This window comes from Rhinolophus sinicus, chromosome 16 (genome assembly GCF_057876585.1).
Source record: "Rhinolophus sinicus isolate RSI-liver-muscle chromosome 16, RSI-T2T, whole genome shotgun sequence".
NCBI lineage: Eukaryota > Metazoa > Chordata > Mammalia > Chiroptera > Rhinolophidae > Rhinolophus > Rhinolophus sinicus.
In genome coordinates this window covers 171,628,472-171,700,560 of record NC_142516.1, presented here as the reverse complement: position 1 = coordinate 171,700,560, position 72,089 = coordinate 171,628,472, and the positions used below count along the sequence as shown (strand labels likewise).

General features: G+C 32.9%; 2 pseudogenes; one reads left to right on the top strand and one right to left on the bottom strand.

The window, feature by feature from the left end:
- Window positions 1-14,537: 14,537 nt before the first annotated feature.
- On the bottom strand, window positions 14,538-42,488 carry LOC109458353 (flotillin-1-like; annotated as a pseudogene).
- Window positions 42,489-60,206: 17,718 nt separating this feature from the next.
- LOC109458354 (elongation factor 1-alpha 1 pseudogene) lies at window positions 60,207-61,944 on the top strand (annotated as a pseudogene).
- Window positions 61,945-72,089: the final 10,145 nt, after the last annotated feature.

Genomic DNA, 72,089 nt, shown 5'->3' with positions numbered 1-72,089 from the left:
TATATATATATATATATATATATATATATATATATATGTATATATATCACCAAAATACAGCTGCTACTTTTCCTTTTTGTTCCTCTCCCTGCTAGTGCTCCACTGTTAACTATTACTATAATGTTCATGGAGGTAAAACACTGGCTTAGAGGTGAATTTCATCAACTTTAGAAGCCAAAGGAATTGCTATGAAAAAGGATCGTCATATAAAATATAAAATTTGCAATACTACATTGTTTTATTTTTAAATGGAAACTGGTCCCTATAGTCACATAGAGGTTATAAATATTGTAGATTTGATATATCATTTTCCTAACCATATTCCATCCACTAAGGGAAAACTTAATTACAGCAGAATTCGTACTGAGGCATTTTGAATAAAAATTTGACACTGTAAAAAACATTTTTACCTTTTTTTCCAGAAACATAAAACTCCTTATGACACTTGTGAGTAACATCTATTTCTTTTTTGGAATTCAGTAATCATTAATAGTTGAGTTAAACAGGAAATCAGCTGGGCAAAATCAGTTCTTCACTGCTAAAAGCATCAATTAAAAATCAGGGAAGTGATGGACTTAGCTATTAAATGCTGACAAACACATAGTTTAAAAGCTGGATGTTAAAAGTGAATTTCTAAAATCCATGAAATTGAGAACATTAGGGACAACGAAAATTGAAATGAATTACAAGGGAGAAGTAGTTTAAAGATGAAATTGAACACCTGTGAATCTGGGATGAGTTGGTAAACATATTACAGGATACTAAGCTCATCATCTTTAATAGCAGTAAGCATTTAAGGAATGAAATGTGTTTTCCCGGGATCAGAAATTCTGCCTTGTGTCTATACATTTTTATATATCAAAGACTGAGTTATGGATAACAGGGCAGTCACATTTACTCTTGTTTACATAGGAAATTAAAATGCGACACACACAGAAAGAAAATTTATGAGCAGATTGTCAATCAGGCAGGATTTATTCCTTCTTTCATCATACTATATAATAGTTGATCTCCACTGACTTTTACTTAAACATTGGAGAAAGTGTAAATATCTTATTTTCTTACTAAAATAAATTATCGAATGCAAAAACATTTTTTTAAATCACAATATATTTATTTTTGGTTTATTTTGCTAAATGCAAGTAATCAAGAAGACAGTTATCAACATAGCCATGAGCTTACCTTTGTATACAACATTAACAATGCAACTTCTAACTTACAACCATGTTTTCCAGAAAATAAGATCTAGCTGGACAATCAGTTCTAATGCGTTTTTTGGAGCAAAAATTAATATAAGCAAATATTAATATAATTAATATAAAAATTAATATAAGGTATTATATTATATTGTATTGCCCTGTACTGCATTGTATTGTATTATATTATACATTAAGACCCACTCTTATATTATAGTAAAATAAGACCCACCATTAAAGTGGATTTCCTGGCTAGGTCTTATTTTCGGGAAACAAGGAGGAATTAAACTGTACTAAAGAAAATAAAATACATATCTGCTGAGCAAAATAAAATATATAAAGTTTCACTAAGAAGGATTTAAATAGCAGAAAGATAAGTATTCATTTTTGATAACCCTTTTTCTGATTGCTGATAAAGGGATTCTATGGTTACGCTGTTTTTAATTATTAATCACGTGATTAGTTTTGACTGAAACCTTTATATATTCAACCACTAGATCTTAGACAGTCAAACTGTTTTTTTATATGCTTTCAAAAAATATGTAGCATTAACTACTATTTCTAAGAAACTTAGAAAACCAAATACATTCATTTTGTTAGGGAAAAAAACAATGCTTTCTTTTCACAAAATAAGACAGATTTTTAAGTAACAAATTGGGAGTTTATTTTTCTGTAGAACTTTATCTTTCCGTAAACTTTCTATTTGTACAAAAATAGCAAAGAATGTAACTGTTCATTATTTAACAGAGGAAAAAATAATTATGCCATCACATTTAAAATAAGAATATAAAAACAGAATGCCTTCCATAAAAAGCAAACCATGCATTTTAGAGAGTTAAATATGCAAATTTAAAAGCAAATGCTTATACAGTGTGTGAGATACTGACCCATAGCTGAGCACACATTTTGGCGTATTTAGGCTGAAAAAAACAAGATATGTAAGAGATAGATTTATATGATGCCACAATGTCTTTTCATGACTTAAATACAAACTGATTTTCAAATATTATTTAAGAAAGAGTTGAAAACCCTTCTATGTAAAATCCTGTCTAGAGCATTCATCTATACATGCTGAAGTACTAATGTTAAGTTAAATAAACTGATTAATCTTGCAATACATAGGAAAACATATTAGCATTCCTATTTCTATGGAATTATGCTCATTATATATGTGTATATATATATAATTTCCATATGTATGTATGTGTATATATATAATTTCCATATATATATATGTTTATGTGATCATGTATGCATGTATAGCATACATGTATATAAACACATATTTACATATATGTATACATGCATAGGTATGTGTCTATGAGTATACATCTTGGAGAAATTATTTTACATTACGTATAATCAGTGATGAGCTGGTAAATAATAGTAAATAACAAACAGTTCTTGGGGAGGAAACCAAAACACTTTGTAACATTTGGCAATTTCAAAGCCAATCATCATGGTAGATGTCAAACTAACATTATGATGTCAACTGGCTTACATGATTTGAGAACTTTTGACAATCAGTTTTTGCAAAGCAGTAAGAGCTGGTTCCAGTATACCACCCTATGTAGTGAACAATAAGAATGGAGGAATTAAGTGTTGTTATTAACTTTATTTAAAACATTTACAATAATTAATATTGGTACGTAAAAATAACATTACCGAGCAAAACATAATTTTATTTAGCCTAAAAATAAGAATAGCACTGACAACAACATAGAGGTCTTGCACAATGATTTAACTCCATGTTGTTGTTTTTTCAGTTTTAATCCATGCGTTTATAAAATTGTAAATTGTTCATATTTAATTTTTCATGTACTTTGTTTTCATTTCACTTTCTCCTTTATAATAAGAATTATTATTTTTACCTTTTACCATTTAAAAATAAAACAACTTTGAAGAAGAACAATATGGTTACTCAGTTCTGTTGAAATACAAAATGAAACAAAACAAAAAAGACCCCAAACCTCACTTTAGCAATGTTTCTTTTAGTGGCCTCATGAAAACATTTCCTGAAAGATAGAAATTAGTTTTACATAATATAAATATTCATATTTTCCTACTTTTCAAAACACCATATTAATTGTTAAAATTTTAATTAAATTCATGTTTTCATAATTTTTTCTTACACTTGATCCAGTCTACTGTTTCTCTAATATAAAATTTAGCATAAATATCCTATCTCCTTTATTATGAAATTTCCTGTTCATTTTTTATTTCCTATACCCAAGAATTACCATGATTTCTGGACCCTATGTTAATAAATAAAAGTAAAATTTATACCTTTAAATTTTCCTGTGATATTTCACATTAACTAATATTCAACATCATACATATAGATAGCAAAAGATAAAAGACAAATAAAATGTCAATGATGCTTTTTAAAATTTCTGCAATGTATTTCCCAAATGAATAATTCAAGCTTTTATTTCAAAAAACTACAAAAACAAGAGCAAGTTATACCTAAAGCAACAGAAAGTAGCAAATAATAAGAATAAAAGAGAAAAGAAAGTACGTACTAAACAAGAAAAGAGGCAAAAATCAATGAAACAAATAGCTGATTCCTCAAGAACAAAACTGAAAAACATCTAACAAGACTGAAATAAATAAATATAAATAAATAAATAACACAATCCATTAATATTAGGGATAACAGAGGGGATATCACTAATAGATCACAATGTTGTCTGTAGAAAAAAAATCCAAAGTATTTTGATGAAATAAGACAAATTCTTAAGTAACTAATTGGGAGTTTACTTTTACCATTAAAGAAATAATGTAAAAATATTTACCCTAATAAGTTCAATAACTTAGAAAAAAATAGACCAATTCACTGAAAATTGCAATCTACCAAAAGACATAGGCCAGACGAATAGTTCTATAACCATTAAAGTAATATAATTATAAGTAAAATTATCCCCAAAGTAAAATTATAAAAGTTTTAGAAGAAAGCATAGAATTCTTCAAGAGCTAGGATTTAATGAAGGGTTATTATATATGACACCAAAAACATGATCCATAAAATAAAATAAAAAGTACTATTTATATTTTTCTAATGATCCATGTGAGTTTCTTAAATGCCTTTAATAATAAACCTACATTGGTTTCTTAATCTAATTAGAATTTATCAAGCTGAACACTTTTGCTTTAAATTTGAAAAAAAAACATACATTGTATTTAATTAGTTTACTTAAAGAAATATCTTGCAACGTTATTGTCTACAAACATATACACAGACACAAACACAAAATGAAAAGAAATGCTCACATTTTAAATAAGCGGCACAGATCACAAATACTTGCCCCAATAAATGTTGCTTTACATTTGTATTTTGCCCTTTCTAAATGCCATTCCATTTTCTTTTAAAATATTTTAATGTTCCAGACACATGCATCAACTTTTGGTTTCTATGAGGGGGACCAATACATTTTCCTTCTTCTTTCCTTGAGTTTTGTAAGGAATTAAAGAACCTGTTGGACCAACATCTTCTTCCAAATCATGCTTTCCTGTTCCCCACAGGTGTTCCCAAGACCCAGTCCAATAGACTACTGCAAGCAGATCTCAGAGGCTCACTGTGTTTATCAGAGAACCAGACTATGGTCATACAGTCGTTCATTCAGTATACAGAAGTCTATCTGTCTCTCTCTCCAGCATGTGTGTGTATTTTTTTCCCCATGTGTATACAAAGGTCTTACAATTAAGTTTGTGAACTTGTTGCAATATTGTTACTAACCCTTTTTGATATCAGAGGGATTAGTCATTATGAATTTGTAAAAACTGGACAAACAGTTAACCAAGTTTACTATCTGGACGTGCTGAAAAGGCTGCATGAAAGAGTTAGAGGACCTGAACTTTTGCCAACATTTCATGGCTCTTACGTCACGACAGTGCGCCAGCTCACACAGCACTGTCTGTGAGGGAGTTTTTAGCCAGTAAACAAATAATTGTATTGGAACACCCTCCCTGCTCACCTGATCTGGCCCCCAATGACTTCTTTCTGTCATTACCTGAAGGTAAAAGAAATATTGAATGGAAGACATTTTAATAACATTCAGGAGATCAATGGTAATATGATGACAGCTTTGGTGGCCATTCCAGAGAAAGAGTTCCAAAGTTGCTTTGAAGGGTGGACCAGGCACTGGTGTCGGTGCTTAACTTCCCAAGGGGATTACTTTGAATGAAAGTATTCTGCTAATGATATTCGGCAATGAGGTGTGTAGCACTTTTTCTAGCATGAGTTCGGGAACTTAATTGTCTGACCTCGTACATAGGCACACATGTATACATCTATACTTGTATCTGTATATGAGATGTCCCTACTGAATGCCACTGGCATTCCTTTGATTGCCACTATTCTTATGTAAAGCATTCAGCAGGGACATTTCACAATGAATACACAATTGTTATTAAATATTTCGCCAAATCTTTGAACTCTTTAAGAAATCAAATCTGTGATTCTCACTGCTACCAAAACAGGAATAAGGGACTCAAATAATACAATGTGTGATACACATTTACTGGTGTTGATTATAAACAATGCCATCTAATTAAGTAAACTTAATCAAATATCCCAGTTTATGTTACATTTATTTACAACACTTCTGAAATGCAATACTCCAAATCGTGCCCTAATAAGAAATTACACCAAATTATATTTAATTTTTCTCCCATGATTGTATATCTGGTAATAATTGGATCTGTTATTTTAAACTCAGTCTTCATAATACTGCTCTATAGAGGTAAACAATCATAGAAATTGCCAGAAACTCTAATGGATCCAGAATATACTCTCAGAATTTGTGCTGTTAATGTTGTTTAAAATTATAAATTAGTATTTATTTTATTCTAGTGTCTCTCATAAAACATTGAAAGCAGAATAAATATTGTCAGTGCAAGAAAACTAAAACATAGTTTTAATTGGTACTTGCTGGCAAACTGTTACGTATGTGGGAAAATGGTCAATAGTAAAATAACAACTATTTAATACTACTGAGAGCTAAATATAACTCTATCAGTATGCAAAACATTTGGTTTAAAATAAAATTTGGACAATATGTCTCACTTTGGACTGATTATTGCTTATCAGAAAGATTCCACCAGCTAACTCCGAGGATGTTTTGTGTTGCAATAATCTGACAACATTTTCTGAAAGGCTTAATTCCTAAAGTATAAATTTCAGTAAACTAATGTCATTTATGAAATGTAACATTGTATCTTATAAGATGTATGTTCTTGTAAGATATCAAAATCTGCAACCTTTGACTTCACAAAGAACTTCCAAAAATCTTGCAAGATGATATTCTTGAAAGATATCCATGATTATGTCTACAAAATACAAATATTCAAAACTGTAGATGGTCCTTAAGACACTTAGGTAGAAGTCGTATTTATAATAAAGGGGAGATAGATAGAAAATAGATCATAGACAGATAGATAATAGATAGATTTTAATTTCATACAGTGCAGTTTTTCTCTGATCTTATATTTTGCTTTTATAGATTTACATATTGTAGTGTTCTTTTTTTTTTCATGACTTTATTTAACTTTTCTAAACTTTAGTCAAGTTTCTTGCTTACAAAGAACATAGTTTTGTCATTGTTGTTGTTGGTTTTGTTTTTATTTTTTTGTTTTTGCTTTTTTATCAACAAGAAAACCATGATTTAGGAAATGTATTAGAAACCACACATATTACAGCTTATAGTCCTCATTAGACTGCATAGCTTTTACTGTGTTTCCCCAAAAAGAAGACCAAGCCGGAGCATCAGCTCTAATGTGTCTTTTGGAGCAAAAATTAATTTAAGACCCAGTCGTATTTTAACATAAGACTGGGTTAATATAATATAATATAATGTAATATAATATAATATAATATCAGGTATAATATAATATAATACTGATATAGTATAATATGATATAATATAATTAGTACAGTATAATATAATATACAATATAATACTATAATATATTATTTAGTATAGTATATATAATATAATATAGTAATGGGTCTTATTTTACTATAAGGCAGGGTATAATATAATATAATATAACATAATATGGTATAATACCAGGTCATATATTAATTTTTGCTTCAAAAGACGCATTACAGCTGATTGTCTGGCTAAGTCTTATTTTTGGGGAAACATGATACTATGTTAGACATCAAAATGCAACACTATAAAATCTCTTAGATTGCAACAATTATATTGATAAAATAACTTATTTCACAAAGTAGAGAATGCTGGAATGTATACTTCCTAATCATGTTTCAGATTATTTATTCAATCATAGATTCATTGATCCAATCTCTACCACACTTAACTTCAGCTGTTCTTTATCCAGCTCTCCAACTATTCTGTTGCAGAAACTTTGGAAATAACATTTCTTCATATTTATCCTTCAGATCAAAATTTAAATGTCATTTCACCAAGGGTAATTGCCCTAGGACCTAGACTATGTCAGAACTTCCACTTAGGTACTTTGCTCGTACCCTGCACTTTCCTTGTTAGCACTTGCCCCTGGTTTAATAATGTATTTTATTTGTGTAATCACACAATACATACCACAGCTGTTAGAGTATAAGCCCCATGAACCTGTGGATGTATTTATTCACATTTTTATTCTTAGTATCTAACAGAGACCTTGTTCACTGAAGTTGTTTAAGGAACGCTTACTTACAAAGGCAGGAAGGAGGGAGGGAGGGAGGGAGGGAGGGAGGTAGGGAAGGAGGGAGGGAAGGAGGGAGGGAGGAAGGCAAGGAAGGAGGGAAGGAAGGAAGGAAGGAAGGAAGGAAGGAAGGAAGGAAGGAAGGAAGGAAGGAAAGAAGGGAAGGAGGGAGGGGAAGAGAGAGAGACAGAGAGACAGAGAGAGAGAAAAGAAAGAAGGAAGGAAGGTAAATGTCAATTTTTTTGTGCCAAAGGAGATGAAGGAGTAATTGCACTCTGTGAGCTTTCACTAAAACTAAACTCCTAAATAGGAGGAGAAAAAAATGTCTTTCTCCAATATTCTTTATTTTACAAATTCTTATATAGGATTAGCTAAAGATTTTCCAGACTTACTGTTATGAGTTGAACTGTGTTCTTCCCAATGTTCTCATGTTGAAGTCCTAACCCCCAGGGCAGCAAAATATAACCAATCTGATTAGGTTAAAATGAGGTCTTCAGGTGGCCTCTAATTCAATATGACTGATGTTCTCATAAGAAGAGGAAATGTGGACACATGGAGAGATGATAGGCATGTGTTTGCACAAAGATAAAGCCCATGTGAGGACACAGTGAGGAGCCAGCTGCAATACAAAGAGGAAGGACTCAGGAGAAACTAAACATGCCATTACCTTGACCTTGGACTTCTGGCCTCCAGAACTGTGAGAAATACATTTGTGTTGTTTAAGCCACTCGGACTATGGTACTTTGTAAAGGCAACCCTAGGAAACTAATACATTTACCTAATATACTTTAGTGCTCAAAATAATAGATGTCCTAACTATAATTGATATATGGGCCTCAGACAAGAAACGAATGCTTGAATTCATATTTCAATGGGATTTCAGAAACCAGTTACTGAATAACATCTATTTGTGTTCTTAAAATATTTTTTCCTATTTTCTTTTGTGTTTTAGAGTGTGCTGAGGAAGAAGAAAAAATGACCTTGGGGAAAAATATTTAATGCTGAATAAAATAAATTATAAGTATGTGTTTGTACCTAAAGCACTATGTCATAAATATTAATAAATCCTATCATTCTCAGTGGGCAACACTGGATAAATGCCAAAATCCTCTAACATGCATACACAAAGAAAAAATGAAATAGATAATTAACAGTGTATGTCTTCCACCCCTAATTTTAAAATTGCTCAGAATATTTTTTTTATTTTATTAAAATTTTACTGTAGTGAGGCATAAAAGCTTGGACTCTGTATGTTTTGAATTATATATATGTATTTACAAATGAAAAACGAGAAGATAATTTTCACATCTCTGATTTTCTTGCAAAACCTGTAACCAAAGGGTCAGACCACTAGTATGATCTTAACTAGTGGCTAAAATAATGGAGAAATAATATGATTTTAAGTCATGATTCATTTCCAAATACCTCTTTCCACAAAATGAATTTTCAATTAATAATATCAATTCTTTAATTGTCTTTTGTAGGTCCTGTGATGACTTTTAAGATAACCTTAAGTACCTCTGTCATGTAAAGTTGTCAAAGGAATACAGCAAAGAAAATCAAATAAATAAATAAAAAGCAGTTCAGAGGACTTATTAGACTTTTCTGGGACACAGAAATGTTCAAGAAATCAGATATGCCAGAGGGATACATCACACTTTAAAATAAATTCTATTTAAGGAAGCCAACCTATACAGCATTTTTTTCCTTTTTTTCTATTATTAATATCTCACAAAATCCTAGCATCTCGGTGTACTCTCGGACAAGATTTATTAGCACAGGATTTTAGTTAGTAGTCTAAACCTCAAAATTATATTTCATAGTATACTGGAGGCTATTCATTAGCATACTGTGAAGCATGTCATAAATAATTTAAACTATAGTTGTCAAAATAAATGGGGAAAAATCCATTTATGCTGCACTCCCCTTAATTTTTTTATTGTTCATGTATTTGCTGCTTACTAATCTACAAAATCTTGTAAATCACAGTCCTTGTCATTTTCGTGAATTAATCTGCCTCACTTCAACTTAACTGATTATGATGGAAGAATACCAGCAAGTATCTTAGACTGTCATTTATATATTGTTCTTAAAAATGCATGAAAATACTCTTTAAAATGATGTTCAAAAAACTCCAGAAAATACTCAAGAAAAAAATATTCCAGCAGTTTAGTAAAAGTGATTTCTTATCATTCTGAAAATTCTAAAAAAACAACATCAGAACAAGAAATGGAAAAGAGAACGTCAAATTGATTCAAAAAACATTAACGGGGGGAAAAAAAGTAATGCTGTCTATTTTTACTAGAGGATTATCAAGCAGCAGAGATAATCCAGACTCCCAAAATACAAATTGCATGTTTTTTCTTTTTTCTTTTTTAAAGATTTTAGTTTTGTGCTTAAAATAACAGTGTAAGTGAATTCCAGAACATTCTATTGGTCTGTAACTTACTCAATATGGGGCCTCAAGTTAATTAATTTAACTTGACCTTTAAAGAAAAGTTATTTCTATCTTTTGTTTCTTGACATGATCTTTTGTCACATGGGATTCTTTTATGTGAAATCCAAGCTTGGCATCCATTTTAGGATCAATCTCAGTACTTTTGGTCAATTTGAATCTTATCAGTATATATATCACTTACTGATTGAGGGACTTTTGGTTTTAAGGGGACTATAAAATTTGTCCCTAGAAGTAGTAAATGATAAATTTGCATGACTGCCTGCGGGCCAGGACTCTATGCTTGAACACATTTTATTTTATTTTATTCTTATAAAAGATATCATAATCTCATGAATAAGACTTTATGCTCTATAGGTCTCTGTGTGAATTTAACACCCCAATTCAGCATAATAGTGGTACCTTTCCTTTTTTTTCTTTATACAGACTCATAAATTACAATTTTCAGTTCCTGAGAATTATCTCAGTACTAGGTATGGTTTGAACTACTGCCAAAAGACAATATTCTACTTTGCAAATAACCTACAGAAACATGCTCTCAAATGTCATAGAAAGCTCATTCAGATTGGCTAAAGATGCAGTTTGGCGAATAAATATAACACAGAAAATGTAATAATATGTAGTAAATATAATAGAATTTAGTACAAGCTTGTTTGAATATACGTATTTAAGCTGCTCATGCATTGTGCTGGAAAAATAAGTGTAATGAGAGGTACATAAAATCTTTGAAATATTAACCGGGCATGTTCTGGTTGTGTATGTATGGAGCTTGGATGTCACCACTCTATCCTAACAAAAAGTAAAAAGCTAAACAAACTGAAAATCAGCAACTCGTCTTGGATCTATAGAGAGGTGAGGACACACGCAAACCAATGACCCCAAGATTATGAAGAGAGACAAATGCAGGGTGTCACTGCTTAGTGCAGCAGAGACTCAGAAGTAGAGCAATCATGGGAACCAGATCCAGGTTAGGACAACCTGAGCTGTGCTTGATGAGTTTCTGAGGGCTCAATAGCTTTTTAGCTCTGAGAGTTAAAAAGTCCAAGAAGCCAGTCACAGGGGAACCCACACACCTCCACCAGATTCTCACAGTAAATATAAGAGAAGAATTCCCTCAGGCTTCAGGTCGTGGAAAGAGCAAATAAATCATTTTAATATATACCAGAGTACTCTGTTCTTTCCAAGGCCTTCCTTCAGGATAAACTAGTTAACAAAAGTCTAACCCGTGGAAGGGAATATGCAATACTAGCCCACTCTAGCCATCCTGCCCCACCTAAGTGGGAGGAAAACAAAAAACAAAAACTGAGAAACACCTGTGACATTTACAGAGGCTCACTAAAATACTGAAACCTAAGAATAGGACTCTAGAACACTTTCCCCCCCACACCTCACCACCACCTCACTAAAGATGGATTTACCACAGTACCTTACACCTGGTGCATCGCATCCCCTAATCAATAAAAAATTACAATGTATATCAAAAGACAAAAACATAATATGAAGAGACAGAGCTGGACATGGTGGGGATGTTGGAATTATCAGACCAAGAACTTAAAACCACTGTGACTAATATGCTAAGGGTTCTAATGGATAGATCAGACAGCATGTAGGAACAGATTGGCAATGTAAGGAGAGAGATGGAAATCCTAAAAGAGCCAAAAAGAAATGCTACAGATAAACAACAACAACAGCACTGAAGCAGAAATGAATAATGCCTTTGGTGGGCCTATCAGTAGGCTGGACACAGTTGAGGATAGAGTTTCTGATATTGAGGATATGTCAATAAAAACTTCCAAAATTAAAAAGCAAGGGCAACGAAAACTGAACAAAACATAATAGAATATCCAAATGCTGTGGAACAATTGTGAAAGACATACATGTGATGGGAATACCAGAAGAAGAAGAAAAAGAAAAGCTGAAGAAGTATTTAAAACAATAATGACTGAAAATGTCCCATGAATTAAATGTCAGACACCAAACTACAGGTTCAAGAAGCTCAGAGAACACCAAACAGGATAAATGCAAAAACAAACAAACAAACAAAACAAAGAACCAAAAATCCCTGCACCTAGGCATATCATTTTCAAAGGACAGAACAATCAACCATAAAGAAAAAGTTCTAGAAGAAGCCAGTTAAAAATGAATAGCTATAGAGGAAGAAAGAGTTACATCTGACATGTTCTCAGAAAACGTGCAAACAAGAAGAGAGGGGAGTAAAACATTTACAGTGTCAAAAAAACCACCAACCTACAATTCTGTATCATAAGAAATTATCCTTCAAACATGAAAGAGAAATAAAGACTCGCTCAAACAAACAGAAATTGAGGGAATTTGTTCCCAGTAGTTCTGATTTGCAAGAAATATTAAAGAATTTCTTTAGGGAGAAAAAAAATAATATGTGAGAAATTCAGATCTACATAAAGAAGCACAGATAAAAGGGAAAAAAATGATATTCTAGTTCCCACCTTAAAAACTAGAAATAATTGGCAGTTATATACAGGAAAGATAGAGTAAACTGTACATGTAGTAGGACAATTAAAGCAATAATGGGTTGTAATATATGTTAACAAAGTTTTAATATGTTTTTGCTTTATATATGTATATATATACATATGTAAGTAAATTATACATGATCATATATATATACAAATATCATATGTATGATATATATGTGCATATGTAATATAGAAGTTTTTAAGGATATGCCCCAAAATAATTTTACCATACGGTTAAAATAGTATTGTATGTAAAGCCAAAATTATATAATGTGAAAAATATATGAAAGGTAAGGATGCAACACGAAATCTGCAGTCTGCAACCTGGAAGAGGACCCTCACCAGCACTCAATCATTCTGGCCCCCTGATCTCAGTCTTCCAGGCTTCAGAACTATTAAAAATAAATTTCTTTTTCTTATAAGCCACCCAGTCTATAACATTCTGTTATAGCAGCCTGAACTAAGATAGCAAGTGACACATTAATTTTAAAAGGCATTACAGCATCACTGGACATGATGAATTAGAAGTAGAAAGTGTTTACAAGACTGTTTATTGGAATCTGATGAGCCATTTTTTATATGGTTATGTGGGGAAAATATGAGTATTTCCAAAGGTTCTAAACTGGTATCTGAGAATAAGTTCTGCTAACTCTCCAACTTTTCCTGAGTGAGGTATGCCAAATTACAATACTCTCTCCATTTCTAATTCCTTTCATACACAGAATTCAGTTTATGTAAAAAATAAAAATAAAAAAGTTAAGAGGTGTATTTTTAAAAAATATTATTTCAGATGTGCCCATAAGGTATTAAGCTGAAAAGAACATGAATCCCATTCTAACAAGAAGAAAAAGCTGGATCAATTACAAAATCATAACCTTTCTTGAATCCATCAGAGAGTTGCGGTTGATACACAAAAAAACCATAACTTGATATCTAAGAGAATATGGGTCTATTTCAAGGAGAGATGAGATGTGAGCACTGACCTACAGTGGTAGAGCAAAGGAGGAAGAGATATGGATACCATGCAAGTAGGTAATAAGTTATAAGAATTTATCTAAATTCTATAACAAATGGCTAATAGCTGAGTATATGCTAAATGTGTGTACAGAAACCCTGGGAGCTGCTCATGCAAGTGGAGTTTGTACTCACACACAGGTCCTCTCCACAGATACCCACCATGCAGTCATGGGTATGTTTGGAGTCAGGGAGATAGATGAAAAACCTTTTTGGTGACTTGTTCATAGAAAATACATAGAGCCCTAATGGAGCCCTCACTTCCTATGAAACAAATACCTTAAGCTGATGGAGGAGAGATACGTAACAAACCTATCCATTCCTGGAGCAGGTGAAAATCCACTGTAGCCATGGAATATGGAAATAATAATAATAATAATAGTAATAATAATAATAATAATAATAATAATAATAATGCCTCTACTATATAGGAAAGTGCAGGGCAAAGTCCTAGGCCCAAGAATCTATTTTACTATCTTAAGAAAGCTTCTACAGCTAAGAGAAGAGCAAGATACTCTATCTCCAGAAAATCCCAACAAAGATGCTGAGATGTTTGTTTGAAAATAAGATGATAGGAAAGATCACTGAAAAATACACACTTTGGATAACTCAGCACACCGAGCCCGCTTAAGCATAATACTGGAGAATGAAAAACACAAAACGATCCCTGACCCTTAAAACATACTGAATGAAATCAGTAAGAGTTGAACACTAAGTATTGTCAGGAGAGTAGGGACAGAACCGCTCTGTGGCACGGTTGGTCACAGAGTAAAGTTCAAAACCTGAGAATGCATCAAGAACATTAAGAAAAACTCTCTGGTCCCCCAGCTCCTCCCTGAAGCACAAGATAACACATAAACATTTGAAACCTGTTGTACACTGAAGATAACAAAAACAATGAGAACATCCAAACCCGTCTCAGCACCTGATGAGAAAGAATCAAACTCCCACACTCATCAAACAGAGAGCTAGGCAGGCTCACTTTTGGGGGTTAATATAATTTACCTTTGTCTCTGCTCTGCTAACATTCTAACACTCAATCAAAAGTATGTGTAACATTAAATCAAAAGTACACGATAAATTTTTCGAAAGAGCAATATAGAACAATTCACTATCAAGATTAAACCAAGATTCACCAATGAACCATATGTTGAAAGAGTGAGACAGAAAATTTAAAGTAACTAGAAATTTATAGTTAAAGATCTATAAAAAAGATGAATAACATACATACATGAATGGGGAATTTTAGGGGAGAAAAACATATGAACTTGAAGTTAGGTCATTAAAAATTACTAAAACTGAGTAGATGTTTATCAAATTTATCGATCTTTTCAAAAATAGGTTTGGTTTCTTGTTATCAATTTCATTTATTTCTCTTGATTTTTGATTCTCAGTCTCCTGAACAGTTTACAATTTATAAAAGCCTCAGAGAAAAAAAACAAAAAAACAAACAAACAAAAAAAACTAATGTTTACTTTCTTTGGTTTCCCCCTTTCTCCAGAATATTGTTACCGTAAATCCTGTCTGATCTCCTGATGTTCAACTTTTTGTCTCCCCAGCGCCTCCAGACTGCTGAAAGCCACTGATCTCTGCTTGGTCTTTATACCATGAGTTATTTTATAGCAAATGGCACTAAATTAAAAACTACAGAATAAGAGGCCTACTTTCTCCCAAAATGTTTCACTTCTTTCAAAGGTCTTGCTCCCTTTTGTCTCCAAATAGGTATTTTCATTAATAAGTATAGTATTTTTTATTTATTGTAGTGACATGAACATGATGTAATACCTATCATTTCGACCATTCATGAATGTGCAATGCAGTGGCATAAAATGCATGTTGTATAACTACCACCACTAGCTATACCTAAAACTTGTTATCATCCCCAACAAAATCTGTACCCACTAAACAATAACTCCACCTTTCCCATCTCCCCAGTCACTGTCAACCTCTATTCTACTGTCTTGAGAAATTTGCATGTTCTTAGCTACATCATATGAGTGGAATTATACAATATTTGTCTGTCTGTGTCTGGCTTATTTCAGTAAGGATAATGTTAAGGTCAATCCATGTTGTAGCATGTATCAAAATTGTATTCATTTTTATGGAGACATAATTTTTCATTGTATGGATTGTCAAAAAAATAGTGCTGGGCATTAAAGTGCTGCAAATAGATTTTATTCAGTAACTACTGGCAGTTGGGGAAAGAGCTGAGCTCTATTACAATATGCACAGAGGTGATTGGGTATGTAAAGGTAGAAGGAGGGAGGGCAGGGACAGGGGACTTAGCAGAGTCAGAGAAGTGAAAAAATACAAAGGGTTGGTCAGTGTAAGTGTGATGAGGCCCACTGTGTTTGTGAGCTGACAGTTACTGAAGTTAGTATTCTGTCATCCCACAGAGACTGGGGGAGAGAGGCCTTATTCTTCCTGATGATTCAATTTCAAAGGAATGGCTCTCAGGTCCTTGAGACAGACACTTCTGAGTTGTGAGAAATACATATTGATAATTGTAAGCCCTTTTTTAATAAATCCAATAAATGGGAGGGGGGACATATTGTCAAGTGTTGGTTAGAGCAAGGGGTCAATTGTACTGATGGCCTTCAGCTTTTTTCAGGTAGTAATTTCAAAGACAGGCTGGAGTCAGTGAGGGGTGATCCTAGAGATATGGCCCGCTGCTGCTCGAATCAATGCTAGAGTCTGGTCAAGTTTCTTACTTCAGTGATTTAGAAGTTATGTGCCAAGAGTTCTGCAATTCTCATACATACAGCGTTTTGTGTATTCATCTGTTGTTGGACAATTAGATTGTTTTTTCCTTTTGGCAACCGTGATTAATACCGTTACGAACATGGGTGTACAAATATCTGTTCATCCTTTCAGTCCTCCTGGATGTGTACCTAGGAGCCAAGTTGCTCCATGTTTAACCTTTTAAGAAACCACCGAACTGTGTTACAAAGTGGCTGCACCACTTACTATTCAGTAAGCAATACATATGGGTTCCAAATTCTCCATGTCTTTGGCAACACTTGTTATTTTTCATGTTTTCTCTTCAGTATAACCACCCTAGTGGGTGTTAAGTGCTATCTCCTAGTTTTGATTTGCTTTTCCCTTATAACTAATAATGTTGAATATCTTCTCATATGCTTATCAACCATTTGTACGTCTTCTTTGGAGAAATGTCTATTAGAGCCCTTTGCCTTTTTTAAAACTAAATGTTTCACAGTCTTTAACCAGAGATTACAAATTGCCTGAGACATATTTATCTCCTGGTTTTGTTTTTTTCTTTTCTTCATTTTCCCACTTTCCCTTCCTTTACAGCATAGTTTAGCTCTATGTTATGTCATTTTTGTTTATACAGTGAGCGATGGTACATGCTAAACAGCCAGCTCTCTGCAAGAAAAATACTCGTGCATGAATACATATATAAGTCTATTACTTATATAAATGAAGTGTTGCACACATACACAAATATCAATACACAATACAATTCTCTTTAAATTCTTTCGAGCCAATCAGTTCTCAAGAAGGCTTTTACAATGTTTTGCCAAACCTTTGAATCTATGGATGGAACTGACTGATGAGAATAGCTTTGACATAAAATTCTGTCGATATTTTTGTTTAAATTAATGATTAAGACAAAACAATGATGACATATTGAAAATTCAAAAGTTTGCCAATGATGTGGTTTACTTATTTGCTGAAAAACATAATACTTTTTAATGCTGGAAGAACATTGTTTCAAATTTTGTAATAGCTACAGACATGGCATATGCAACATTTTCAATTACTTACATTTACAAAACCAATAAAACAATAAAGTGATTCAATAAGTTGAATCCTGATTTGTATATTTTGTTTATTTTTGTGGTATAAATACTCTCTCCATGAGCCTTTTTAGAGCTGACAATTTAACATGACTTGAGTTAGGAAAAAAATGTGTAGTAGCAGATACTTAGTATGTTTACTACAGAGCTAGAATAAATACAACCTCCAAACAGGGGACAGTAGTAGACTATATTAGAAAAATTAGAAAGTAATCAGTTTCAAGTGCTTATTATATTTGTTTTTATCATAATATCATCAGTATAAATAGATTTAATTATGGATGAGCTTAACAACTGGATCTCTCCAGCTGGTATGATTGGGCTTCTTCACAAGAATTATTTATATGCTAATACCTAACGTCATACCCTAGTCTTTTTTAGCAAATAGGTGATTGTGTGACATAGAATTGACTATATATCTAGTTTCACAAATTTCTTTTTGTTTGCATTCTTGTTTGTTTGTTTTTCAAACACAGGATTTCCCTAAGATGATTTTAGCATGTGAGGTTCTCTCTTGCTTCCACTGTTCTTGGTCAGTAAAAAAGTACCTTGTGAATTTCAGTAATTCTTCTGGAACCATTTATTTTGAAGAAAAAATATTGACTGATTTAACTGATTGTTATAGATTTACGATATTAGATTAATATCTACATGTTAAGAAAATATAATTTCTTAGAAAAGAAATATATGTGTACTAGTACCCAAAACAAGGCTTTGCAGTGTTACTCAGTGAAAATTCTTGAAAGAATGAGTTACTACACTTAATCCTAGATATTTATTCTGGATTTCCAGTGTGAAAAAGGAAACACTTAATTTAGATTGCCAATAAGACCTTTAGGTTTGAAATAAAGAACGAAAATCACACACACACACACACACACACACACACACACACACACACAAACAAGCATCTGGTAAATTTAAGAAAAAAATATTTCTTTATATACTATATGCTATTCTCAATCAAATTTCACCCTAATTCACTACTTTTCACTGTTAAAAAATATCTTTTGACACTTTCCACATCACCTTTGTCATTATGCTTTTTTTTTATTCCCAGGAAATTTGGGCATATAAAAAAAAAAACATAGATTTATTTTTCTTATAAGAGTCACCATAATAACAAAGATGGTGCACCATATATTATTATAATGTGTCATCTCAATGCTGCAGGGAGTCCTTGAGCACATGCTGCCCATATGCCCAATGATTTTACCCTGTGCAAATTCTCCTAAACGACTGAGTGACTAAATACATTCTCTCAAGACACATCTCATCATAATGCAGATCAGCTATGGTTCATTTATTGTTATATAATTGCAAAGGATGTTTATCCTCTCTTGCCCTTTTATGCTGCACAAGCTGTTGTAATGTTCTGGGTCACAGATCAGATGAAACTGTGACAAAGCTCTTGTGTGAGTATTCTGTAATTCGGTACTTTGCAAAGACCCAAGCAGAAAAACAGGTATCTCCTATTTTGTAAATCTTAATGCTGAAATATAAGTACAATACAGTAAAATTATAAAGAGTCATTTAAGCTTGTCAAAATGTCAAAAATGGTTTCTCCTCTTCTTCCTATAGACTTAAAATTTCCATGAATTAAAGACCTGAAAGTACTTTAGAAACTTCCAACATATTACTCTTGTTTAAAAAGTGCACATGTTGACGATTTAGAGATTAGAGAATATGAACAGATTGTATAAAGTTACATAGATTATAAACATTACATTACAGCATTATAGCTGAATGACAAGTCCTCAAAAAAAATCTTGAGATACTTCGCATAACACACACACACACACACACACACACACACACACACCACACAAAGAAAAAAAAGAAAAAACTTCTAAGATATATTTCTGTCTGCTTAACATTTTAGAGACAAAGTCTTTGTAAATCATGATTGCTATAACTGCCAGCTGTTTTTCATATTTATTGGTTCAGTTGTGTTTAATCTAAAGATAATACAGTTTTGTTTTTTGTTTTGTTTTTTTGTGGGATTGCTATCAGTTATAAAGATATAGTAAGTACCTTGGAGGCGAGCAAGCCTCAGTTCACATGCAGCCCCTTCACTTACCATATTCGGTATCTTCTCATAAAATGCAAAGAGATGCGGCCTGAGCCTCAGAGTCCAGGATAGTCTTGGGTTATATTTATCAGTAGACCGTTCCAACGTTAAAGCATAGATTCAACTCAGAAGAGTGCAAATAATATATAATTTTATTTTTCTCTAATCAATGTTAAATTTATGCTGTATAAAATCTTTTTAGCTTCTTAAAATTGGAGGCAAATTTTATCTTTGAGTTTATATTTTTAAAATTGAAAGTCCATCTTTTATCATTACATTACATTTTTCCTTCTCGTTCACTGTGCATGAATGGAAAGATATTATCTCCAGGTACTTGAAGTGAGTTGGTGTATGACTTCCATTTTACTGTTTCTCTTACTCCAGCCCTTTGAAGTGATATATTTTAATTCAGAAATGCCTCTTCTTTCCTTTTTAAGGTCTTACTATTCCCCTAAGAAGCTTGAAAAAGAAAAACAAGGGGTGAAAAACAGGGCAAACATTGATTTAATAAACTTTCCATGGCTGTAGATATTCTTGGTTTGTTATTCCTGATAATCTGGCTTACCTTGGCCATCTGTTCATTGTGGGTATCAGACATCGATACATGCTGGCTCTTGGGTAGGGTACATGTACTTGGTATTAAGGAACCTGTAGGGCTTTCAAGTAGCACAATTATCTAATGATGGACATTTGTCATCAAAAGACCTTTTCTTCTACTTCAGATTGTGGCACCCCCGCAGTATTTCCTAGAATTTCTTGTTGCTATTATCCCCTCTCACAGTGAGTCTCACTCTTGAATTAGCAGCAGGACTCAACCCCAGGCACTTTACAATGGGGGAGATAAGTCTTTGGCATGCCAGGTGGTAAGATTGCAGGATACTTTACTTTTCACTGTTAAAAAATATATATTTAGATACTTCCCATATCACCTTTTTATGTTGTTTTATTTCCAGGAAATTTGTGTATATAAATTACACTACCATACTCCAGCACAGTAACTCCCCAATTTTCTTTCCCCTTATTCAGTTAGATTTGAGCCAAGTCATGAGAGGCATTAAATCCACTGCTTAATCAAAATTTGATAGGTGAATGAGATATCAGTCTCCCTTTTTCATATATTGTGAGTATCTTGAAAGCCTTTTGTCAGCTGTCATTACCAGGATGTGAGGAAATTCTTCACCGCAAACATTCTGATGAATGTCTTTTTCTTTTATCTCCTTTTTTTGTAGCAAATAAATTTCACTAACTTTATAAATTGATACATGTACTTTATATATTCATACTTATTTGTCATTTAGGTTGCTAGTGTATTATTTACTTTTTATTTTATGATATTATATACTAAGCAGAAATAGTAAATGTGTATCATTAAAATTGTTAATGTTTTCTTTTGTGTTTTAATATAGGAGTTATTTTAATGTATTCCCACTCCGTATCAGATTAAGAAATATTTAGTTATGTTTCCTTTTATCAATTCAACAGTAAGTAATTATGGTTCATATTTTTGAAGCATGAATATCAATAACATTTGTATTCATTATCATACATTATTGACATTAGAAATTATGATTCTACATTTGTAAACTGTTGAATCTTTTGATTCAATTATAATTATTATCACAATATCCTCATTTAAGCCATCATTTTCTCATTCAGTTAGATAAAAATTTTAATAACTAAGATCATTTTAGCAGACAACAGTTTAGTGGTTACCAGAGGGTAAGGGGGTAAGGAAGTGGTAGATGAGGGTAAAGGGGATCCAATATATGGTAATGGAAAGAGGACTGACTCTGGGTGGTGAACATACAATGTGATATATAAATGATGTATTACAGAATTGTACACCCGATACCTGTGTAACTTTACTAACCGTTGTCACCCCAATACACTTTTACTAAAAAAAAAAAAAAAAAGAGGTTCTAAAAGAGGGACAAGAAGGAAACCACTGATCAAAAAAAAAAAGACGTTGGTGCTACTCTGGCCCCAAGGACAGGGATAATGTATCTGAATCATTTGTGATATTATTTTTGTGCTATTATTAAAATTTCCTTTATGATTTTCTTTTTTTCAAGTATGTTTTCTTAAAAGATATTGTGAGTGCAATCATTACCATCATATGCATTACCATGCATCTAATTATACATGCGTTTTCTTGGGTCATACTTTGTTGTTTCTCATGCTACTTATTATCTCTTTTCTTGGGATCTTTTGATTTGTTTAAATTTATTTTATAGAGAGCATTTCCTTGTAAGCTTTCCACAGACTTGGTCAATAGATAGTGCACTCCCTGAATCTTATCATACCCAACGATGCGTTTCTTTTAAACTACTACATAAAATATATATTTGCTGGGTGTAGCATTTTGGGTTTATAGACCTTTTTCTGCACACATTTTATACAGCTGTTTCTGGTATCAAATATTAGATTGGTGCAAAAGTAATTGTGTTTAAAAGGTTAAAAGTAGTTGTAAAAACCGCAATTACTTTTGCACCAACTTAATATCTCCTATAATAAAATTTGATATTGTCTGCTTTTCTTTATTTTGCAAACTCTGCTGTTTAACATAAATGTATTAAAAATAATCCGCCTTTTGAGTTCATAATTATATATATATATATATATATATATATATATATATATATATATATATATTAAATCTGTGTCTTATTCATTAGTTTTGCTTGACACTCATCATGCCATTTCAATAAGTTAGCTCTAAGTGATTATTATTCAGCCAAGGAATGTTTATATCTACTTTGTATTTGTTAATTGCATTTCCCCCATCTGTTCCCGTCTGGCCTGTAGGTACTCATGTTACTCACATGTTAGAAATTAAAAATATGCCACCATCACACTCCTATATTTTATTTATTTGTTATATTTTTCTGTATTAAGAGATAGGACTTTCATTGGATGCGGGTTCTGGAGATAAAGTTTTCAGCACTGTACATTCAATTTGTCAGTTTATCTACTGATTTTTTTTTTTTTTAAACACTTATTTAGGCTTTAAAAGCCTTCTCATGAAAATTATGCAATGTTAACGTCTCTTAAAATATATGATTAACCTTAATGATATTGTCTGGTCATTCCATTCATTTTTGACTCAATAGGAATGATTAAACACGCTGAACTTAGTTTTCCTTTTTTCAATTGACACATTTGATTAATCAAAGTTTGGTCTTTTAACACTACTGATGGGAGATTGCGACCATCGATAATCATGTGCTGCTTTCCTGACAATTAATGGCCAAAAATACAGAGGTCATTTAAATGTTTCAACATGTGGATTCCCTCAGAGCAATAAAGAGCTACCAGATAGAAACAGTCTCTTCCTGTGTAATGCAGGGATCCACTCAACACAGCAGGGTGTGTCTGTCAAGGTCCTCACCCCAGGATCTGACTGAGAGACCAGTCTGTTCTCAGACCAAAGTCTGTGTCCTTCCAGAACCACAAGCAAGGCTTCATGGAAGCCATCCATCAGCCAAAATCACCTCCAGAGGTGTATGAGATGTCTGCAAACTTTTGATGAGATCACATGATCCCACCTAGTAATCGCGCTTAAACACAGACTTCTAATACACCCCTCTACACACGCACACACGCAAGCACGCACGCACACACACACATACTTCGCTTACAATTTAAATCATCTAGCAAGAAGCTGGGAGAGGAAAATTAAACTTAAATATAGCTTTAGGCAAACAGAATTGTAAGGAATTTGGTTTGCTTTAATGTGTAATGGAAGGTTAATAGATTTATATTTACTAATAATGTTTGCTGGTTTTCACAAAGCAATGTATTGCTTAGTGCAGAGGTTTAAGGTACCATGTTTTATTATAGGTACCATGTTTTATTATAAAACTCATTATATTCTATGCTTAAATGGTTTCTATTATCTGGTATCATTTTATAAATGGTTTTTATCTTTAAACAAATATTTTTTTAACATTCAGTTAATACCCATTAAATTATTTTTATGTGTGAGGAACTGTTACAAGTTATTATCAGCACATATTCCCTATCATTATAATTCTATGTCAAAATATCCTTGACATTTGAGGGAATTTATTTTTCTAGATAATTTTAGAATACTTCTATCATATGTAAATAACATCATATTATAATTTTGATTTAAGCATGTGATATCTGTATGTAGAGCTATTTTAGGAAAGAAAATAACAACCTCAATATTCAAAATCACATTTTCTCCTGGTATTTTTAGTATCATGAATGTTCCAATTATAATGTATTCTCTTTAGGAACTCTATTAGTAGACTGAATATTTCTCTACTCACTGAATGGATCCAAATGTTTTTTGGTTTTTTTTGCATTTTACCTAGTAATTCTAATTCTCAAATTTTCCATTGCAGTGGTTTTACCATTTAATTTCTATAGTTTAAACTTTAATTTCTGCTAGTCAAATTAAAAATTTTAATGGCCATTTGTATTATTTCACTTCTTCATTTTATATATTGTTTTTATTGTACATGTTACATAATGTTCCTAAAGTGTATCGATCCTGCAGTGTTATTAGTTTCATTTGGAAACTAATGGTGTTACAATTTGTCTTCCTGAATTATCTTCCTAATGCCTCATGTTGGAATCATGCTCACCATTCACTACATATATGAAAATAACAACAAAATAACATTTTCAATAGGAACAAGTAATATGTTTAAAGTTTGATTTCATTTTAGTCCGTAGCCAAAATGATTTGGAGCCAGACTCTGACTAAAAATACAATAATTCTAAAAATATGTTCCAAGATCTATTTACTAATCTCCACTTACTCCCGAAGAACTTGATAATACAACCCCACATTTCAGAGTCTTAAGAATCTCTACATAGTGGTTTATTGATCATATTCATCTGTTTGACTTTCTTCCTTGTTATTTGTATCTTCTCAAAGAAACTGATTTATATTCATCCATCTAAGTTTAGTGTTTGCATCAATAGTAGAATGTTGAACCTAAAGGAAATCTACAAATGTAAGCAAAATGTTTCTAAGACACTAAAATGCAGTTACATGGTTACCTGGGGTTTGTTTGAGAGAGTAGGTAGATTACTGTGCAGACAGACAATCAATCATGTTTATTAAATCATTCCTGTATTTATAACACTCTACTCCATTCCCTGTTGGATCAGTCTCCCATTAGGACCATCTCCATCTGTGCAGGTTTTCATTAATTCCCTCAGGTAATGACTGTAACAAAGTGTAGCCAGGTGTCATATTACCTGGCACTCCTGAAACTCTGAAACGTGAAGCTAGCACCAGTTATAGTGCCCTTTAAATATTGGGAAATAATATAATTTAAATGCAAATATGTTTAAATGAAAAAAAAAAAAAGAAAAGGAAAAAAAAAAAAAAATGGATAGATTTAAATAAATACCAAACTCCCAGAGATGTTCTTTGTGTGAAACACATGAACAGAATTTGAACATGTATTTTTTTTTTTGCAAGTGGACATGTGGATACATAGTTTGTGCTTATTTTTCTATTCATTTTCTCTGTTTTCCTAGAATTTGACTGTTTTGCAGAATTTTTTAAATGGCCAGGATTAAACCATTTATACAACTTCAGGCTGCTTTTTTTCTTCTTCCTCTTTGTCAATGCTGCCTTGGCTCCCAACACTATCAGACTGAATTTGTCTTTCTGAATCATAAATCTTTCCTATGCCCATGCTGGAATTCACATCTTAAAATTCAACAAGTTTGTGGGCTCACAGCTGCTGCTAACATTCTACTCTATCTGAGCCACACATTTCTCTCTATGTGAACGAGATCACAACATTCTTGTCATTTTCTTGACAGTTACCATGTTACCTCTTTTCTCTATTCACTTTTATTACTTAAGTCAGTTGCTATTCTCTCTGGGTCTGGTACAAATGTCTCTCAGCAGTGACTCTCCAATACACCTGTTGAAACAGGTATAATGGGAAAATTAGGTGCTTGTGTATGCATGTGATATGTGTGAACCCCTCCTCCTTGCTATAATTATTTAAACTCCTTCAAGACAGTGAGTAGATGCTGAATCTACATCTTAGAATGTTTTGTCATTGCTTCTCTTGGTGACTTTTAGCTTAATTTCTATGATGTTTCACTCATGTCCATCATCTTTATTCTTTAAGTAAAGTCTTTTGCTGCTCATGTCCTCTACTAGGTGTTAGATACAGAATAAATAACAGAAGTCTGCTTTGAAAGTTAACATTCAATGTATAAATCAAAATTATGGGCACATATAATAGTAAGACACAATTCCAAGTGATACAGAGAATTGGTACAGGGCATAAAGCATATGGAAACCTTATTTTATTTACCTTAGGGACTGGTGTTAAATACATTTGCATCTTGTTCTTATCTTCCTTCTCTCTCATTTCAGGCATTTGACTCTTATCTAAAACAAATTCTTGCATTTGATTCTAGGAATAAAATCCCTCATGAGTTTTCTGATTATCAGCCACCCCATCATAATATTGCTCTCGACATTTTTCCCTCATTGCTCTATCAACTGAATCGCTCTCTTTCCCACCTCAGAGAGACAATAGACACTGTATGAAACCACTCCCCTTTTCCATCTTCAGTATCTAATTTTTATTTATTCCTAACATTATAATCAGATTTCTCTCACCAAGAGCACATAACATGAAATTCTTATTGCCAACTAACTTATACCTTATTGCTACAGTCCGTTTTCATCACTTGCCACAGTAGACCAACCATTCCCTCACTGAAATGTTTTATATATATATATATATATATATATATATATATATATATATATATATATATCCTGGGGGTGCCAAAAAATGTATACAAGTGGACACTTTAGTCAACCTTGCTCAAGCAGTAGTTTGCATAATCAGAAGTGTCTGGCTGCTGATGGTAACCACTTTGAGCATTTCTTGTAATTGCAGAAGTCAAATGTGACTTGTATTCATCTTTCATTATCAGTATATATTGAGTATTGCAATTTTAATATAGTTTTCCTTTCTTAAAACATGGAAACATCATTTTTTGTGTGCATGTATAGTGCATACATTTTTTTGGCACTGTATATACATATGTATGTATAATTTGATATGTTACACTATGTATATATATACATATATATTCATTCATTTATATATGATATTATGTATTATCACACATTTACTTATTGCATTTTCAATTTATAGACTACCTTTACTGTAACATTTTTCCAAATATTAGAAATATTGTGAGATAGATTCCTATGTTGAAATTTTTAGTGACCCTACCATTTATTAGTTTCCAAGATATGAATTTTCTGTCCAAGTTCAATTGTATCACTTTGGGAATTAAACATTCAAAACAACAAATTATTTTCTAGGTGTGCATGTAAAATGAGTAGAATCAATGTTCTTTACATTCCACACCACAAGGAGAGTGACCTTTAAGTTTAAATATATTCACTGCAATTCCTATACAGGGAAGGGAAACTAAAATGAATATACACTTTATGAAAGGCAGCAAAAAGCTATGTTCTATACAGGCAGGTGTTCTGTGATTTGCTAGAGAACTACTAAATATTTTACAGATTGAGTGTATGTTAATGTGACATGAAGTTATTGTGCTAATATGTTTCTGAATTCTCCCTATAGTTACATCATTTCAAAACACATAGTGTAACGAGTATTATTTAGGCATATGGAAAATCACTTACTTTGAATTGCACCTCACAGTGTTTCTCCTATAAATCAGCATCATTCTTCTCAAGGCATCTAAGATTATTGCAACTCCAGCTGCTTATTTACCATCTCACTTTTATTGAAAAACGACAAGAAAGAAAACTTAATAAAAGAATGCCAATGAAATTAATATGCTAAAAAGATTACATTAGGCCTAGAATTTGGGTTTAATATAGTAACAACATGCCAGAGTTCAGAGAAACTAAAAAAAGATAATAATGCTAAAAAAACAAAAAATAAAAATAATAAAATATATTGCAATAGTGTGATAGAAAATGAGCTAAGGAAGATGTCAAATGGTATAATAACTCAGTGTGGATACATAATTTGAGAATTGCTTGGTGGATTTTTTTTTTAATAAACAGCATATAAGGGATAGTTTTCCTGTGCATTCATTTATTTTGAAAGTAAGTGTTTCTTCCCATTGATTTTGTTTTAAGATAGACATCTTAGCAGCTGTTACCAAATTTTACTATGTTTCCCTTTCTCCATAAGTGTATGACAAAATTTTCCTAGTATTCTATATTGTGCACTAAAATAAGACTGAGGAAGAACTTTTTAATCATATTTTTTTTAAATTAAAGTTTATTGGGGTGACAATTGTTAGTAAAGTTATATAGGTTCCAGGTGTACAATTCTGTATTACATCATCTGTATATCACATGGGGTGCTCACCACCCGGAGTCAGTTCTTCCATCACCGTATATTCGATCTCTTCTACCCTCATTTACCTCCTTCTTCCCCTGCTACCCTCTGGTAACCACTAAACTATTGTGTGTGTCTACAGGTTTTTGTTTCTTCCTTTGTTTTTCTTGTTCTTTTGTTGTTTTCAGTTTTATAGACCATATATCAGTGAAATCATATGGTTCTTGACTTTTTCTGTCTGACTTGTTTCTACTAGCATAATAATCTCAACATTTATCCATGTTGTCGCAAATGGCACTATTTCATCTTTCCTTATGGCAGAATAGTATCACAATAATATGTGATATAACATATATATATATATATATATATATATATATATATATATATATATATCCAAACATATATATATATATATATGTATCACATCTTCTTTATCCAATCATCTATTGAAAAACACGTTGGTTGTTTCCATGTCTTGGCCACTGTAAATAAAGCTTCAATGAACATCAGAGCACATATATCTTTACAAATAAATATTTTTAGTTTTTCCTGGGTAGATACCCAGGAGAAGGATTGCTCCATGATATGGTAATTCTATTTGTAATTTTTTGAGGAACCTCCACACTGCCTTCCATAGGGGCTGCACCAGTTTGCATTCCCACCAACAGTGTATGAGGGTTCCTTTCTCTCCACAGCCTCTCCAACACTTGTTACTATTTGTCTTGTTGATGATAGCCATTCTGATCTGGGTGAGGTGATATCTCATTGTGGTTTTGATTTGCATTTCTCTGATGATTAGTGATGCTGAGCATTTTTTCATATGTCTGTTGGCTATTTGTTTGTCCTCTTTGAATAAATGTCTCTTCAGGTGCTCTGCCCATTTTTTAATAGGATTTTTTTTTGTTGTTGTTGTTGTTGAGTTCCTTATATATTTTGGATATTAGCCCCTTATCATAATTTTGAGGTAATTAGACAGTCAGACATCAACAGGCATCATACACATTTTTATTAAATTTATATTTGGTTTTGTAAAAGATCATTGCACTCTCATCTCTAGTATAATTTCACAACATTTGGAAATGCAGTATTGTATTGTCTTATTTGATACTATTATTAGAAAATGAAAACTTTTGACAAACAAAAATACTGAAATGTAACTCAAAATATACAGTAAGTTTTTTAACAAGATATCTCAGGGAAATAATAATTTAACTCAGATATTATTTCCTAAATTATAATTTAACTCAGTATTGTTTCCTAAATTTTGTGAGTGAATATGGGAAACTTACCTAAAAATAAGCAAAGATATGGAAAACATATAAAATATTTGCCAATAAAAAAATACAGCTATATATCTATTTTTTTGTTTGTGTGTTTCTGTGGATAAACCTGTTTCTCTTCTTCTCTGAGGCAAAGACAGAAATAATCCATTTGAAAGAGAAACTTAAAAATATGGAGCTAAATTGTGCAGATGAGTAGGGGTGTGTGTGTGTGTGTGTGTGTGTGTGTGTGCATGCGTGCACAGAAACATTTGCATGTACATACCTGTGTGTATTAATAGAGCTACACTGTGTAGCAGAGAGTCTAGAGGCACTTGCTATCCATTTCCCTTTTAAGCCTCAGGGCTACCTAGTTATAGATCGTTGACTTTGTTTCACACACCAGAAACTTAAGATCAGAGAAGCTACTCTGCCTTTTTAAGATCACACAGCTAAAAAGGACGTGGAAGAATGGAAATTTGAAACCAATTTTTTATAACAAGAAAGCAACCTCTAGTTTTCCCACTGTTCCATACCCTATATTATTTACGATACTTTGGGGAGAAAAATATTTGAAAATATTTTTAAAAGCAAAGTATACTTTTCAAGCACATTGTTTTTCACCATCTAGTTTTATTTATACATTTTATCTGCATCATATATTGCATTCAATAGAAATTGAAAGCATTAAGGTACTGAATATTGTCCAAAAACACTCTGAAAACTAATAAAAATTATTGAGGTGAGTGTTAACATGAGTGTTTGATCCTTAGTCGATGGTTTGCGTGAGTTTAATCAAAATTACTTATAATGAAAAAGATGTAACCAATGTTGAATTTTCTCTGCTTCATAGCTAAAATAGTGGTGTTTTCTCCAGTCTCTGGCTTCCAAAATTTGAACAATTTTAATCTAATCAATTTTCAAATGGCACATTTTATTTCTTCAGAAAATCGTGTAATCTATTTTCTCCTTTCCTTTAATGCCAAACTTTAATCATTAAAGGAATTCAATTAAAAAAACAAAATGAGATATTACTATACACATCTTAGAATGCCTAAACTAAAATGATTGACAATATCAAATATTAGTGAGAAAAGTGTTCAGCTGAGACAATCATACATTGCTAGTGAAAATATAAAATTTTAAAACCACTTGAGAAAGAGTTTGGCCTTATTAACTGTTATTTAATATTATGCACATTGTTGTTTTGTTTATATAGTTACGTGCATTTTTGCTTTCTTTTGAGTATTGTATTAGCTCTTACAGCTCAAATCTGAATGAATGATTTTCCATTCAGACATTTTAAAGTACAAAAAAGGAAAGTCTTGAAATATAAGGTTGATATTGTACTTTTCAGGACAATAATCATACAGATTATTGTACTTTTCAGGACAATAATAATACAGATTAATAGTTCATCTCAGAGGTGTCCATGAATGTGAAAGAAAAATTAGCTGAAATAGACTTATCCTAAATAAAATGAGATGGATGCTAGAACATGATTAGATATAAGGAGATAATAATAACAGGATCACATAGCATTTTAAAGCTGAACTAGGTGAGTACCGATAAGGACCTCAGTCTCAAAAGCATTTCTAGTACCAAATCCCCATTCAGTATAAAAGGTTTATAAAGTTAGGCTAGCAGAATCCATAGCAAACAACCAAGAGGCTATAGATAGATAAGAACTTGAGGCAAATTTACAATGAGAAAGAAAATAAAAGTCTCTCTAACACCTGGGACATAAGAGAAAGAGGCAAAGAAACTAAAACTAAAAGCTTTTTATCAACAACAGCCAACCCTGGAAAATCAATGAACTCCAGGAAACTATCCATTTGTTTTCATTTGTATCTATCCTTTCTGATTCTCATAGTGGGTACTATAGGGGACTTGTATGTAATTCAATGAGGAATTTAGGATTTAAGTATCGTTGAAAACCTTACTTAGCTATTCTGCGTTAACAAAATACAATACACAATAAATCATATATACAGACAAGTGGACATGTATATACACTGTATTTGTTCGATACGATAATGTGGAGAAAATCATGATATAATGTTTTTTTTTAATTATCTAGAAGAGTAAAAAGGATAAGAAATCTTCATATAAGGCAGTATTTTACTATTGCAAATGGCTCTGGAAGTTATCATTTTAATAATTGAACATGTTACTGTGTCAATTCAAATGACTCCATCAAGTAATTTTACAACACAACATTCTCAACCTTTTTATTTCTTTAATATGATAATAACTTAAGCAGATAAATTTTAAGAATTCAATACTCTATGTTTGTGGTAAACTGTTAGATAAAACATAATGGTACCTAGATGAAAAGCAAATTGTTTATCATGGTTATGAGCCCTTAAAAGATATATTTTAAAAAGTTTATGTGAAGTGCTCAACACCCTTTAAAAAGAATATGATCAAATGTATGCACTCTTTAAAACATGTTCAAAAAGAATACTATGCATACGTTTTTGGAAATTCTAAGACCTAACATCCTTATTCATAGTTCCAAATTTTAAGAAGTCTGCATATTGTCATAATTAGTATTCCTACAAATATTTTGGAGTTCCTTCTTGTATATACACAAGATTTCACTTCCCACATACCTTAAAGACAGATGTAACCATGTTACTTGCCTGGCCATTGGAGTGTTAGTGGAAGTAACCTCTGGCACTGTTTAGAAGCTGCTGAGAGCCAGTGCATCATTCCCTATAACAACTACATCTTTCCTGTTACAGAGTTTGTGCAAAACCCTGTCAAGATACGCATTCTCTGTTTGAATCCCTGACTTAGGAAAATAAGCAGACCCTCCTGTTCAGAGCTGGATATGTAGCACAGGAAAATAAAACGTGTTGTGATGCATCACTAAGATTAGGGGTGGGGGCAGGTTATAACTTCAGCATAACTAGCTTATCCTGACTCATATGCCAAACAAGACCGAATTCTCATGCTGATACCATGATTGTGCATCACTGTGAGATGTTCTACTCTTCAATTACTGTCAATAAAAAGGAAGCATTAAGATCTGCTGGGGAGCTCTTTTGACAAAATGAGGTTTAAAAAGAATCCTCTGAGGACCTGAAGCATAAAAGATAAGAGCAGGAGAAAATACAATTTTTCTATATCAAAGGAGACAAGAGTTGTGATTGTTTCCAATGTGATCACTGAGAATGAAATATGATTACTTATTTTCCAGCACAAGTAACAGAAAAGATATTAGTGCCAATATTGGATATATGAAATATAGAAGGATGGACTTGATGCACACACACACACACACACACACACACTTGCATTTGTACGTATTGTCATGTTTTGTATGCAGCTATATTAACATATTTATATAAACATAGCATATACTGAAAAGTGGTGACTTATGAAAATAAGTATCTTGCTTTTTGGTATAATTTAATCCCATATTAAATTATAACACTACTATACGTACAGTTTTCACTGTTTCTTTTTTTTTTTTTTTTCTCTTTGTATTGAGTGAATAGGATCTTATACAGTAGTATGAAATCCTCTGTGCCTGTTCCTTTGGCAGTGCATTTTTGGTCAGTTTCCTCTGATTTTTTGTGTGTAGCTTGAGTTTGGTTATAGGTTATTTTTCCATGATATTTAATGTGCAGTACTGGGTTATATGTATATACAACAATATTTTATGCATTCTATTGTTGATCTTTTCATTATTTTAACTGGAACTATTGTTGAAAATGAGCAAACTGTACTTTTCTCTTGATTCACATCCATTTTAGAAGACATCTATGTATTAGGTTCATGCAAAAGTAATGGTGGTTTAAAAGGTTAAAAATAATTGCAAAAACTGCAATTACTTTTACACCAACCTAATACATAAGATTATATGTTCTAGCTCTGTTCTTAAGGTTCTCTTGAACACTTTTGGCCATTTGATTTTACATAATAATTTTCAAACTTAAAAACCTGTTTCTAAAAAAGAAAAAGAAAAGAAAAGAAATAAACCTGATGACATTTTACTAGGATTACATAGAATCCTAGATCAATTTTGCAGTGAGTTGACATATTTACAATATTGAATTTTCCAGTAAAATACCCTGGGCTATCTCTTCTTTATTTATATCTTAAGTTTCTTTCAATGTTTCAGAGATTTCTGTGAAGATGCATTGTATATTTTAAATAAACTCACTCCTTAAATATGTTCTGTTAAATTAGTCATGTTGTTAAAGTGACTTATTTTAAACTTATTGTCTATAAATTCCATTGTCTGACACAGAAATTTAATTTCTTGTTTTAATAAACACCTTGCATTTAGTGACCTTGCTACATTCATTTATTAGTTACATCTTTTTGTCTGTAAATTCTTTTAAATTTTGTACATTAATATGTGAGATGACAGTTTTACTCTTCCAATCCTTAAACATCAGATGTTGTACCCTCTTGAACTTCCATTACAATGTTGAATATTAATGGTGACAGTGAATATCTTTGTCTTTCACTGTTAGGATGAAACTATCAATAATTTACCATTATGTATACTAGAATATTTTGGTATGTATTCTTTAACATATGACGAGAGCCCCCTTCTATTTTTATGCTGTTGCTCTTTTTCTCAAGGATGGAGAATCTGTATCTATTCAGATGATCATAGAAACTCCTCCTTGTCTATGAATGTAATGAATTATATTGATTGATTTTCAAAATTAAACCACTTTCCATTTTAATGTCTTTGTGATTATATGAAATTATTAGCCTGTAAATTTAATTTCTTGTAATGTTCTTGTTGAGTTTTTGTTTGTATGTTTTTTCATTATTTTGTTTTCTGAGAGCAGTTTTATGTTCACAGCAAAATTGAGAGGAAGATGCAGGAATTTCCCATATATCCTCTGCCCTCACACATTCATAGACACTCCCTTTGTCGACATTAGGCACCATAGTGATATATTTGTTATAACTGATGAACCTATATTGACATACTATAATCATAGTTTACATTACAGTTCACTCTTGGTGTTGTGCATTCTACAGATTTGGAAAAAAACTATAATGGCACGAATCCATCATTATGGTATCATACAGACTATTTCCACTTCCCTAAAAGTTCTCTGTGTTCTGCCTGCCCATTCATCCCACCACTCCCTCCCTGGAAACCACTGATCTTGCAGTCTCCATAATTTTACCTTTTCAAAAATGGTATATATTCTAAATTATACATTATGTAGTCTTTTCAGAATGACTTTTTTCACTTAATAATATGCTTTGAAATTTCCTCCATATCTTCTCATGGCTTAATAGCTCATTTATTTTTAGCACTAAATAATAATCCACTGTCTAGATGTACCACTTTATTTATCCATTCACTTACTGAAGGACTTCTTGGCTGCTTCCAAGTTTTGGCAATTACGAACAAAGCTGCTATAAACATCCACTGGCAGATTTTTATATGGACATAAATTTTAAACTCTTTTTGGTAAGTACAAAGGGACACACTTGCTGAATCAAATGGAAATAATGTGTTTAGTTTTTTTAAGAAACCACTAAACTGTCTTCCAAAGTGGCTGTATCATTTGCATCCCCATTAGCAATGAATGAGAGTTCCTATAGCTCTGCATACTCACCAGCATTTGGTGTTGTCAGGGTTCTGGATTTTGTCCTTTCTGATAAGTGTGCAGTGTTAGGTCATCATCTTAATTTTCATTTCCCTGATGGCATGTGATATGGAGCATCTTTTCATATGCTTATTTGCTTTCTGTGTATCTTCCCTGGCGAGGTATCTGTTTTGGTCCATTTTTAAATCATTTTTGTTTTGTTTTCTTATTGTTGAGTTTTAAGAGTTCTTTGTATGTTTTAGATAACAGTTTCTTTCTTTTCTTTTTTTTATAAGATGTGTCTTTTGCAAATATTTTCTCCCAGTATGTGGCTTATCTTCTAATACTCTTACATTGTCTCTTAAAGAGCAGAAATTTTTAATTTAAATAAAGTCCAGCTTATTTTTATTATTTTTATTTTATACCTTTGGATCTACCTTTGTTGTTAGATCTAAACAGTCATCACCATACCTAAAGTTATTTATGGTTTCTCCTATGAAATTCTAGGAGTTTTACAGTTTTGCATTTTGCATTTACATTATGATCCATTTTGAGTTATTTTTTGTGACAGGTATAAAGTCTGTGTCTGGACTCTTTTTTTATCTTTTTGTTGCACGTGAGTGTCTAGTTTTCCAACACTGTTTGTTGAAGAGACTATATTTTTTCATTGTATTTCCTTCGCTCATTTTTCAAAGATCAGTTGACTATATTTATGTGACTATATTTCTGGTCTCTCTATTGTGTCCTTGTTGAGTTTCTATATTAAAATTTTGTTGGCCACATTAAACAAGTTTGGACTTTGTTTTCTCTAACTGCTATCATAAAAAAGTACGAGTCATTATGTCTTCCTTAAATGCTTAGAAAACAAAATTAACGCTGTTGGAGTCATTTTTCTGGGAAGATGTTTAATTTTATATATATTTTTGAATGTATACTATACAACTTTTGTCAAGTTTTGTATGTTACATTTTTTTCAAAGAAGTTATTCATTTCATGTACATTTACTAAATTATTGGCATAATTGTTTTTCTGAAAGACATGATATTTACCTAATTAAAAACTTTACTTAAACTTTGCCTAAGTGAAATATATGATACAATGTATCTAAAGTTACAGAATACACATACTTTTAATTTCATATATTACTTTACAAAAATTGACAATAGATTTGTCCATTAAGCAAATCTAAAAAAATAAATTACAAAACAGTGATGTGCAGAATATTATCTTTTGACATATATTTTGAAGTGAATAGAGATAGCTAATATTTTCTTCATTTATACAAGCAAATTGTTTTGATATAAAAATACATTTAATTGTCCCAGGCTAAATACATTTAATGAGTCATGTAAAATTATGATTGACACTTTTATTCTTGACATTTTAGCATTCAGGAAAGTGAATCTGTAATAAAATTAGTGAGCATATTTGTGTCACAGGACAAAAAGGTTGGCAAGGGAGGTTTTAATCCTGAGCCATCTGATTCCATAGTCTACTCTTGCAGCTTGCATGTTTTTAACATTATCTGTCCATCTGCCTAAAGGGAGATCAAAGCAGCATCCATGTGGTTAATTTATGCTTTGCTTTCATGTTCCATTGCAGCTGTACCCTCCCACGGGGGGTCACTGCACCTATTGTCAGGCAGATTTGTTAAAGGAAAACGCAGAGAAGATATTTGAGGGAGGATCGGGAGTCTCTGTACTTCATATTATTCTTTTCAGTCTCTGGCCCTCGTCTGTTTTCCCCTATGAATGTTACATTGGTAATGAGAAATCAACTTGCTAAAACTGTTAGGTTCTAGGTTATTTGCTCAAATATAATATCTAGTTGTAGGGAGACAAAACCTCTCTTATCAGTGTCATCTTCTTCTCTTTTCCCTTTTATTCACACAAGTTCTCTTTGTACCACCATTGTCACATGTGCAAAGTTTCTTCTACCCAAGCCTCAAAAGTAGCCAACGCACTTCAATATTTGAAGATTTCTTGTTCAGTTCCCGAATGCAAAATCCTTTGATTTCAATATTAAACAACATTGCCATTTAAAAAAAAGTGTTTTGCACATGCTTAGCAAGTGTTGGCTTCCTCAACCTAACATGTAGGAGGGTCCTCGCTAATCTTCTCACTATCTCTAATTAAAATGAACAAACTAGTATCTATTACCTGCAGCGCTCCTCTTCGTGGTACTGAGTCTCTTCATATCAAAGCTTTTCAAAATCAAGTTAAAGAAGCTTCTTACCTCAATGTGCTGACTCGCCCAGCTGTTCGAGCTAACTCTGGTCTCTGTACTCCCTCAGGAAGGGACAGATTCCAGGCCCTGTCCTGCACCCCATCCCCAGGACTGACCACTACATGGATACTCACACCCTCTTCCATTTTCACACCTGGATTAACCACACAACCAGAAGGCCCTGGAAGTTCCTCAGAGGACAATGAGGTCATTGGAACAGGTTTTATCAGCCCCAGAGTGAATCCTTTGACTGGAGGTAATGTTCTAATGAATATCATGAAAAAGAAGATTCTGAAAAGTTGCCAATAGTTTCAATTTACCAACAGTTTCTGACTACTACAGACTGTGGTATTTATTTGGGGGCAAACTGGAGAACTGGAGGCAGCCCAGGGACCTTTTCTTTTTTTTTTTTCTTCTCTGTTGGGAACTAGTGTTAACACCAATGTAAAAGTATATTTACTATAAGGCTACTGGATGGATCACAAATGTAGTGACTAAAAATACAGGGTGCTTAGTTAAATTGTAAATTCAGTTAAATAACAACAGAAAATGTAGTGTATGTCCCATGCAAAATTCGGGACATCCTTATTAAAATTAGTATTTGTTGTTTACCTGAAATTCAAGTTTAACTGTTCATCGTATATTTTGTCTGGCAACCACATTTAGGTAAGACACACACACACACACACACACACACACACACACACACACACCACCGCCGCCGCCACCACCACCACTACCACCACCACCACCATCAACAACACTACCAGAAAAACAAATCTCATTTTCTCATTGTTTGTTGTTGCTGTTGCTAGATATTGTTGCTACCACTGGTCACTGTTACTGCGCCTTTTGGAAGTACGGCTCTATTCCTGAATTCTAAACTGTCTTTCTAAATTGTCCTTCTGTGTTTGAGTTATTTCCTCTAGGTTTAAACTCTTAGTTAGAAGCACCATTTGCCTGTGACCTTAATCCCAGGACAAGGAGGAATTATATGTTCATCTTCAATTCTTTATTGGAAAAGTAAGCCTAATCTCACACCAACGCTTTCAAAATAAGACACAAAGGGGGCAGGTCATTCCTTCCAAAAGAGTCCATTTTCATTATGTTGACCAGCCTCAAATGCTTTTTTCCCCTCGTTTATTCTATATTACTGAATGAGATTGCATATCTCTGTATTAGTTGCAAATAATGAGAGCTCAGATTGTCCAGTCCTTCCCTTCCCCCTCACGTCAGCCTCCCCCCATGACCCTACTTGCACTGGACTCCAGTGTGATCTTATTGACCAGGGTCAAGGGACCACTGATATTGTCTGACCCTTGGGGCCGCTTCTCTAGCAGCACGTCCAGGGGAGTACCTCTGGTACAGCTGGAATGCTTATGCCTTCTTGGTGATCTGCTCTGTCTCAGCCCGGGACTCCAGCCACTGGAGCAAAGGCCTCAACCTCTTCATGCATCCACACAAACTCAGCTTCTGCCTTTGCCTGCATAATCAGTGGGGGCTTCTCAGTGTGGCCTAGGCCCTCCAACCTGTAGCGCTCAGCCTCCAAGGGCTTCCAAATTCTGGCCTCCATCTCCTTCTCTCAGTGGGCGATCTCCTGCTCCTGCACTGCCATTTGCTGGGCCCACTCCATCACCTCCACCTGTACCCACTGCTCCTCCATCTCCTAAAACTGATAGGCCAGGTCAGCCTGTGCTCGTTAAGTGTTGACCTGGATGTCACACGTGGCCTTCTTCAGCTCTTGGTCCCTCTGCACCTTGGCCATCTAGATCTCTCTCAGGTACTGAACAGACACCTGCTTGGCTTTGGAATATCAGATCCTAGCATACCTCTTGACCTCCACTTCCCCAATCTAAGTGTTTTTTTGGACTTGAGCTGAGATAGTTTTTCTTTGTTTATGGTTTTGTTGGTTTTTATGTGGTTATTTTCTAGTGAAAGCGTGTAACAGAAAAGTGTTTCAATTACACAACTGAGTTTCCAGTATTTAGAGACTGCCAAAAATAATTTGATTGTAAAATATAAATTCCCCTAACTATATATATATATATATATATTATATATGTATATATATACATATACATATATATGCATAAAATTATATATATATATGTATAAAATTTCCATTTAAAAAACATTACTCACAGACACGTTTTACCTAAAAGTCATATTAAATAAAGAGAGCTTCTTTTCTTTTCTTTTAGCATTTGCTTCTTAATTAATAATTCCATATTGCTATTTTTTTTTTGTTATTTTTGCCAAAATATTCATTCTTTCTAATGCATTTTGTCTTTAGTCTCTTACTGTGTAAATCATCAGGACAACATCGAAAAACACTTTTAATTATTTTTCCTAAGGTAACCAATATTGCATTATTATTATTACTCTTATTATCATTAATGTTGTTGTTACTCATTTTTTATCACCAAGAAAGGAAGTGTAATCAGACAGTGAGTAATTAAAATGCTTTCCCAGCTGGACCACATCTAATAACCACAGGGCCAAATGTCCAGGTTCTTAGGGAAGTAAATCATATCAGGTTAGAACTGAGCTACAGCCCAGCATTGCGATATTTTGGCCCCTGATTAAAATCACAGTGACTTCCTTGCAACAGGAAAAGTTTGGTCACGTGTTCTGACTGAAAGTGGGGCATACAAAAGTCCCAATGAGGGTTATTATCTGATCCATTATTATGGCAGGTTTTATGTTAAAAGTTGATTTGTAGGCTAATTTGGAAATTGTTAGAATGGTTTATTTTAGCCTGTTATAGAAAAGTGGCCTTGGGCTACTCGAAATTATGAGCATAATATTATCATAGGGAGATAAATTTTGTTTGCCTGAATTCTGTTCTGGCTGATTTTGTGGGTGGATATTAAATTAATGTCGTCTTTTTTTCAGGTAAAAATAATATATGGATATTTTCAGTGTCAGTAAAAAGGCAAAAACAACGATTATTAAATGATCAGGTTATTTAATCAATAGACATTCAGATTATATGGACCAGGGAAATCATAATATAGTGATACACTTTATATTTCCTGGTTTGCATAAATGCCCTTAAACAATTTTATCACTGTAATTAATTACTATAGATGGCTGTCTGTTCCATTAGTAAATATATGTGTATGAAACTTGATTACATATTTCTGCTTAGTATTCCTTTCTAGAATTTCAATACCTATTCATTGTGTGTGTGTGTGTTTGTTTGTTTTGGTACTCTAAGCCAGTTCAGTAGATAATGTAATAAATAAATAAAAACTATGTATTTATTAATGTAGTTAGTGGACACAAATTTTGCATTAAAAATTTAATGTAAGACATCTGCTGATGTCTTCCCAGTTAACTTGTTCCAATGAAAAATTTCTAGGCCCCAAAGATCACAGCCAGTTAAAAACCAGAGAAAAACATTTTATACGAATTAGATCTCAAGTCCTATTTCTAAGCTATATAGCATAGCCTCTATACATGAAATCAATAAACTTAAAAGAAGAATATTCTTCTCTCATTGGCTAATCATGTAATTTCTGATTTCTACTTTTTTTAGATTGGAGTAATTTACTCCAGGCTTTAATGAAGTTGTGCTAATTATATACAAAAACTAATTATAAAGATCATCAATTAATAGTCTGTCCTGGCCTGTTCAAATTTACTATTGTTTTATATTGTCAGAAACTGCGGCTTTCTCTAGTTTTTCATTATGGAGTGTGTAATTACTTTATATAAAGGTACAGGAGAAGAAAAAGGAACAGATCATTGCTATTGTGCAAGGTTCTTCTCATATATTAAACTCAAAGGAGACCAAAAATGTGGCAATTTATCTAACACATGAAATGTCCAAATATATAATAATATAATTTAGCACCTCAACTGAAGAATAAAAGTATTTAATTCACTAGAGTGAGCAGTAATATGTTGAACTATCATAAGTAAAATTCCTTGACTGAATTAAAAAAGAAAAAAAAAAAGGAAAAATTTTAGATTAGTTAAATTGAATTATTTCTGATTGCGAGTAACAGAAAAATTAAAAAAAAAACTAATTAAGTAGTGCTAATTAGGGGATTTATTGCTGGAACTAAGACTTTTTAATAAGAAGAACAACTTATTTTTTTAAATTAAATTTATTGGGGTTACAATGATTAGTAAAATTACATAGGTTTCAAGTGTACAATTCTATAATACATCACCTATATATTGTATTGTGTGTTCACCACCCAGAATCAGTTCTCTTTTTATCACCATATATTTGATCCCCTTTACCCTCAAAAATAAAAAAAAGAAAAGAACAAAGTTTATACCCAGTGCGTAGCACTGTGACTCAACAAAGATGCCAGGAGAATTTATGGGGCAGATGCATGACTTCAAATGCATAACCAGTTTCCCTCTTAATAATACATTAGCTAAATACTGAACTTGCCTGAAATTCATGACGAAAATCATTAGCAACAGTACTCTAACAAGCAAACAGGACATCGTTGAAGGTGTCACTAAGCAAATATCAGAGTTCAAAAACCATTAAAACAATAGATACATAATACAAAAGAAGATTATAGTTGAAAACTCTGGAAACTCAAAGGTGAATCAAAAGTAAACCTAGATATACAGAAATTGCAATACAGCCTCAACTCAAGCCAGTCTACAATTAATGGGAATAGGCACCACTCCATTTGCCTAGAAGAAAGAAAGGCTAATCATTACCAAAGGAAGATAATATCATCTGGAGATTCAAAATTATTTTCACAAAATGTTTAGCATTGCCAAACTTTGCTGAACGTGCACACACACACACACACACACACACACACACACACACACTGGACCACTTGACTACAAATCAAAGAAAATAAATAGAATTATACCCACATGTGATCCAACTATTAGGGTTACCAAAACAAGGGCTTAAAATGATTCTGATTAATATGTTCCAGAATATACAGAAAATTATGGGAAAAAATAGGAAATGCATAGGGGCTTTTGCAGTGAATTGGTATGTATAAAATAAATTTTAAAAAAATCAAGATATCCTAGAATATATGAAATTAAGAATACTGAAATGAATTTAACTGTAGATTATATACAGCTAAATAGATAAATAAATAAATAAATAAATAAATAAATAAATAAATACATAAATAAGTTGTGAACTGGATTATAAGATAGATCATTTGAAAATATCCAAAACAAAACATAAACATAGAAAAAGAGAGAGAGACAGAAATAATTTTTGCAAAATGCAATCTGCCACTCTTCTGATGCTGCCCTTGGTTGACCATGGGCCATCCACATCATCCATCTTAGCCGATAAACTCCTTCTCCAGATCCACAGGGTTCAGGCCCACAAGATTGCTCTCCAACTTCGATGTCCATCATAAGCCTAGACTATTACCTATACTTCTGACTGACTGGTTATATATCACAGGTTTCCCTGACCCCATCCTCAGGTTTGATTAATTTGCTAGAGTGGCTCACAGATCTCAGAGAAACATTTTACTTTCTAGATTACCAATTTATTATGAAAGGATGTAGTGCAGGAACAGTCAGATGGAAGGGATTCGTAGGACAAGGTATGGGGAAAGAGTGTGGAGTTCCCATGCCCTCTCCAAGCATGCTACTCTCCCTGAATATCCACTTGTTCACCAACAAGTAAGATCCCTGAACCCTGTCATTTTGGGTTTGTATAGGCATGATTGATTAAATCATTGTCTGTTGGTGATTGAACTCAGTCTCCAGTCCCTTTCTCCCTTCACTCCTTGGATGTCAGGGCGGCAGGACTGAAAGTTCCAATGCTCTGATCACATGGTTAGCTCTACTGACATCCAGTCCTTAGAGGCTTTCCACAGCATTAGCATAACAAAGACACATGTCCAGCCTTCAACACGGGACATTCCGAGGGTTATAGGAGTTCTGTGCTAGGAACTGGGATGAAGACCAAATACATGTATTTCTTACTATAAATCATAATATCACAGTAATCAAGCCTAAACACCATCTCATCAGGTTATAAAAGTACCCTGTAAATTCAGAGACCTATCGGAAGAACAATGAATGCACTCTTCAGTTGTTCCACCAAAAAAAAAAAGAAAAGGAGAGAAGAGAAAAGAAAAATGAAAGGATATGTACTTGCTTGGCTTTCTTCAAAATTGAAATAGAACGTGAAAGAAAACTTAGTCAACTTGACAGACTAACAGTCAGATTTATACTTCAACCTATCATCATGCCTGGCAGCAGATGCTATTAAAGGAACTACTTAATTCAAGCCATAAAAAGTGAGCATTTACTTTCCAGAAATCATCTTATTCTCTTAGAGGACTTCAGGGAGTCTTACGAGTTGAGATGTCTTGAGTCTCCTTTGCCACCTTCTGCCATTCTTTCACTGAAAACACAATTTCAGGTTTCAAAACTTTGAAAAGTTGCTATTTAGCAGAACAGTAAAACAAAATTCAGACTTGCCCAAAATCCAACTATAAGCCATCAATGGTAAACTGCTCCCATGTATAGTCTCATTCATTCTAATTATGCATTCTGGTAGGTGATACTATTATACCAGGTACAATACCATGGTACAAGGTAATCGATAATTTCATCATAATACTGGTGACTACAGGCATGGTATGAGTTTAATCTTCCATATTTAATTTTAGTAATCTCTTTATGTGTCCTTGTCTTCCAGTATATTATGCATCAATATTTATTCCCCCCAAAAGCTTTATTTTCCACCCCAGGCTATTTAGCTTTCCCTATAGCATACAGTCTTGGAAGCCTGCTGGAGATTGATGAAAGGACACTAACCCTCAGCTCAGTTATCCTCTACTACTACTACCACTTTGAAAGACTGAGTTTATCCTAGTCTAATATCTTGTTGTTTAAAAAAAAAAATCTTTTTAAATCTTCTTTTACATTATTACATATAAAGGTATCCAAGACAGTATGAAGGGGTTGGTTTTCCTCCATCCAGATGGCAATATTTCATCCGACCCAGAAGCCTCTACCTTCTTACAGCAATCACACAAATCTTCTCCTTTTTAATTACTATTATTGAGTAAATCATGCATTGCCACTCAGTTGAGCTGTGGCTTATTTTCATTATCATTATTTTTGTGTCAATCATTCTTTTGAATGACTCAAACATTGTTAATACAATTAAAGACAATATTTGCATGGGAGCCAGCTGGCCCAGGATCTAGTGTGGTCCCTTGCCCTTTTAGCGGTAGGGTTGAATAAAGGGTCCATACCTGGAGTGATGGCTACCCACCCAGAATATGGGTTCTACCATTGGTTAGATCAGAGACATATTGTTTGACTTGTCTCGTTACTCATCATTGTGTATTCTATCTTATGTTGCTGGTATAGCTGTTGTTATTGTTGTAACAAATTACCACAAATGTAATGGCTGGAAATAATATAATTTTATTATCTTACAGTTTTGAGGTTAGAAGACTAAAATAGGTCTTATGGGGCGAAAATCAAGGTGTTGGTACAATTGTATTTCTTCTGGAAGCTCTAGGGGAGAACTCATTTATGTCCCTTTTCCAGTTTCTGGAGGCCACTTCACTCTAATTGACCTCTGCTTTAATCATCATATTTCTTTCTGACTCTGACACTTTTGCTTTTCTCTTATAAGCACCCTTATGATTACATTGTGCCCTCTCAGATAATCCAGGAAAATCTCAAGTTCCTTAACCATATCAGCAGGTTCTTTTCCCACATAAGGTAATGTGTATACGGATTTAGGAAATTGAGTCATGGCAATTGGAAGGAAAGGCACTATTCTTCTTGCCACAGTTCCAAATATGTCTCAACTTTTTCTTTGTTTAGTTTTCTTTACTTTGCCTTCCTAGATCAGGAGATGTGTTATCACTTAAGGGATTGGCAGGAACCAGAAAATAATATTTCATAGTCATTTCCTACATTTTTGCCCCCCCCCCCCCTTTTTCAATCTATCCTGCAATGCACACTCTGCTGTTTATGCAGCAGTGGCCGTGGGTTTGGATTAGCAATCAGATTGATGAGGAAAAAAAAAAGGTTTCTCTTTATAGCAGGTGTATTTACCTAAAAGCTAAGGGAGGATGTTCTTTTCTTCTGATGGTGAGAGAATCAACACAGCATAGTCAAAATCTATGATTTCTAATCGCCGATTCCAAAGGCCAGGTATTCTGCAGTCTAGATGTGTGCAAACAAGAGAGATGAACATGATCGTTTGAGATAGAGGTCAGCTAAAAAATGCCATGGTTTCTCTTCAGTGATTACCCTTAGCTGGTCATAATATTCCCTCAAGGTTAGTTACAAATTCTCAAGGGATACATAACTAATATCTATTCTCTAGTGCAGCTGCATTTTATCGTATCTAGTTATGCATTACTTGATAAACTATGTAGACAATGAGATACAGATGCTTAGTTCAGTATGTAGCCCTGGACTGGATTGTCATTTATCATTGATTCGATACAATCCACTCCCTAATACTTCTTTGAGTTAATTTTGCAAGGTGGATTTAATAAAAAATCAAATTCTTAGGTATCCCTAATACTAGAGGAAAGGCTATCAAACTAGCTATTAGCTATTAACCCTTTTCTTCCAGTATCTTTCAATTAGATTTTGGAAATTCATGTCCATTATCATTTCAAATATTGACTTTCTGTATTTCCTCTCTCTCTTCACATTCTTGGATCCAATTACCTGTGTTTGAGACTTCACTGATTTCCGTAACACCCTAGTCATCTCTCTCTGTCTCTCTCCCCCCCCCCATCTCACATGTTCTACCTCTGCTGTTACTGATCCTCCTTTCACTGAGAGGTGGGATCTGCATTTCCTTTTATTGAATCTGAGTTGGCCCTATGGATAGTTCAGACACCTAGAGTATGGCAAAAGGAATACTATATGCTTATTGAGAATAAGTCATAAAAAGGATATAGTTTCTATCTACCTCACTTAAGGATCCGTGCTTGTCCTTGGAACCTAACCATCATACTGTGATGAAGTCAACATGGAGATTCCAGGTGAACAGACCCAGAGGATAAGTAAATGAGGTTTCCCCCGCTGTCAGCCAGCATCTTCCTTTAGAAACATGAATTAGTGAGAGTTTGAATGATTCAGTCTCTAGTCTTGGAGTCTTCCCTCTCAGGCACTGCACATCATGGAGCAGAGATAAGCTATCCCCATTGTGACCTTTCTAAATTCTTAACCCATGTTACTCAGAAGCGTAATAAATGATTACTCTAAGCTGAAGTAATTTGCTCAGTTTTGAGACAAGCTTTGAAGCAATTTGCTACACAGACACAGTAATTAGAGCAGAGGATAAAAGAATGAAGGCTGGCTGCCTCAACTGGGTGAATGTGTACTCCATCTGAATGTGAGGAATAGTAAACGGAAAATTCTTTGGAAAGGTTTCCTATGTGTTGGTGGAATCATCGGATCATAAAATTCTGTCCCTCCTTCATCACAGATATTTGCCATTCCCTTGCCAGATTCAATTACACCAGGCTTGGGACTTCACTTATTATCTTGGCAGAAAGGGAACTTCTGCTCAGGACAGTATTTTAATTCATCAGAATAAGAAAACAGTAAGCTGGAGGGTTACTTCTTTTCAGAGACTAAACTAGATCTGATTATATGAGCACCCAACTTTCTAGTGGAAAAGACAACTCCATTATATTTTATTTTTCTAATCCTATTTTTTCCAGAGACGAAACCAAAAAGGAAACTCTGGTTCAGTCTATTCTTGAAACTTGCCCTGTGGGTAGCCAGTATGGATAGCTCAATCAGAGACTCCTATTCAGAATGCCAAGTCTGTAGAATGGCATGTAATGAATAGGAAATGAGGGGAAATTGTCACAAAAAGTAACAAAGCCCATGAATGGATAATGATGCTAAGAAAGGATACCATCATTCTCTTCAAAGGAACTCATACCAGAATAAGAGAATATTCACAGTTGTTTCTTTCAATCATAGTGCCAATTCATGGCCAATGCTCAAAGACACCCCTGATTTGTTATCCTGTGAGAAAAATTGAATTAATTCAAACTATGAAATTTACCTGACAAGTATACTTTGATGAGTGGAAGGAAAGACATCAATCTGTGTCCTGTGATATTCCGCTTGAATATAGCAGTGTGGAAATTTTCATTTGGGTTACTTTATATATATATATATATATATATATATATATATATATATATATATATATTATTTTTATAATACTGGTTCTTATTTGGCCTGGAAATAAATCTTCCCTTAGAGCTTGACTGGATTTACTCTGACTGGCATACGACATCTGGTGTACATGTTGCTGTGAATCAGAATGACATTCTGTTCAGGCAATTTCCTATGTATGAAGAACAGCACATTTCCTGGGGGACACCATTCTAATAGGCAAATACATTATACTTCAATTGCTTCAATGGCACAAGTATTCAATGGACACAGCACATAGAGTAGCTTAATCAACATGGGTCCCCAATTCATAAGCAGGCCCTGGGGATCTTGGGAGCTAGACCAAATGTGTGAATCCAAAGAGAAATTTATTATCTGGAGGATTGAACGCAATGATGATGACCAGATAAGTCCCAGATGGGGACCCTAATGTCATTCACTTCTGTATAATTGCTCATGTTTGGTAGACAACCTAGAAAGCTGATGAAGCTAAATGAACTCTTTCAAATATAATATTGCAGGAAGCTCACTGGAAATCTTGGAGAGAGCATGTGCCTTCATTGCAAAAATAACTTGAACATGTTCATTCCATTGTGGTCTGATGTGTTTAAAGGACACACTTAGGAGTGCTGGAGGTTCAGGATAGTGAGGTCCATTTGGGGGAATCCTATGGTCTGCTTATATAATGTAAAATCATCCCTGTCTGTTGTGCTATTTAGTGCTGCATCCTCTTGACCACTAGTTCATGGAATTACAAAGAAACTTATATTTTCTCTTACACAGTTAGTTGGAACTGTGTTAATGATCCACAGATTAATTATCCACACCATGGGAGGCAAATGAGTGGCTTTCCCCAGTGATATTTGGGAATCTGTTTCAAAGAAAATATGTTCTTCGTAGCTTGTTTATGGCTATACCCCCCAGATAAAACGGAATTTAGAGTGTGGAGAGCACTGGTCTCTAAGGACTCTAAGTCAGAAAATGTGTATGTGAAAGGCATTTTTTTTCCGCAACAAGAAATAAAGCAATGACATTAGTACTGACTAACGTATGGTATGCTAATCATTATATTAATACCATTTCAATAATGCTGTAGGGGAATTATAGTATTTATGGTTCAAATGTATAGTTAACTAAGAACAAAAGTCTATGGAAAATATCCCCAAATACATTTTGAATAGTTGATTTAAAATTCAAATTGTTATAATATACATGGAGACGAGTAACAGAAAGATAAAGAAATAAATGTAGCTTTGGACAAGTAACACAGTTAAGTGTTCCTATTAACATCTGTAGAAATTTACAAATAATAGTAGGCAAAGTTGCATGAAAAGTAGTCCAGTTAGTAAAGGACTATCAGAAAATTTGTCAGGGCTATGATCATGTTCAATGTATTTGAGGAGAAAATTCTAATTTTTTAGAAGTGTTTTTCCCTTAAGAATTTTTATTATTTTATTTTATTTTTTAGTGTATGGATAAATTGTAGCAAGGATAAACTGATATCAAGGATCAGGGTTGGGGTAAACTGGAATAAAATAATTAGAAGAAGGTTCTAAGATTTTTGTTATAACATCAGGATGTGTGAAGGTTTTGCCCATGTTTGAATACTTCATATAACCTTTACTGATGGAATGACTCAGGGTGGACCTAAATCTACTTGATCTAGACAAGAGAAAATCTGAACAAAGACTGTACCAAACAGAGAACCTATAGTTCTTTGTTGAGATTGTTTATTGAGTAATGAGTAAGTGAAAATGACAAGATGCATTTTGCTTGGGAAACAGAAGCGAGTCATAGTTCCCTGAGAGGGCTACACATTTAAGCCAAAATCATCCCATAGTGCAGAGCTTTCTGGAGCTGAGACTGCCTAAAAACTCTCAGCCTCTCATCTTTGAATACCCATTTACAATATGCAATGACTGGAACATCACGTGCTATGCATGCGAATCAGGAGGTCACTGCTATGCTGTCACTGAACATTCTTTGCTATCTCCTCTCCTGCACCTTTCCTTAAACCTTAGTACCTATGGTGTCAGATAAAGCTATTGTTTTTATGAATTATTTAGTAAGCTGAATCTAATACACTGAATCTAATATACACTAATGTAGTGTGAATCTAATACACAATAATAATATGATAGAATGGGCGATATGGTGAACAATCCATGTGATAAAGGTAATCTACCCATCATAAACCAAAGAATTACAAAAATATCAAGACTTATCATAGCAAGATAGTCAGAAATCAAAAGCATCATCCTAAAACTACACAGAAAAAAAATTCATTACTGTCAAGGAAGCTATGACATGACTGACAGCTGAGTGTGCAAGAATATCCACATGTAATTCAAGTGAACATAGACCATTTATCAAAAGTAATTATATTTGCCTAGCCATAAAGCAAGTGTCAACAAATTTCACAATATTAAAAGTATTTGCAGTATGATGTCCGACCAAATTGACCATAGATTCACCCATAAACAGGTCTCAACAAATTTCAAATCATTGAAATCATGCATAATATTATACAGTGTTTCCCCAAAAATAAGACCTAGCTGGAAAATCATCTCTAATGCATCTTTTGGAGCAAAAATTAATATAAGACCTGGTCTTATTTTACTATAAGACCAGGTCTTATATAACATAACATAACATAGCATAACATAACATAACATAATATAACATTACATAACATAACACTGGGTCTTATATTAATTTTTGCTCCAAAAGACTCATTAGAGCCGATTGTCCAAATAGGTCTTATTTTCAGAGAAACAGGGCAATTTGGTATGGAATTTCAAAAAGAGAAGTAAGGGCTAATACTTAATTATTTAATTAAACCAATATGGGGGAATATTTTGACCTTATAATAATATTCTTTTGTTTTTAATTAGCATTTGTTGGGTGACCATGGTTAGATGATTAGATAAAGAAGATGACATAAGTCAGACAGAGAAAGACAAATACCATATGATCTCACTAATATGTGGAATCTAAAAAAAAAGAATAAATGAACGAACTAATCAGAAACAGTCTCAGACATAGAAGAAAAACTAAGGGTTGCTAGATGGGAAGGGGATGGAGATAAGGGGGAAGGTGAGGGGATTAAAAAGCACAATCAGGTAACCACAAGATTGCCATGGGGTTACAAAAGTCAATTTGGGGAATGTAATCAATAATGTTGTAAAGATTTTGTAGGGTATCCGATGGACAGTTGTCTTATTAGGGAGACCACCTCAGGGAAGATGTAGATGCCTGATCACTCAATTACTCAATTGTACACCTGAAGCTGAACAATAATGAATTTCAACTATAATTATATATATATATATATATATATATATATATATATATATACACACACACACACACACATATAAATATACATATGTGTATGTATACATATGTATACATGTATACATGTATATATGTACATATATACATATATGTGTATATATACATATATATATGCCTGTGTGCATATATATGTGCATATACATATATATACACATATATATGTGTATATATATGTATATATATATATATATATATATATATATATATATTTACAAGAAGTGGAATATAGCATCAGGAATAGAAACAATGGAAATGTAATGGCTGTATGCAATGTCAGAGGGGTAGTAGATTGGGGAAGGGGAGTTATCACTTTGTGAGAGATATAAATGATAAATGTCTAACTATCACACACACCTGAAACTAATAAAATAAAGTTTTTTAAAAAAATAGAAGATGTATATATACACAATGGGATACTACTCTGTCATAAGAAAATATGAAATAGGGCCATTTGCAACAATATGGATGGATTTTGAGATTATTATGCTAAGCGAAATAAGATAGAAAAAGTCGAGAACCATGTGACTTCACTGATATGTGGGATGTAAAACTGAAAGCAACAAAGGAACACAACAAAAAAAGAAACAAAAACTCATAGACACTAATTAGATTAGTGGTTACCAGAGGGTAAGGGAAAGAGGGGTGGTGGAAGAGGGTAAACAGGGTCAAATATGTGGTGATGGAAAGAGAACTGACGCTGGGTGGTGAACACACAAAGTGATGTATAGATGATGTATTACAGAATTGTACACTTGAAACCTATGTAATTTTACTAACCATCTTCACCCCAATAATATTCTTAAACAAGATTGTATATTGTGAAAATTAACCAAATTATTTGAAATGTACATTTACAGTATGCAAGGAGTATGGTATTTGTGTATAAACTTACCATTTTAATCTTTTTAAAATATTTATGAAAACATAAAATAGATTGTAAGGATATTTTTAAGTTCAGTAAATATGCTGTCAAAATTAGCAATGCCCCAAACATGCTTTAACCCTGAGCTCATTAATTTTTGAAGCTTAAATATTCTTAAAATATAAATTTTTAAATATATAAGTATCTAGTGTGGTTAGACTATTAGTAAACAAAATGTAGCATTAAGTTTAAAAATATAAATGACTCTAAAGAAGTAGAGCTTTTTCAGGGATAATAGTATGCTTAATAGTTTCACATGTTGTAATGTAATGGATGATATCAATCACTTAAATTGAAAAATAGCCATCACTTGAATAGATATTAAATCTATTTGATTAAGTTAAGAAATAATTACTCTCTTTTTAACTTTTTTATCATGGATTTTTTTTTTGTCTGTCAAACTTAATAGCAAAATAAGTGAGAAAAACAGTAAGATCCCTTTTAAGTATAAGCTTTTTCAGAATGATGCAATATGAGAATGATTCTAAAGGACAGTTTTGCTTTGGGGAAGAAAGGTATAGTTTTAAGAAGAGAGGTCGGCAAAATTTCGCTAGCTTTGAGAATAAGTGATCAAAAAAGAATCTCAGAAAGTAAAAGATTTATTCTTGTATTTTAGCAGTCTTTGGTTGTTTGGACAATGATGTGTATTCATCAAAAAAGGTTAAGGAGGAAGAGCAAGGTTAAGGTTATTTGAGAGAAAGTGTGGCAATTTTTCAATGCTATAGCACTCTTGTCAGAGAGAAAATTGTAGTAAACACCAGCTACACTTTGTAAACACAAGCTACACTTCAACCACTAGGCAGTTATCAACAATTTCACAATCAGTTTTGTTGTGTTTTTAATTTCGTTCATTCACATACTCACTCTTATTTATTCAGTTAGATAACATGCCATCCATTCACTTATCTATTTAATTTAGTTACTATATTTAGTAGCTTATCTATTTTTGTTAGAGTATTTTAAAGAAAATATCAGCATCATAATATTCAACTAGCTAGAACTAAGTCCCTGAAAGGTAAGAACTTTTGTTTTAACATACATATTATGCTACTATCATATTCAAAATTACTAAAATAATTGTTTAATATCACCTATACCCAATTATCATCACAGCTCCTATTGTATTAAAAGAAATGCATGTCTGTTTGAATTAGGATACAAAAAATGGTCTACATATTAAAATTAGATGATATATATTTTAAATCATTTTCATTTCTATTAATCACTCTTCTTTTATTTTCTGAAGCCATTCATTTGTTGAAGAATTAGGTCATTGATATTGCGAAAAACCCACTTTATTAATAATAGTCTAGTTAAAAAGTAGAACATTTTACTGAAAGATATAAACATATTCATTATGCAACATATTTTAATGGTGTGTCACAGACCTTTAAAATACTAAAATTATAACAAAGGAGTCTATTGAATTTTACTACAGAATGTTTGTAAAATTGCAATTACGCACTAATGGCCTCATAGGACATCAAGGGGACAGCTCATGTTAAAACTAAGCTACTGAGATTGAACTAACTACTTTCAATTACTATTATTACTCAACCAAATAAGTATAATTGTTAACGCTGCTGAAGTTAAAAATATATGAATTAATAAAGTGTATGAATTAAACTGCTACCATTCACAAAGAAAGGATTATTACTTGTATTAGATAAATTCATGTTTAATATAAAATCAGATTAACAAAAGCAGGGAAATTAGAAGATTTATATAACTTTGGAGACAATATTTAGAAAATGTGCAGAATTTTAATTGTAGAAAGGCAAAATGTCAGCTTCAAGCTAAAATCCTATTACATTACTTAGAAGTCCTCAAAGTTCTGGAAATATTAAACGTTTCCTAGTATGGAAAGTAAGAATATTATAATAGATAGCATAGTACCCAACTATTTTATGGACTTTAAATAAGGTAGTCATATAATTTATTGTCTAAATCAGGATATAGATAAAATGACCATATGATTTGTTACCCAGTGAACTTAGAAGGAGGGGATAGATTCACTTAGATTTAGAAATATTTATAAATTAAATTCTTTATTTTCACAGGTGTTAAAATAAAGTAGAAAGCTTTATATTACATAAATTAATCATTTTGGCATACAATTAGTGACATTTAATACATTCAAAATAGCGTGCAACTACCATCTCTACCTAGTTCTGAAACATTTTATTACCCCAAAAGGAAACCCTGTACCCATTAAGCACTTGCTCCCCATTCCCCCTTCTTCCACCCCCCCCCCCAGTAACCATTATTTGAGCTGGTAGAAATAGTATGTGTTTTATAGAAATTATTTCTTAACATAGGAAATATTTTAAAGCACATGCATTTAAAATAATTGTAAGTTAAATAGGAAAATATGAATTTTGCAAACTATGTAAAAGATACCACATCATGATGCTTAGCAATATGAGAAAATGCCAAGAATTTCACTTCAGTTTTATAACAATGCACCACTAAGTGATAAATGATTCATGTTGGCATGCACATTAATGTGTTTGTTCTTAAATTTATATATATATATATATATATATATATATATATATATATATATATACACACATATACACATATATATATACACACACACACACACACACATTAACTATAAATGGGTATAATCTACCAGTCATTTTCATTATTTTCATTAGTAGTTCCTTATTTGATGCCTACAATAATCATTTTTGGTAATTGTGACACTTACTTTCATTTTTGATATCAGAAATTGTTTTCTGGAACATATCCAAGGATGCACATTTAGAAGGTGGTGAAAAAGGACTAAATTCCAGCAACCCCACCTTATATGTAGTGATCTTTGCACTCTCTACAGTACATTACGTGTTAGTATGTACATATAGTGTATATACGTGTTTGTGTTTTCAAACAGTTTAAGCTACAAAGTTAAGTTTAATATGCATATTGATCCATAGGAAATATGCAAATAGCTACAATAAATGCATCAGCATATGGAACTCCCCATCTCACCACTTTGTTAAATAATTGAAAAGTAATGAAAATCTGAATCATAACTTGTGTTGCAATGTTATATTCAAGTGATTCCTTTAAAATTAATGTGGAATTCCTGAAAACATTTGACGACAGTCAACCCTTAGCAGCTATGGAATTGTTAGAATTCAATTATTGAACATATAATTCAGCAAAAAACAGATCCTTAGAAAAATAATCAAATTCCAAGGCAAGGGGACAAGTATATGTGGATGGGCCCTGGAGAAGAATGATCTGGATAACTGAAAACAACACTAGGAATCAACAGTCATATAAACTTGTCATGACCAATTTATCTTATTAATTTCATTTGCAAACGCCCTCTCATTCTAATTTCATACTAATGCCAATTAACTTGAAACTCTAAGATCACTAGTGATCTCCATGTTGCTAAATTCAATGACCAACTTTTTAATCTCGTGTCCTCATCTTGATTTAACTATTGTCAATATTTGAAATGGGCCACCTTTCACAGTTGCTTAGCATTTCTTCTCTGTGTGTATGTTCACTTGCTGGTGGCCCACTTAATGACTTTGCTTCTATCTCAATGTCCATTCCTCATTTTTACTTGATCCCTCTCATTTTTTTGACAACCTAATATTGGAAAACGTGAAGTTCAAGTCCTTGGCTTCTGTTTTTATCTACCGAAACTGACTGTGTTGGTAATTTGACAAATCAATTTATACTTGCAGCCCAGAATTCTTGCCTGAACTTCAGATTTCACATAGCCAACATGTACTTAAAATCTCCAGATGGGATTCTAATAGGCGTCTCACATTTAACATGTCAGTACTAAATTATAGCATCTTGTGACATTTTGCTCTCACAGATATCTCTTCATTGGTAATTTTGCAATTCAATTTTCCCCATTGTTCAAGGGGAAAAAAAAAATCTTGGTTATCCCTTATTCCATTTTTTACTTGACATCACACTTTAATTTTCACAACAATTCTGCTTGAATCTACTTTCAAAGTATTTTCACTAACTGCCATTCTTGTCCAATCAACATGAACCCTCACCTGGGTTATTGCAATACTCTCATAACAGGTCTTGCTTTTGTTCTTACACACTGAAAGTCTATTTAAGTATACATATATGTATATATTTTTTTCAATTATAGTTGACATACAATATTATATTAGTTTGGGGTATGCAACATAGTGATTAGACTCATATAATTTCCAAAGTGATAACCCTAATAACACTCACACCCATCTGATAGTCTATTTAAAAAAATGATGAGGAGTCATAGAGACTTTTTAGAAAAGTTATGCTACATTATGTAGCTCATTTGTTTAATTCTTTGCATGGTTTTCCATTATACTCACAGTAATAACCAAAACTGTATGATGCCCATATATAGTTTAATTCTTGTTTGCCTCTCTGGTCTTATTTCCTAATACTCTCTCACCTTATTCACTCAGTTCCAGACATAGTGAACTCTGTTTTTCCTGGACTAAGGCAGGCGTCCTCTGTATAGGGTGTTGTGCTTGGCGATTCCTTAGTCTGGAATACACCTTCCCTTATATAGCTACATGGCTAAACCCTCAAATACATCAGTCTTCATTCAGTTTTAATATTCTTAGTGAGGACTTCCTCAGCCACACCATTTAAAAGTACATTCTGTTTCCTAACAATCAACATTATGTATTACCTTTTCAGATAAATTGTTCTCTATGGTACTTGCCACCATCTAACATATTCTAATTTTTACTCACTTTTCTATTGTCCATCTCTCTCTCTACCAGAATGTGATCATCATAAAAACAAGGGTATGTCTTTAATATTCAGTACTCTATCCCCAGAACCTATATTTTTTATGACATATAATATACATCAATATAACTTAATGAAAGAATTGGGTCTGTGCATGAAGAATGAAGAAAGTAATAAAGAAAACATCCTTAAAGCCGTATGCTTCTTTTGTAATCTTATCTAGAATTGATCCATTGTTCAATGATAATTCTAATTAATATCTTCTTTTGAATTCATTGCATAAAATATAACTAAAATATAGTGATTATTTTAAAATAAACTGTTTCTCATGATAAATCATAAAGGTGTTTTAAATAGTGAAAATATCAATTAAAATGTTTAACTTAATTAATGAACAAATATATAGCTATTTTGGATGACAGAGCTTTTTTTTCAGTCTCACAATTTCATGGACACGCATCATGCAGCACCGTTATTATTCTTGATAGCAAACAAGGAGCAATAACACTTCCGTTATATGAAAACCAAGGCAATAATAACTACAAATATAAAAGTTTGGAAGTTAGACTAAATACATGATTGTGTCATTGTCTTTCCTGCAGGTATCTCCTCAAACAAAGCTTTAAGAATATATAAAGACGGAGAGTGCAATTTCTTGGGGAATTATCAACATGTGAAGCCATTTTTAATAATGGGCTCTTATAATCATATTTGTATAATTTTATTTTAAATGTGTAACTTCTTATTCATGAAATCATCCTGAGGAGCAGACTATATGGGTGGTCATGTTGCAGTAGGGTAAACTTTTATTTCTTTAAACACTGAATACCTGTATATTCCAGGAAATCTTCTGGGTGCTGTGTACACAGTAGTATACAAAACAGTTATGCTTTCTTTTGGGAATCTGAAGTTTATACAAAGTACCAGAGAAAATAATGAATGAAGAACAAATATACAATCATTAGTTAAGAAAAAATATAGTTATAAAAGAGAAACATGGAGTGATCATATAATGATTGGTTGTTCAAGAAGATCGTTTCTATTGAACTGACATAGAAGCCAGGACCTGAAGGACGAGCCTAATTAGTGAGACAAGATGTGAAGCATGTGTAATGAAGGCACCGAATGCAGAGTGTTTTAAAATACATTGGCAGAAATAATTTTGATGGTTTGGAGAAAGTAAAAGTTAGTCAGTATGAATTAACTGAAAAAAAATATATAAGCAAATACATATAAAAGTAGAGTTTGGAGAGGTGGGTAGGTTTTCTATATTAAGTAAAATATAAGTATATAGACCATAAAAGTTATCATCCAAACTCAGAGCAATCTTGAGAATAGTTTGAATCACCCTGAATAAATATTGGATCATAAGTGCAAACAAAGATTGACCAGGTCAAATTAGAAGTCTACATGTAGACTGTTATTTAAATTTTATTTTTTTAAGTTGAAAATGTTTTTAGACTTTACATTTAAAGTCTTTCAACTTACTATGGAGGTCTAAAGTAACGTGAATAAAAATGAGACATCAGACCAGAAGCAAAAGAGTAGGGAGCAGAAAAGTTGTGTGATAGCAGGAAGAATGCAAAAAAAGACAAGCACTCTTATGTGATGTGGGTGCAGCCTGACCGTGGCATAAAAAATGACTATTGTGAGAGATCATCACGCTCATATGAGAAGTACGTACAGACATTATGTTTATTTATGTTTCTGTATTCACTGAACTTCCTTTCTCACTGTGCTGCACTCCTCCACCTCATACCAATGTGTTTGATTTTCATTTTCCCTTCAGATTTTAAACAAGTAAACCCATACCTTAGATTGAGGATGGGGAAATTTACACAAACTTGAAAATCTATTAATTTATGAATGCAAAGATCACCAAAAATAAATACATATATATGTTGGTGGCAGTAATGTTGAATGTCTTACAAATTTTAAATCTAGATTATACTGAAGTGAAAAAATCAATAAATTCCTACAAAATATTCTAACATTGCTAGAAATGTCCACTAAATATTTCATGTGTTTAGGGGATGTATGCATTATAAAATGGCAGATGTGAAGGAAATTGTTATGACATCAGTAAAACAAAAATCCCAACAAAAACTGTCACCGTTTATATTAAATTATTTGTATTACTTTTAATCAAGTATGAAGTATCTGGCCTTCTTATATCAATAATAAATATCTATATGTCTATCAGACAAAGTTGGTTGAGGAAACAGGTATCATGTCATTTAGTTAACCAAGAAGGAAATTGATACAGAGAGAATAAATGGCTACAAAACTTTTGGAAGGGCTGAGTGGGTTCTTGCTAAGCTCCAGGAATGATGTAAGCACAATGCAAAACTGACCCAGTAGGTAAATGATGGCCTCTGAAGGCAAAAATGAAACTCTAAGCTCAAACATACTCAACGTTCTTGCTCTCCTCTTCCTCACCTTAAATTGTGATCTAGGTTTTGAAAAGCTGGAATGAGGTTGAAACTTCCACTCCTGCTGTCAGCAGGACTTCATCTCAACACCTTCTGCTCCACACAATGAATAATGGAGCCATGTACCAATAAGATCTGGGCCTGGCTTTCCTGTGGAAATATGTTTATGTGGTTATTAAATTGATTTACTTGTTATAGGCTTATTCAGATGAATTCCAGTTGATCATGGGCATATCAACCTTTTTACATATTGCTGAATTTGATTTAACCAATATTTATTATAACTTTTTGGGTATATGTCCATGAATGAAAAGTATGTTTGTGTTTCTATAATGTCAGTGTCACATTTTCATATTTGGGTTATTCAGCCTTTCTGTAGTAAGTGGTAACCCCTTACTCTTCTGTTTTTTGAAAGCATGTATGTATGTTGCAGTGGTGTTGTTTATTACTTAAAAGGTTGATAGGACTTCTCCAGTGAAATTATCTGTCTCTCGAGGTTTATTTGTGGAAAATGTTTTTTTAGTACAAATTCATTTTTTTAATGAAAAAAATGCTGTTTAGACTTTTTCATTAGTCTCAGGTGTACAAAACAATGTAATAGTTAGACATTTACACCCCTCACAAAGTGATAACCCCCAGTCCCCAGAATCTACTACGCCTCTGACATTTTATATAGCTGTTACAATACCATTGACTCTATTCTCTACGCTGTACTCTACATCCTGTAATATGAATGTAATATATATATTTATAATTATAGTTGACCTTCAATATTATTCACCTTCAGCTTCAGGTATACAGTGGAGTGGTCAGGTATCTACACTGTCCAGGAAGCAGTCTCCTTAATAAGACATGTTCCCATCTGAAACCCAACAAAATCTTTACAACATTATGGATTATATTCCCAAACTGTCTTTCATATCCCTGTGGCAATATTGTGGCTACCAAATTGTGCTTTCTAATCCCCTCACCTTCTCCCTCATCCCCCGCCTCCCGTCTAGCAACCATCATTTTTTCCTTCATATCTCTGAGACTATTTCTGTTTAGTTTGCTCATTTATTCTGTTCCTTCAATTCCATATATAAGTGAGATCATATGGTATTTGTCTTTCTCCATCTTCTGATTTTTATTTTTTATTTTTTTATTTTTTCTGTTTGGGGAAGGCAAATTATTTTAGAATTATTCCCATTTAATCTGTTGTCATTATTTTTCACATCAAGTTCATGTTGTTAGGAACTGTAGATTGTAGGATTATTTTGTTTTTTTTTCCTGTGTTTTCTTAATCAGTACTGCCTTAGAGCTGGTTTATCATTTTTAATATTTTTGAAGGATGACCTTTTGGCTTCGTTAACATTCTTAGATATCTGTCCTTTTTTTAAATATATATATATATATATATGATTGCCTTTTTTCTCTTATTCTTTCTTTTTACTTTCTGTGGCTTTAATATTACTCTTTTTTCCCCCCTAACATATTAATTTGGATGCTTAGACAAATGATTTTATACTGTTCTTATTTTTAATACATTTATTTAAAGCTGTAAATTTCCATCTAAGCACTGCATTATCTTTATCCCACACATCCTTATATGTTGTGGTTTTATTAATATTCAATTTAAAATGCTTTAGCTTTTCCACAACGGGTTTGCTGAGAGAACACAGTTGTAGTTAAAACCACCACTCAATCCAACTCAAAATGGGAAAGGAAAAGGCCCACATCAACATTGTTGTCATTGATTTCGGCAAGTCTACCACTTCAGGTCATCTGATTTACAGATGTTGTGAGATTGACAAAATAACCATTGAAAAATTTGAGAAGGAGGCTGCTGAGATGGGAAAGGGCTCCTTCAAGTATGCCTGGGTCTTGGATAAACTGAAAGCTGAATGTGAATGTGGTATCACCATTGATACTTCCCTGCGGAAATTCGAGACCAGCAAGTATTATGTGACCATCACTGATGTGCCAGGACACGGGGACTTTATCAAAAACATGATTCTAGGCACATCTCAGGTTGACTGTGCTGTCCTGATTGTTGCTGCTGGGGTTGGTCAATGTGAAGCGGGTGTCTCCAAAAATGGGCAGTACCATGAGCATGCCCTTCTGGCTTACACACTGGGTGTGAAACAACTAATCATTGGTGTTAGCAAAATGGATTCCACTGAGCTGCCTGACAGCCAGAAAAGACATGAGGAAATCATTAAGAAAGTCAGCACCTACCTTAAAAAAATTGGCTTCGACCCTGACACAGTACTATTTGTACCAATTTCTGGTTGGAATGGTGACAACATTCTGGAGCCAAGTGCTGACATTCCTTGGTTCAAGGGATGGAAAATCACCCAATAAGATGGCAGTGCCAGTGGAACCACGCTGCTTGAAGCTCAGGATTGCATCCTGCCACTAACTCGTCCAACTGACAAATCTTTGCATCTGCACTTCCAGGATGTCTACAAAATTGGTGGTATTGGTACTATCCCTGTGGGCCAAGTGGAGACTGGTGTTCTCAGACCCGGCATGGTGGTCACCTTGGCTCCAGTTAGTGTTACAGCTGAAGTAAAGTGTGTTGAAATGCACCATGAAACTTTGAGTGAAGCTCTTCCTGGGGACAATGGTCTTCAGTGTCAAGAATGTGTCTGTCAAAGATGTCCATTGTGGCAGTGTGGCTGGTGACAGCAAAATGACCCACCAATGGAAGCAGGTGTCTTCATGGCTCAGGTGATTATCCTGAACCACCCAGGCCAAATGCCAGATATGCACCTGTGCTTAATTGTCACACAGCTCACACTGCTTGCAAATTTGCTGAGCTGAAGAAGATTGATTGTCTTTCAGGGAAAAAGCTGGATGATGGCCCGAAGTTTTTGAAATCTGGTGATGCTGCCATCGATACGGTTCCTGGCAAGCTCATGTCCGTTGAGAGCTTCTCTCACTACCCTCCTTGGGGCTGTTTTGCTGTTCGTGACATGAGACAGACAGTTGCTGTGAGTGTCATCAAAGCAGTGGACAAGAAGGCAGTTGGAGCTGGCAAGGTGACCAAGTCTGCCCAGAAAGCTCAGAAGGCTAAATGAACATTATCCCCAGTACCCGCCACCCCAGTCTTAATCAGTGGTGGAAGAACAGTCTTAGAACTCTGTCTCAATTGGCCATTTAAGTTTAACAGTAAAAGACTAGTTAATGATTACAATGCATCGTAAAATCTTCAGAAGGAAAAGAGAATGTTTTGTGGATCATTTGTTTTTTGTGTGTCTGGCAGTTTTTAAGTTATTAGGTTGTTTTTTTTGTTTGTTTGTTTTTTTATATCAGTACTTTTTAATGAAAACAACTTGACCAAAAAATCTGTCACAAAATTTGAGAGCTATTAAAACAAAATTTAATGAGAAAAAAATATTTTACAGCTTTTTCTTTGAATTTGTTCTTTGACTTATGGGTTATTTAGAAGTGATATATATATATATATATATATATATATACATATATATATATATATATATGTATATATATATATATATATATATACAAATATTTCATAATATTCCAGGTGTATGCTTTTTGTTGATTTATAATTCAATGTAATTGTATTGAGAACATATTTAGTATGATTTTCACCCTCTGAAATGTATTATAGATGTTTTATGGCCCAGAATTAGGTTTTACTTGGTACTCATTTTTCTGTGCATTTGCAATAATGTGTACTCTTGAGCTGTTAGGTGTATTTAATAGATATCAGTTATCCAATTTGATTGATAGTATTGTCTAAATATTTAACATCCTTAATGATCTCTTGTTGGTGGTTTTATCAGTTACTGACAGAGGAGTGTTCAAACATTGGCAGGGTTTATATAGGCTTTCACCGTGCTAGTCTTTCAATGTTTCTGTATACTTAAAACTTTTTGATAATAAAATATTTGAGTGAAAAGAAAGACATCTTAAAATTAATTTTAATTTATAAGTTCATTGATCACTACAGTTATTTTTTAAATAGCAAAACTATTTTAAAAATAAACAAACAAACAAAACCCACCAGTAAATAAAGGCAAAGCTGAGAAAACAAATTAAAACAATATGCAGGTGGTGATGTCTGGGAGATCTTCAACTCATTAGTGGGAGAGCTCCAACAGATGATTTGGGGATGACTTTTGAGGCAACTTCACAGAGTGTCTATAATAGTACTATACAGTAAAAAGTTCTATAATGATGGAAATGTTCTATATGCTACCAAATATAGTAGTTATCAGCTACATGCAGCTATGTAATGTGACCGGTACATCTCAGGAACTGAATTTCGTATTTAATTTAATTTAATTGATTGACATTTACACTTAGAAAGCCTCATGTGGCTAATACCTATCCTATTTGACAGTAGAGCTCTATACCTTTTATTAACATTCTATTTAAAACCAGTAAACAAAATAATAGAGGTAATTTTAGTGTTTTATTGGTCAGCAACTTCTTTGTATTTAACAAATGAACAGATGGTCACAGAAATACAATCTAAATCATTACTATTTCTGAATTTTACTTATTCCACATGGAATAGCTGAAATAAAAAAGTATGTTTTTACTTCAAAAACATTATCAGTTATATGACTCTTATAAGAATGAGAAACATTGTTTCTTCTAAATATCTGAGAACCTCAAATAGGCTTAAATAGTATTTGATAATGATTTAAAACAGTAAAACCTATGTATTTGATTTGCATAATTTAACATGTGATTTTCAAAGGGAAGTGTGTGTATCACTGAATTTTTGAACTCTCATTACTAATACACTACCTTGAAAATCATTAACGGAGATACTCAGTTTTCATTAGCAGGGTCAGAGTTTGAAAGAAAACAGGTATGGTGTTTTCATAAATTTTTATCTAAAAAGTAATAAATATGTCATCATACGTGTGCTACATTGCAAAGCAAATTGAAGTTAAAAATGGTGAAATCATATGAACATTAACCTATTTCCCCTAACCTTTTGTGTGACATGAGTGATTATGCTTAAAACATTTATAACTAAAATTGGGTGGAGTATAATAGTATTTTAAAATAGTGAATCAATATATTCTTAATGAACAATTTTTAATATTTAACTTTGTTTTGTAAGTCTCAACACATTAATACTTCAAAGTGCTATTCTTTCTTTGAAGGGGAAGTATTTAATAATGTGGACAGGGCTTTTGTCAATTATAATTTATACACAAGAATGGATTTTTCAAGTTAATGAAGTGTAAACTTCAGAGCCTTCCACTGAAGGAGGTTCTGTACAGAATTTTGCATTGGAAATTTCATATTCCTTTTCTTAAAAAGGATATACACATATTAACTATAATCTCCAGATCCAGAAAACCCTGGTATAGAAACTGAGGAATAATTGATTAATAGCTCAACTTTTTTAAGAATTGAGAAGAGATGTCTGAAATAATTACTATCAATTCTCATCATCAGGTGAGAAGATATGGAGTCATTGTGTTTAATTTAAAGCAAGATTCACATTATTTCTGTTTAAATATAGAGGTTGATCACTAAAGATAAAGGTCTAAATATAAAGATGAATTTGTTACCTTCTTCCCTAAACCTCTTTTTTTCCTGTTGATTTTTCTTTGGGTGAAAATTTCAGGCTGGCACAAATACACTCTGATACTTGTTGGAAAGAACACTGTCAAAGTGAAAATGATTTTGTCATTTCTCCTTAGAAGGCAGTCAATAGCTTACAAGAAGTCAGTACTTGTAGTTATATAGAAAAAAAATAAATTCCGGATACTGTGTTTACCCGAAAACAAGACCTAGCAGGACCATCAGCTCTAATGAAACTTTTGAAGCAAGCATTAATATAAGACCTGGTATTTATATTGTATTATATTATATTATATTATATTATATTATATTATATTATATTATATTACACTGCACTGCACTACACTACACTACACTACACTACACTACACTACATTATATTATATTATATTTATTATATTATATTATATTATATTATATTATATTAAGACCCAGTCTTACATTATAGTAAAATAAGACTGGGTCTTATATGTCTTATATTAATTTTTGCTCCAGAAGACGCATTATAGCTGATCATCTGTCTAAGTCTTGTTTTCGGGGAAACTGTGTATACCACTAAACACTATAAAGATATTATCTTGCAAAAATAAAAAAATTATCATTACCAAATTTGAATTTAAAAATTAAAAGATGTTAAATGTTCCAGACATTTTGCAAATTATGCATTCTTTTGGGGTTGAAAATTACATGGCTATATATATATATATATATATTTTGTATGTCTGTTTATCTTGTTCATATACACATTTATGAATATATGTGTGCACATGCACTTATTTTATGTAGAGAGTTAAATCCATAGTTTCTATTTGCATAGTGTGTATTTTTTTTTTTTTTTTTGAGTATACTCGTTGGTTGAGTAGATAAGTAAAGAGGAAAATAAAAACGGAACACAGATCCTGCTGAAGAATTTTTTCTATGGAATTGGGAATAAAATGTATATAATTATAAAAATGTATCTGCAGTTTACTGTTGAATTCAGATAAATTCAGTTGAATGAGAGAATCTTTTCTTCCTTTGGAAATGTGCCATCTCAACAGGAGCTCACTGTTATGTATTTTCAATTGAATAAGGTAAATGTACACTGGTCATTATGGCTTTCATCTCCAAAGCATTTTTGTTTATTATTTCTGAAACGAAGGGAATATTGCACATTTTGAGCCTTTCAAGTATTGTACAGAGGAAAGCAGGTCACTCATAACAGCATTTTTAATTTGACAGCAGATTACAAAAACATTTGGTGCTCTTTAACTGTTGTCACAGCATCTATTACATTAAGAACAAGTTGATTTTAATATTAGTCAAATTAAAAAGCATTGTATCATGCTAACCTTGGGCATTCATTTACATAATTGGCTCAGCTTGCTGTGTATTATGTGACACCCTCATTTGATTACTGTTCATTTTTCTGAAACTCTGAAGCAGCATCTAGCATAACCTGCATATTAATATTTAATTTCCATCAGGCCTTATTTTATGTAGTCAAGTTGCAGCAAATGCTACCTTTTCATTATTAAGATTGTTATAAGTCACTTCTTCCAGAGCTTTTAAGAGGACAAAGTTTAATTCACTGTTCTGCAATCAAACAATAAAACTATAAAGGTTTAATTTAAATAGGTAAAGGATCTTCTTGCTGGGCAGGGATGGCCTTCAGGAAATCTCTGAAACTTGGCTAAGGAAAATGTAATGTTTACTGTCCCCTGTATTAGTCAACTTTGTATGACAAAAAATTAAAATAAAATCCTAGTGAGTTATAACAAACATTTAATTATTAGATCTGCAGTTTATTCTGTAGCTCTGCTGAGCTCAGCTGTGCTAATTACCAGGCTGCAGGTACGGTTCCAGTCTGCTCTACTTGTCTCTCATTCTAGAACCCAGATTGATAAAATAGTGAGTAAGTGAGCCCTTGTTCTTCTCAAGGTGGAGGGCAGGCAGGAAAGTGTGTAATCCACACTTCTCAAGAACATTTAAAACCCATCATAAAAAAATTAACTATCATTGTCACTCACATCCAGTGACAAAAATATTCATGGTCAAGGATGGACATTTATGGTACAAAAAGTAGACTTCATTGATGATGGAACATATAATGAGTACTTGCTGAAAAATGATACAACCTATCCCAATCCTTCAAGGAAAGAGTCCCATTTAGTAGGCAATTCATACTTACAGACTTACTTGGTTCTTATCGCATCCCTGATAGGGAAAATATTCTGTTTGTTTTTTTTCTCTTTTGCTGATTATGCAAGAAAATCACACCAACATTGAGAGGACATTTATAAGCTCGAGTTGTTTACTGAGCCAGGACTAGAATGGAGAGTTTATTTAATTCAAAAGCCTTTTGGGACTATAACCCAGACAGGCTTTCCTCCATGTACCCTACTCATTAAATCTCCATTTCTCACTTTATGGGCTCAACTTTTAAAAATTGAAACTCTACTATAGTATATAAAAAAAAAAATCTTTCATTTTTTCTTCTTCCTTTCCTTTCCTTTCCTTTCCTTTCCTTTCCTTTCCTTTCCTTTCCTTTCCTTTCCTTTCCTTTCCTTTCCTTTCCTTTCCTTTCCTTTCCTTTCCTTTCCTTTCCTTTCCTTTCCTTTCCTTTCCTTTCCTTTCCTTTCCTTTCCTTTCCTTTCCTTTCCTTTCCTTTCCTTTCCTTTCCTTTCCTTTCCTTTCCTTTCCTTTCCTTTCCTTTCCTTTCCTTTCCTTTCTTCTTTCTTTCTTCCTGTATGTTCCTTTCTTTTGTTCCTGCAATCTAACACACATTTTAGAACCACTATGGAAATTTACCTTCCTAAAGGAGGTATTTTTTAAGGTAACATCTAGTTAATTTAGACCAAGGAGAACTTGTAGAAGTAACCTGCAAATTTGCTTCCATGGAGTGTCTCTGCATCGCTAACTTGGAATATACATTTGAAAAGAGAAAAGAAGATAACATTATAGTAAGTTTATGTAAACAGATGTGGAATAAAATGTGGATTTCCTATAATATTCAAATGTCAAGATTGTCTATAAATTTCTGTCTTGTCAAATACCATGTCCCAATATCAGTGCAAAAGGATTGCAAAGCTTTATACATGTGTGTGATTTACATATACCTAGAAGAAATTCTTTGCTCTGGGGAAATGGCTGGGAGAATATGTTAGACAAGAAGCTGAAGACAGGAGAGCCCCTAATTCTACAAAGTCACTAGAGAGGAAACATTTGTTTTGTATGTATATTGAATCCTCACTGTCCAAACTAAACCCCATTTTTAAAATCCTTTATTTAGTGACACTTTATATTCTGCAAAAATTAGAAAAATGGAAACATATATACATTTGGGTTCATGTGTATATGTAACACCATCATTTTAATGTGCCTTTTCATATAATATCTACACACACACACACACACACACACACACACACACACACACACAAATTTTCCTTTCCCTTCTCACACTATGTCTCCCCAGTAATCTATGGATGGAAGGATGATGTAGCAGTGCTGAATAATTCTAAATAATTTTAGTCTGAAAGTGATGTAAACATATGTCTAACTTACCTGGATTTAAGGACTGATTTTTAATGGATTCCTACACTTACGCGTATAAACACTTAGTGCATTTCTTCACTATCTTTTTGTGTTTTAGATGATCAGCTGTGATTTATCACAAAATGCAAGTGTTTTAAATAAGTTTTGTGATGTGTTTAACAGAGGTTGATTTTTGAAGATAAAACAGAAACAGATGTATGTGGTAGTCTCAGAATTATGGAGGATGTTGAAGGAATAGGTCTGAGCCTAAGCTCACAACTGCTCTAAAATAACAACCAGCACCTAGATTTAGTCTGAGAAGAAAACAGTGGCTGCCACCTAAGGACCCTAGATGATGTTCTCTGCCACCTCCATTTCTGCAGTCTCAAATCAACATGGAGGTCACCACTGCTGCCACTGGAACAGCCCTTATTATCTCCATGTTTTTTACTAGCCCTGAATTCAGTAAATAAACTGGTGCATATGTTTCTGGTGCTGGGGAGGCAGAATTAGTGGACACCATCATTTTGAGCTCCTCTGTGTAATGGACGCCAAGCAGCACTCATAAATAAAGAAGCACCACTGCATAATGTTCAAATTCATGGCAAGAAAACTGTTACAGTAGAGTATGTAAAATCACTCATCATGATCTGTAATTTTTAAAGGAAGTTATTGTCCAGAATAATTAAAAGACTAAAAGCAAGTTCATTCAGTTTGTTTTAGCCCATATATCTGGTTTGCAGTGTATGCAGCTGTTAGGTACTAGTGCAGTTTCTGGATATGCTGCAAGCTACTTATATGTATGGCTATGACTAACACGTATAAATAGTGCCCTGCATGCAATTTAATCTGTTGCATAGTAACAGCCTTAGGGAAGTTTGCCACGTGTGTGCAAAAGTCTTTTGTACTCTCACAAAAGACATGGCAGGTATGTGGCTACTCTGATATTTTAGTTCACATTTAAAAGTGCTGAATCTATGGAATGATGGCTAAAGCACCTATGTGTGAACATCAAATAGAATACCACATCACTTAAAACAAAACTCATGCTATTGATAAAGTAGTGTAACAGTAGAATTTGAAGTTTAGTGTGAAATCAATGATGCCATTACCCAATATTGTCAGTATCAGCAGAGCTAGAATGGTAAACGTGACTCTACATTTTATAAAAATCCATAATCATTTTCATTGTCTAATTTTCTTTGTTAAGCAACAATATACAAAGGTCAATGTGCATGTCTTCAGGATTTATGTATTGTGGTCAATAAATTTAATAATTTTATGTTTTCTTAAATGTGAAGAACTGATTTTCAACAAGCTACATTAAAGAAGTTCACCCAGGATAATGTAGCCTTTTTATGTCTTATAATGTTCTGGGTATTTTCTTTCACAATTTTATTAGCATCAGTGAAATTATGAGTCATGTATTAAAACTTCCAGTTAAATAAAAATATGTTGTTTAAACTTGAATTTAGTTACTATATTTCTGAATTTTGGCATAGAATTGCAGGACTGAATCAGTGATACTGAATAAAAACTCAATTCATTAAATTCTTTTGAAACAATTAAATTTCATTTATGTTAGTAGAGGAGAAAAATTGGAAGAAAAAATAGGATTAATTTGGTAAAAAAAAACTTCTTCCAAATGTGTTTCATAGAATTATTAGATATATTAATAGAAAGAAAATCATCTTTCAGTATCAAAATTAACGAATATTTAAATTATGCAACACCTTCATTTTATGGTTGAGCATCCTGTCAGAGGAAATAATTTGCAGCAATTCTCCTCTTTCCTTAGTAAGAACCTGATTTTATGCAAGGCAACAATGACACCAAACAAAATATACCTGTCTTATTCTGTTTTGAAGATAGGTGTCACCATGACACTAAATTCTAGCACAGAAAATATAAGCAGAACTTTATGATTGAATTTTTAGGAAAATTTCTTTAAACATAACTGACCATGTTAAATCATGAAATGACATTGAAGACTGAAGTCACTTTTAAGGGTGGTTGATTTCAAATAAGAGATGAGTTACTAAGGATGCCTACCGCAAATCTCTTTCAAAGAGAGAAATACACCAGTATTTTATTTAAATTTTTATTTCCACACAGGTTCACAAGCAGCCAAAATGTCTAAGTCATGACGTACAGACATACACAACCATTAATTACAATAGATTTGCTAATATCCATTGCTAATATTTTAAAAATATCTTATACAACAGTTTTAACACTGTAAATTACTTTCCATAGTATCTCTATAAAAAACAATTTTAATAACGTAATTTTTTTTTAATTTCAATTAAAACAAAGTAGATAACTCAGAAATAAATCCACTCATATATGGTCAATTGATTTACAACAGAGAAGCCAAGAATACACAATGGGGAAAGGGCAGTCTCTTTAATCAATATTGAAAGAAAAACTTTTCCTCAACGAATCATAGCTTTCACTCATTTTGCTAGATTTCTTTTTGTACACTTTTAGATACCCTTGTATGCACTGCTGTCTTTTCCAGGAAACAGAATTGTGTAGACTGGAACAATAGTCTCCTGCTATCCAGCTTCCCGGGGCTCTTCTGTCAGTGCAATTAGTCCTCTCATGCAAAAATCTCCATCCAGTTTAAGTTTTTCCCCTCCTACTCCTCATGCTTTGAAGGGTAGAAGTCAAGATGCTATTTGCTTTTTAGTTCCCTACATCCTGCTAATACCTTTAAACCCAATATGAATTGCCCTAATTTGAAAGTAAAATCTGTTTGCTGTTAAGGAGCCCCAACAAAATACTCAAGGTTTTAAACAATGACTGCATATTCCAAAACCTGCTGGAGACAAACAATTGAACATGCTGTAAGTTTGACAAAAGATTACTAATATCATTACCTAGAGTAGTATCTGCCTTATCAGAGTGCCTGCAGTGTCTTCAGGGAACGTACTTCCCCATTTTTGACTCTTGTTCTAAAATAGCAGCGTCCTTTGTATTTCAAATTGTAGTTCAAATTTTATTGAAACCGGTTGCTATTTTTCTACATCTCCCAAAGACTTTGAGCATCTGGAGAGTAAAATGGTATTTTTCATCTCTGAATTCAATGCTCAGTATTTGGATCATGGTGACCACTAAACAAAATACTTATACACATTCACTGATAATTGTTGTGTATACTTACTTCAACATGCATAATTAGTTGTCCTATGGGGGGCTAAATATACTCATAGATTTAAGGAGAAAGAGTGCTGGGCAATTCTTGGAAGTAAAAATCTCATACATTTCCTTCCTGTTATGATGGCATGTTTGGCATTCTACATAGACCATGCTGTGTGAAGCTGTAGTTTATTTACTTTCTCATAAAAAATGAACACATTATTTAATCTACATAAATTCCATGCATCCTGAGGAAAAGTAGGTTTATTTATAGACTATTTGGGTTAGGTATTTAAATCTTGTTTTTAATATCATTTATGACAGTTTGTAATCCTCTCAGTTGAGCAATTAAGAAATTTCTATTACCCACTTTAGTCTCATTCCTGAGTAAACGTGTGCTATGTTTTAAAAACTTAATATATGTTACACGATGACATCTAGATGTTGTGGGGGCCATAATGATTTTCCAAGGTGTTTAATCCTTATGTATTTAATAAAATTACTAGTGAAATATTGCTAACATTCATTGAGAAATGGAAAGCTAAAGGGAAAATTTAATGGATGTCTAGTCTTACCACAATGTGTTTTATCCATTAAAAATCAATGTCTGATGGATTTTCAAGGGTCTTATAATTTTCATCCATTGGTAGATACAGTGATAATGATTAAAAGTTAAGTGAGTATACAATTCTTTAAATCACAATAATTTCCCTTGGTAAATTATTTGGTTTTGAATTCCTATAAATTTCCTTGCATCAAGATAACAAAAAAGTCATCAAAAACTAAGTGTTTTGAAAAAAAAAAAAGAAAAAAAGTTTATTAAGGACAGATGGCATAAAAATAATGCAACGAAGAAAGCATCTTATCAGCAACTAGCATATGTGTGCCACCAGTGAAGATGTTTCTTTCACTTGATACAACAATCTCAACACAAAACACAATTCTTACAGTAGACAATCTTTGCTTCTCTGTGAGAGTTAGATTATGCAGTTACAGTAATGCTTTGTTAACTACATTCCCACTGCATGAGTCATAGCACCTGTACATTCAGGCTTAAGGAAATTCGTGCTTTTTAAAAATCTTTCACCCAGCTAATATAGCACAGATGGTCTTATCCCTGAGCTATGAGAATTAAAAATAAAATGTATTAAAGCATTG